Source organism: Solea senegalensis, linkage group LG8 (genome assembly GCF_019176455.1).
Source record: "Solea senegalensis isolate Sse05_10M linkage group LG8, IFAPA_SoseM_1, whole genome shotgun sequence".
Classification (NCBI taxonomy): domain Eukaryota; kingdom Metazoa; phylum Chordata; class Actinopteri; order Pleuronectiformes; family Soleidae; genus Solea; species Solea senegalensis.
The window spans coordinates 23412937-23484534 of NC_058028.1; the positions used below are offsets into that span (position 1 = coordinate 23412937).

The 71598-nt window shown below is 42.3% G+C and overlaps 4 protein-coding genes across 6 annotated transcripts; 2 read left to right on the forward strand and 2 right to left on the reverse strand.

Annotated features, from left to right (window-relative positions):
* Positions 1 to 4295: 4295 nt before the first annotated feature.
* Positions 4296 to 29307, reverse strand: LOC122773360 (gap junction delta-2 protein). The gene is made up of 2 exons (XM_044031987.1): positions 28956 to 29307; positions 4296 to 6318 (listed from the first exon to the last, which is right to left on the reverse strand). Exons 1-2 carry the CDS (start codon positions 29024 to 29026, stop codon positions 5469 to 5471), a joined length of 921 nt encoding a protein of 306 aa, XP_043887922.1. The 5' UTR covers positions 29027 to 29307; the 3' UTR covers positions 4296 to 5468.
* Positions 29308 to 32158: 2851 nt separating this feature from the next.
* On the reverse strand, positions 32159 to 42377 carry nop53 (NOP53 ribosome biogenesis factor). 2 transcript variants are annotated; one of them, XM_044031986.1, is made up of 12 exons: positions 42135 to 42377; positions 41495 to 41571; positions 41138 to 41234; positions 39618 to 39820; positions 37754 to 37809; positions 37569 to 37664; positions 35476 to 35577; positions 35224 to 35385; positions 34689 to 34864; positions 33884 to 33950; positions 32488 to 32564; positions 32159 to 32388 (listed from the first exon to the last, which is right to left on the reverse strand). In XM_044031986.1, the coding sequence occupies exons 1-12, from the start codon at positions 42338 to 42340 to the stop codon at positions 32328 to 32330; spliced, it is 1380 nt and encodes a 459-aa protein (XP_043887921.1). In that variant the 5' UTR covers positions 42341 to 42377; the 3' UTR covers positions 32159 to 32327. The 2 variants fall into 2 exon arrangements, with proteins under 2 accessions (XP_043887921.1, XP_043887920.1); XM_044031985.1 differs by having other exon boundaries at positions 41138 to 41240.
* Positions 42378 to 42967: 590 nt separating this feature from the next.
* LOC122773243 (histone H3.3A) lies at positions 42968 to 45542 on the forward strand. 2 transcript variants are annotated; one of them, XM_044031757.1, is made up of 4 exons: positions 42968 to 43083; positions 43967 to 44096; positions 44402 to 44555; positions 44647 to 45542. In XM_044031757.1, the coding sequence occupies exons 2-4, from the start codon at positions 43969 to 43971 to the stop codon at positions 44773 to 44775; spliced, it is 411 nt and encodes a 136-aa protein (XP_043887692.1). In that variant the 5' UTR covers positions 42968 to 43083; positions 43967 to 43968; the 3' UTR covers positions 44776 to 45542. The 2 variants fall into 2 exon arrangements, with proteins under 2 accessions (XP_043887692.1, XP_043887691.1); XM_044031756.1 differs by having other exon boundaries at positions 42969 to 43083; positions 43964 to 44096.
* Positions 45543 to 46152: 610 nt separating this feature from the next.
* Positions 46153 to 51616, forward strand: LOC122773244 (histone H3.3A). Its single transcript, XM_044031758.1, has 4 exons — positions 46153 to 46268; positions 47937 to 48080; positions 49473 to 49626; positions 50223 to 51616. Exons 2-4 carry the CDS (start codon positions 47953 to 47955, stop codon positions 50349 to 50351), a joined length of 411 nt encoding a protein of 136 aa, XP_043887693.1. The 5' UTR covers positions 46153 to 46268; positions 47937 to 47952; the 3' UTR covers positions 50352 to 51616.
* Positions 51617 to 71598: the final 19982 nt, after the last annotated feature.

Consider the following 71598-nt stretch of genomic DNA (forward strand, 5'->3'; position numbering starts at 1 on the left):
ACATTTTACTAAAGTTATTGTTTTCCAACTCAAGCGAGTGCAGCAGTGTACTTGTGTCTGTGCATTGACTTTGTATGTAAAGTTACCATGTGAAAACTTCATGCCACATCTGGTGTAACTGCAGCATAAGAGTGTGATTTTGTTATAAACCCACCCTGTGCTTTGTAGTGTTGTAGTGCATCAAAGATAAAGGAATGTCTCTGTTGTTGTTTTGTTCAGTAGCACGAGGGTGTACGGTAATGACGAGTATGCTGATTTCATTTCTATAAAATTGACCTCATATGTTTGATTAAAAACTGGATTTTTTTACTAGAAAAGACTGATGTGAAAGATCAGCATGTTTGGCTTTCCTGAGGCTGCTGTCTGTGTACTGTAACCAAATAAATTGCCCACATTGAGCTTTACAGATGATGAACTATTATGGAAGGTTGTAAATGGTTGATTTTGATATTGTTCTGGTGTCTGCGAGCCTTTATCATCCTGTGTACCCTGTGTTTTACAATAGATCCTTTGACTGATATTCTGAAGGAATAAAATACCCCTCTACATAGAATAAAGGATAACGGTTTTATGTGCAAATGTCTTAACACAGTCAATGTACTTTATGTTGTACTTTTATGTTACGTTTTCTTAAAAATATCTTGGCAGTTGTAGCTGAGACTGATGAACTGTAATAGGCAGTATTAACATCACTGAGTTGGTATTGTGCACCTGGTTCTGTACTGTATGTAGAACTGGGTAAGTATAATATACACACTTCGCATCAAGACATAATAACGTTGCTCTGTAGTTTGGACAAGAAAAGTGTTGAAGAAAAGATAGAAACATGCTGATTCTAGCAAATACTCATGCGGTTAATATTTTTGAAAATGAACAAAATGTTCTCTTTGGCAAGAGAGGAAATGTAACATTTACATTTGAATTCTCTGACCTTGATTTTACACAATGCAAAAAGCTTTTGTTCCTTTACATAGAAAAAAACATACATTTTTTTGATATGTGACTGCACAAAAAGAGCAACAGACAAAATGAATCCACAAGTCAAAAAGATAGAAGCAAATGAGGAAAAAAAGCAAGTTGCATAATTCATTTTCACATTGACAAATACAAACGCAGACAGTGGAGAGTAGTGGACTGTAGGAACATCTCAGGTCTGCTTCTCCCTTGGACTCTTGTCACTGACGTCAGCTCTGTATGAGTTGTGAGTCACTAATGAACGCTGGATAAATGTAAACCACAGAAAACCAGGACACGTTCAGGGCCCTCAAGGTCCTCATACTGTTCCTAACCTAAATGAAACCAGACAGGGTGACAGAACGTGAACTCACACTATACTGTTCTTACATTCATGCTGGCTTGTTTGTCCCTCAGATGAATGTGTGTATGTTCATTCACTAAAAATAGTGCTCGCATTGACCTACAGATTGGATTAGAGCTGCACGGTGCAGTGACTCTAGCAGGAGCTGTGTATAGCGCAGTACATCGGCTTGGCCTTTAAGCTCAAGGTCAGTGTTTAATCCGTCACTAGAAGCACAAGCTAACAGTTGGAAGCCAAGACTCTGACTCTATTATTAGGCTTTCTGTTGTGCCATGGTCCCTCCTGGTGCATTCAATGAACTGCACTGAGCCCCATGGAGATCCTCAGCGGGGACCACAGTTGGGGGATTTCTAAATCCACTGTTGCACCTACTGTAGCTCTATCTGAAATGGATAAAAAATGAACGCAGTTAACGTTGTTTGTTTACTTCCATCGGCCATGTGGTCATGTGTGCAGGCAACCCGAGCCATCCTGGTTACCCGATCCATCCTGGTTACAGGACAGTCTACGGTGCAAAGATGGATAAGGACGGACTTTTAGGCCAAAGTTTCATTCTAAAAATGTACCTGATGTTTGTTGGACAAAACTCAAGAGTGTGTGTGTGCACGCACTGTTTCTCTCTCTCCCTCTGTCTCTGTATGTGAGTTTGTCTTTTCTCTCTTCTCCCTGACTTGTGTGCGTTTGTGCGCTCTCTGTCAGTGTCCACCAGTGTTTTCTGTGTGTGTTGTATTTCCAAATGTGTAAGTCACTGGAGAGATACTGTGTTTAAAGTTTAAAGAAAGCCATTAAAACACTCTTTGAATTTAAATATACTTTTTGAGTTTGTTTCTACATTCATCCATGATTCTATATAAATAAATATCTGTTACAACCTTCAGGTTTATTTTCGCGATTAATTTGTTCATTTTTCTTTAATCGATTGACAGCCCTAATATATACACATATGTGTGTGTGTATATATGTATGTATATATATATATGTATCTCTACACACATACAGTTATACATATACATATATACACATATACATACATATATACATATATACTGTATACACATACACACACACAGTGGTGGGCTGTCAGGGTCAGCAGCGAAGGCCCTGCTAATAATAATAAAAAAGTATTTTTAATATTATTATTATTATTATTTTATTTTTTTAATAATCAAATGAATGTGTGTCTGAACGTGTCTGAATTCAATTACTTTTTCAGTATGTTATGATTATTTTTCCAGAAAGAATATGGTTATTTTTTGTGAAGCAGAGCTAGATTTTCCTGGATGTCATTCTATTTTGTATGTGGTTGTGTAAATATATGTATATCCATATATATGTATACATGTATGCATATGTATATATATATATGTATATATATATATATATGTATATCCATATATATGTATATATGTATGTATATGTATATATATGTATAAACATACTGTATATCGTATTAGCATTTTAACCACACAGAAACACAGAAACGTTTTGGGAGCCGTGAAAAGCACTTTTTTCAAAACAAGTCCCACTTAAGAAGAAACAATGATGTCATAATTCCACCTCTCTCTTGCACTTGCATTTGCTGTCACTATCTTCATTATCATCTTGCATTTCTTGTGGAGTTGGTTTGGTCTTTTAACTTCATTATAACTTTGACTTTATTAATCACCCTGGCTTTGTTCCTCTCTGTCGGGTTTTTTGTATACATTGTATTCATTGCAATAAGTATTTGCAATGAAGCTTTATTTAAAAACAACAAGGTGTATACTGTGCACATGCCTTTTCCTGCAGTCTTGTAGCTGAAGATGAACGTCTGTTGTGTATCAATGTGTACAACATGTCTGCCATGAAGATAATGAATCTGTGAGAGGGCAGCATGAGTGCATGGGGAAGAATCAGACCCCAAACGTGGCAGTGTTTAGCTCTAGTTGCGTTGAGCTACGTGCATACGGCTGTTCAGTTTGCAGTGACAGATGAGACTCAGCTATTGTTACGATTAAACACAAACCACTACTCTGTGAGAAAGTGTGTCTTGGATTGTTCCTCACCTAGCGGATGATGGATTATATCACTGAACGTAAACATCCTCATATCTGAGTCCTTGCTTCAGATTTAAAACGAGGAAATCTGAGCCTGTATGTGGTTTCACAGGCTCTGTGTGTGTTTCTTTTAGTTGTAAATGTTTTTAGCTTGTCCATGAACACAACCCAAAGTCAGGTCCTTCAGTCTACTAGCCTCTCACTTGTCTGCAGTATTCAAAGTGCAGCACTCTGGATCCTAAAGATCTTTTTCTCCTTCTTGCATGTCGTTCTTTTACCTTTCTCTTATAGAGCATGCATTTTGAACCCCACAATAAAAAGTATACACACCCTTGAAGGTTATTACTCATTATTTACACAGCTTCATCAAGAAACAATGCTTCATGTAAACATGCCTTTTTTAAAGGCTCACAGGCCTTATTTGCCAGAAGCCATGCAACTGATTTGAATGAAAAACAAGGCTCTCTGTCTCCCTCACTATCAACATTATCAACATTGACTGTGTGTGTGCCAGCATGGCTGCAGGCAGGGACAGACAATGTACATATGCTTAAGATTATGTTCAACTGTTCATCTCACTATTTGACAGTCTTTTCTGACTGGAAAGTGAAGTTTGTAAGAGCTCACCAAATTCCATAGAGAAAACCCATGTTTTTAGCTTGCAGGTACGCTGGTCTACAGCTGCAGTGTTTTGAAAAGTTGTGTCACTGAGGTAAATCTGGGCAAATGATTTCAAACCCAAAAGTCACAGCACATTTTTACTTACTGATGGAGGCAGCAGAAAGTTGTGGTTTTCCTCTAAGGAGTTTACGTGCTTTACTTTCTGTCCAGAAAAGGCTGCACATGGTGAAAAGTGTACTAGCAAGTGTCTGAGTCCAAAAAAAATATGTTATGAAGTCAGTGTTGATAAATGTCATGTCCTCAAACAACCACACACACAAAGTACCCATTAAACTAACACACAGACATTTACATGTGAAAAAACAACAAGTCCCAACCTTTCCACCCGCAAGACAAATAAATCTATTTGGATATACTCTATTTGGATCAATGGATAAATAATATGATCATATTCCATGTAACACAGGGATGGCACCATCACTTTCTCAAAAAGAAAATCTGTCTTGAGTCGTGGTGAGATACTGTACTTTATAAAATGTGTGGAAATCTGTCCATCTGTCCTTTGTTTCTCCTCACACTGGAATGCTGGAGGGACGTTTGGTTTGTGCTTCAGGAGAGACGGACACACGTTTGTGCCGCTGTTCGTTAGTTCGTCTCCATGGTTTACGTAGCAGGAGTGCGGCGAAGGTCTTCACTGTCATCCAGAACCCCGGGGGTCCACATCGCTGCCAGCTGTAGAGCAGAGAGAGCCAGAGAGAGCCAGAGATAGGGGAGAGGGACGTGTTTATGGTACTTCCTCGTGTTTGTGTTCATGTCATCCTTTGCCAGGAGACAAAACACAAACATAGTCCATCTTTTTCTCGAGGTCTGGACTCATGACAGTGTTCCAGCAGAGGTGAGGCTGACAATAATCAGAGGCAGCTCTTGGCGGAGTGAAGAAGTGCCCCCTTTTCCCTTGCTCCTCCCTTGCTCCTTCACTTCCTCACTCTCTAACTTGCTGTAATGTAATTCTCTGAAGTCTCTCATGGCTTTTTTAAGGATGTTTTCATCGGCTTGATGTGTCCCACCCCCGTATCCTTCATCCCTCTTCACTGAGGCAAACAGAAGAAAAGCACCATTGGATGAATCGAACACCAATTTAAACTCCCATCAGCTCTCCTCTCTCTTCTTTCTTCCTCTCATCTCTAGTCCTGTCCTCTAATTCCTCCCATGGAAAGAAAAACGGGGCACAGGGAAAGGTAATTAGATTAAAAAAAGATCAAAATCATGTTCATTTGTAGAAGATTGGCCAGGTTTTTAGAATGTTCCTCTTGTTTTGCCTCTTGACTTACAAAATCCTAGAGTTGGAGATTTGATTTTCTTACATTCGATTCATTCCATCATCACAGAACAGAGGTCATCTTCTTTGACCTCCACATCATCAAAATTAAAATTACACATTTCTTTTTACTTGCGCATTCTTCCCACTCATGCTCCTTTCCGTCTCTTCATGTTCACACGTATGCTGATTCACTGGACTGAGTGCGTCCCAGGTTGGGCGGCTGGGACAAATGGGCCATGTCCTTCTTCCTGATCTCACAGATGGATTTCCTGCGGGCCTGGACGCCCCTGATGGCAGCCTTGATCTTGCGCCAGCCCAGATGGTTGAGCTCAGCCAGGTTGAGCACCACACAGATGCCACTCACTGCAAACATGAACACCAGGAACACCGTTTTCTCCGTGGGCCGCGACACATAGCACTCCACCTCCTTGAGACATGGATAGCGGTCGCACTCGAAAATCCCAGGCACACTGAAGCCATACAGGAAGTACTGGCCCGCCAAGAAGCCGATCTCCAGTGCGTTTCTAAACACCACCTGAATGATGTAAAAGCGGGAGATCCCTTCTTGCCGACGGACCTTAGAGTTTTTACCATGAGTCAGGCCTCGGGGGGCGTTGGGGATTTCCTTCACCTCCAGGCAGTCAGGTTCTTCCTTCACTCCTCCACCATCACCACCGTGCTGAACTAGAATTCCATTAATGTTGCGGAGTTTCCGTGCACCGTCCCTACACCCGTAATCCCTCTCCAGAATGGGATAGAGGAAGGAGTAGCGTCTGTCTTTCTGCTTTGCTGACTGATGGACAGAGTAGGTGATGAAGCAGAGGCTGGGCGTACACACCAGTATGATCTGGAAGACCCAGTAGCGGATGTGGGAAATGGGGAAGGCCTTGTCATAGCAGGCCTGGTTGCAGCCGGGCTGCAGAGTGTTACAGACGAACATGGCCTGCTCATCCTCATACACCGTCTCCCCCACAATGGCCACAATCAGGATGCGGAAAATGACCACCACTGTCAGCAGGATCCTGAGGGGGAAAGACAGAGATAAATGGGATCATTGCAGTCCAGAGTACAATCATTTAGTCTATCAGAGAGGAGGTGTTGACATAATGTCCTTCCCGTCCAAGGAGTAATTACCACTTAAAAGTGCTTTACACTCCAGTCTTTGTCAGACCCAGTCACTCACAATCCACAAGCTGCTAGCACAGATGTCAGGTGTCTTCAACAGAGGAGTGATTATTTCAGACAAAAGATGTTGAAGATGGAGCTGCTCAGCAGGAGGAAAAGAAGAAGGCCACAGAGAAGGTTAATGAACATGAGGACAGCTGGTGGAACAGAAGAGGACACAAGGGACAAGACGAGAGGGACGTAAGATTGACACACAGCTACTCAACATGCCTGTCTTATATTAGTTAAGATCATACTTTATTAGTCCCACAATGGAGAACCGTTCCATCCACCCATCATCTGCCCAACCATACACCCACCCATCCATCCAACCACACACCCACCCACCCATCCATCTATCCATCCATCCATTCATCCATTTTCTACCGCTTTAAGATATTTGAGTTCACAGCTCAGGCAGGGCTACATATACACTATACTACTATGTAATGTTTAAAAGATTCAATCACAGGTGTAAAGCTCCAGGAAGGACTTTGACCTCCTTTATCAAGTAGAGAAGACAACTGCACTAATGATGGACTGGCACTAAATCCCTGGTTCCATTGGTAAGAATGAGAGAAGAGGAGTACTTCAGATTCAATTCATCAGCCAGTGTAAGCACTTGAAAAGGACACTTCAGAGTGTAGCCTAAATGTGTCATCACTGCTCTTAAATCACAACAGGGACAGCACATGGTTAGTGAAAAGGGAACTTGGCTTGCTGGTTCAAATCCCTGACAGGTCAAGGGCTGGGCTAGCAGGCAGAGCAACGTACCCAATCCCCCATTGATTGTGTTAGTTGGACACTCTAAATTGACCCCAGTTACAAGTGAGCCACAGTCCAGTCTAGATAAAAGGTCATGGTTGTGTCAGGAAGAGCATCTAGCATACAATCAAATATGTGGACAGATGATCCACTGTGATTGCTTCTGTGTCTTTGTGTGTGTGACACATCTCCTGATCTCTAAATTTAGTGTCTTCTGCATCATTAAGTCCAAGTACCATGGCAACCTGCAGTCTAGACTCAAGGTACAAGTACATTGAGCAAATTTTTTTTTTTACCTCACTCCTCAACAAATCCATAATAACCTTTCAAGTGATGAGGTGCCATTTGTAAAGTGGCTCAAGCTGAAAACTGAAAAAAAATGTGTTAATGGAATCAAATAATGAATTTGACTTGAAAAGCAAGTACAGTTCTCATACATGTAAGTGTTCGGGTTGTGGTTGTTTTCTAACTCCTCTGTATGCAGTACCCTTTATTAGATTGATTGCTATACTACTTTACAAAGTCTGAAGAAGAGTCAATAGTGTTAATATCAGCGCAGAGTGTTAGAGATGGAGAGAAGGCCTCTGGTCACATGACATGATTTCACATTCTATCTATGCACAAAAGGGTTTTTGGTAGCAGACTTAGATTTTTCATACACGTCACATGTTTTCATGTAGACAGTCATCATGCTCCTTCGGGAAAAACGATGATGTCATAAATTCACCTCGTTCATGTGTCACTTATCTCCGTCATCAGTCGGTCTGTTCAATTTACAGCAGAATGAAGTTGGAAGTGTGATTCATTTGTGCAAAAAACACCCAAACACACTCATACGGACCATGTCTCAGTTATTGACCGCCCTAGCAACATCAGATACAACTGAAATCCCTTGTTTTTCAGATTTTTCAAATCTGAGAACAGACAGTGGGCTCTTTGCCGTGTGAGCGTCACAGTGATTGTCTCCCTGTAATCTGTGACCGCAGACTACAGACAGGCCTGAAATTTGCTGCTAATCTGCTGATTGATTGCATCCTTGTGCATCAATCCCACACAAATACAAAGGATCTCTGTGACTCGTGCATAGCACTCATCACCAGCATTTATATTTATGATAATCCCATAAATAATCTACAGTGAATCACTGTCGTTACAGTAGCCCGTCCAAACCTGACCTCATTCCATTTATCATGGATTGATGGGTTTACAGGTCAATACATGATGACTTCAGAGGCTTCATGGCTGGTGTACAATACTGTGCACAGTATGAGGAGAGGTCACTGTGTTCAGACACAGACCATTTAAATATGAAGACATGTAGCTACACCACGTCTGCCTGCTTTAAACAGTAAACCATGAGCATACTGTTCGACCAAAGGCCTTCCTATGTGGAGTCTGTATGTGTTTTCTCTGGGTTCTCAGTTTCCTCCCTGCAGCATAATGTAGCAGAGTCACGACCGCTCATTTAGTCGCTGTCCGTGCATTATTGGACAGAACACAAAAACATGCAGGTGAATGTACTCTCTGTTCGTGTAAGCATGAGAGAGTATGCATGTGTATGCATTATTTTTTATTATTTATTACAGAGAGAGGGGAGACATGATTGGCAGGCAGGGCAGCCCACGCCCAAGTGGAAGGGAACTGGGCTTGTGACTGAAGGGTCACCAGGTGAAGGGCTGGGGTGCTCCTCCTAATGCAGAGGTCAAAATCACTCTCACTAATTCACACTAGTCTAACAAGCTATAGGTTTATTTAGTTCATACAAAAATGTCACTGTTAATGTTGCTGTTGACCCTGTGAAAGTTGACACTGAGTCTAGAAAAGTACACACATATACAGTATGTGTGTACTTGTGTGTGTGTATAAATATATACATATATGTATATATTTACACCTGCTTAATATACATGTATATTAAGCAGTTGTAAATTGTATTATTTGAGCCTTTTGTTAAATGGCTAAAGTCTTTGTCTTATTTTGGCTGTGATGTAGCAGCAGCTGCAGTGCTTTATAAAGCCCACTCCGGATGAGGCTGGATAATATCACCTGTCCCTGGAATCTGCTGGACCTCAGGCCTGTTTATCATTTTAAACACAAAGTCAAATTTGATTAAAACCAGTATAGATTTATGAAATCAAGCCCAGCAACACGATGTGTTTGTCAAACCACCACAGATAAATAATGATATTAGAAAACAACACTAATAATAATAATAACATTGCACTATTTAAAAACAGACAACACTTACAAGGTGCTTTCACTGACCAGATTCATGAAAACCAAACAAGACAGGAAACAACATAAGTAACAACAAGAAATCAAAAGTATATTAATAGTATAATAATAATGGCATAAATCAAATATTAAAAACAAAGGTTTAGAGGTGTCAAATAATATCAACATTAGTATCATAATATGACCTTGTATATAAATAGAAAACATTTGTGATATGTAGCGAGGGGCCAGACTCACATGACCTTTAAAAGTGATCAGTACAATCGTAAAATAAACATGGAGCCAGTGACTGGTGTGATGTGACAGTAAAACCAGCCTGGACCACTCGTGACTGATATCAGAGAGGAGTGCGTTACAATCATCTCATCTGAGAATATCTACACATGGATTACTTTTTCAAAATCTAGGTGGAGAAGGAATGGTTTTATTATAGGGAAGTGTGAAAGGGTTTCATACAACATTAATCCTCTCCAGACCCACAATGTGCAGTTTATATGAACCTTTCATTGGAACAGCAGGTCACTGGTGATGACCTCCAAAAAACTGTGATCAGCCGTGGTGGAGGAGGAGGGGAGGAGAGAGAGAAAAAATGAAATTAAAAATGAAATGGTGTTGCCCTTGTAGTGACTCCATTAAGGAGCTTAGTGGGCAGAGAATTCACAATACCACAGTAAGAGAGTGCTGTGTTAAAAATCCACATCTGTGCACGCACACGCACGCTGAAATAAGACAGCAAATCACTGTTTAAGATGAACTGGTTGCAGAAAGGGATAAAAACAGATGACGAAGTCACCACTTCTCCTTAAAGGAAGCAGCTCCTCTGGGACAGAGTGGGGGGGAGGGGGGAATCAGCAATAACAGAAAATCTCATCATAGAGAATGAATTATATAAAAGCTTCCACACGCAAACCCACTGCTGTAATCTGTAGCTGAGCCATGGGTGGGTTTTTGTTGTTAATGCCATCAAAAGCTGTAGATTATCATACTCCTCACATCATCCCCACCTGATTTTTTTGTTTCCTCTGTTGAGTATCTTTATTCATTGGCTCTCTTCTTTACTTTCAGAGTTCTTTGGTCCTTCTCCCTCCCTCCCTCTCCCTCTCTCTCTCTCTGCAATATGCCCAAAAACACACGTCGTCCACCCACATCAGGAATAATCTCCAGATCGTGTGTGTCTGTTTCTCTGCAAACCATCATATGAGGCGTTTGTGGTTTTAGTCTGTTGCTTTGTTGCTGCAGAAAGTCATTCACGTGCATGTACGGCTATAGTCACCAAATCATGTGCAATCATTCATATTTGTAGTAATGCCCCCAAACATGAATAATCATCAGCTGTTGTTGACTTGTGCTTCACACACACACACTCACGGCAGACATATGAACACATGTCTCAGTGTATTCACACCTCCTGTTCCCAGTGGACAGTGTTTGCTGTTCTCTTTGACTAATGTGTTGCCACACAGGCGCTGGTGATGATGCGATTACATTATGTCAACACAACCATTCCAAAATGCCTCAGTGTCCCACCCACCATCTCTGTCTCCTGCACGTCCTTGGCAGGTGACAGTGTGAATCTCATCTGTCATATTCAAGGGTCTCATTATGGAGCCGCAGGTCATTTTCACATGTGAAAATGTACACAGAGACGTGGAAACCATTAGAGTTTGTACTGTACCTGTACTGCACATGTACACAGACTATACTGTACAAGTACACAGCCTATACTGCACATGTATACAGCCACTCAGAGACAAGGATAATGCTGCCCCATTGATCTGCATTATTCAACCTCAGAGAAATGAAATGCCCTGCACAGTGAGTACTTAATAAGCTATAGGGTGAGTGAGTCTAAGCAAATGAAAACAGGTGTAGTAAATGTAGTCATAGAAGAGAGATGGACCTGAATTCAGACGTGTGGACAAACAGAAGCAGAAGACAAAATGAACCCAGAAAAAAAGTAGTATTTTTTGTCATTTAAAAAGAATATCAATGGTTCTCTTACCCAGAGACCCAACACAACCTACCCCCACCACCTCCCTTTCCTCTCATCTCTCCTCCTCAAGCTCCCCTCTGCTAGTTACCACGGCAACAGGCAAGGGGCAGAAAACGAAGGGAAAGAAAAATATACTAACTAGAAAATAAGTCAAGTGTAGAGTATTCTTGCTGAGTGTGAGTTGTGTTGACTGAATGAGCTTGATTTTGGTTTAGTTTAGAAAAAGACAACAGACTGTACTGTTATTAATTTGGTGAAATGATGACTTTCTTTGAATCTTCCATGATAAGTCTGCTCTGCTTCTGCTGAGCTCAGGAATCTGTGATCTTTTCTTGACTGTGACCTACTAATCCTCTTTAGCACATCAACTTTAGCCTCCATCAATACCTGCTCCCCCATTCTACTCCTTCACCTGCCGCACCCTTTTAAACAGTCTGTGGTTATTCATCCTTCTGCCATCACAGTTTCTCCTCTTTCCTGTAAAAGTGCACTCGCATGGGTCAGAGTTTCCATAAAAGTTTGTTTTTGTAGAGAGTCTGTTTTTGTGCGTAGCAAGCTTTATAAATGAGGCCCCTGGTCACAATGCCATGTCATGCAGGCCAGCGTACATTAGGTTAAAGGCCCACAACATTAAGCTATGTTGGGAATAAGTAAATCAGAGAAAGAGAGGTAACACAGAACCTTATAGTCAATCTATCAATAACTAATAAAGCTGAGATAATCTGTCCTCAGTTTATCCATCTGTCCTTTATATTGCTACTCTTCCTCATATTTCTTCTCCTCTGTTAAGTATTTTGACTTAATGCTATATATACATATACATATATATATATGTATATGTATATATATATATATATATAAATAAAAGGTAACCTTTATATTTATATGACATGTTTTATTTTCTTATCATCTGTCTCCCTTTCGCTTTCTCTGTAGGTTGATTTGCCAAATTATCAATTTATCAACAGTGAGTAGTTCACAGTGTGTCACCGGGCTGCCATCACACACTCACACACACACACACACACACACACACACACACACACACACACACACAGTGGGATATTGTGGTGCATCAGGCCAATGACAGAAGGAGTGATGGGACAGGGTTCTCTCCTGCTGGCATGGCTGCCTACATACTAACACACATGCATGTAATATACAAATGGACCCGCACACACACTTTTAATCAGATATGCACACACACACGCGCGCCCAGCTGTTACTAAAGCTGTTTATGTCTAACATTGACGGGTGTTATAGTTCCAACCTCTGGGGGAGAGATGAGGATGAATTTGGATCTAACTTTTGTCACTGTCTATGCTTCCTGAATCTCATGGAAAGACACCCCCAGGGGTGCCCGAGAGTGGGGACAATGAGCACCCCAGTTGGACGGACATAAAGGTAAATAACCAAGGCAATGGACAAACGACTATGAGGAAGCAGTGTACATGCACTTTTGGTAAAGTCTGCAAGAACACGCACGGCTTGAAGATCCACTGAACAAAGATGAAGTGCTCGTTCGAGCCAGTTGCAACACATTGCACAGGTGTTACACCTGGTGAGACGCAGGAGGGGCCAGGCCTGGAGTCACCTCATAGTGCCCGGAACCTGTCAGTGTTGCAGCAAACATGTCTTTACTGTGACATGTTTAATGATGATGTCGACCAAATTCTGGAGGCAATGGCAAAGGTAGAGGCCGCCCGAAAACTATAAGCCATGACATCACTCGTTGTCAGCAACACAGCCGAGCGGTTTAGTGAGGAGGAGAAGAAAAGTGCCAGAACACCATATGCAAAAAAACAGAGAGCTGTGAAGATCAATAACATAAGGAAGGAGATGAATGCACTGAAGTCCCAGTACAAGGTGGCAGGATAAGAGAAACACATTGGCCTGGCCCAGTTAATGTGCATCCTACGGAAGAAGATCATAGTTCTCCGTCGGGCAGAGTGGCACTGGAGCAGTCGGCGTGAGACAACTACCTTTATTGCCAACCCCTTCAAGTTCACCAAGGACCTGCTGGGTCAGAAGCGCAGTGGGAAACTCGCCTGCTCACAGGAAGAAATAGACCAATATCTTAAGTAGACGTACAGTGACCCCAGGAGAGAGCAAGAGTTGGGAGAGTGTAACATCCTCGTAGACCTACATTACATGTCATTTAGCAGACGCTTTTATCCAAAGCGACTTACAAAAGTGCATTTAAACATTTGGGTACAAATAAGAGCTAGAAGTAAGTAAGAGCTTCAAGTAGATCAAACTATCATAAGTGCAATGTACAAGTTTTTTTTTTGTTTGTTTTTTTCTTTTTGTTGTCGTCTTAGTCGAGGTAGAGTCGGAAGAAATGTGTTTTTAGTCGGCGAACCAAGAGAGTTGGTGTATAGAGAGGAGAGGGCCCAAGACAGAACCCTGAGGGACCCCAGTAGTTAGCAGACAGGGTTCCGACACGGATCCTCTCCAGGTTACTCTGTATATTCGGTTTTGAAGATAGGACGAGAGTAGGGTAAGTGCAGAGCCTGGGACACCTAGTTCTTGAAGGGAGGAAGTAAGAATGTGGTGGTTAACTGTGTCAAACGCTGCAGAAAGGTCCAAGAGGATGAGCACAGAGGAGAGAGAGGCAGCCCTGGCAGTGTGGAGTTGCTCAGTGACAGCAAGAAGTGCAGTTTCGGTCGAGTGACCTGCTTTAAAACCAGACTGAAGAGGATCAAGACGGTTGTTCGGGTGAAGGTAGGAGGAGAGTTGATCAAAGATAGCATGCTCCAGAGTTTTGGAGAGAAAAGGAAGAAGAGAGACAGGTCTGTAGTTATTTACTTCAGAGCCACATTAGCCCCACGTTTGCTTGAAACATCATTAACTGTTGTCGATAGTTAGCACAGGGGCTTGAACAGAATAGAACTTTTTCTCTGTATTCAAAATCTAAAGTGAAGTTCAAAATCCCCACTGAGACAGAGGTATACTGTGTGTGCTGGATGACACTGGAACAGAGGTCGTTGAAGAGGTCGTCCGTGTCATCCTGGAGGAAAAAAAACAGATCTTGTGGACAATTATTGATGTTGTTTCAGTCTCTGGTAAATGGTCATTTGATTCTGTTTTACATTGATGGGTTTTAAACCATCCTATATGCAACAGTGTAACCTAACAAAACAAAGGTGTTTGGGCTTTAAATGCTTGACAATTAAAAGCGTGTGATAATATTGCCCAAGTTATTATGCCTCCCTCCTCCTCCTCCTCCACCACACACCCCTCCCATCCTTTGTCAACGTGAACGTGCAGAGCGGACACAAATGGAGGCGCGTTGCAGCAGCACACACCTCCTCCAGGTATATTGTTGTAAGTTGTAAGTTGCTATAACTTGCATGTATCTGTAGTCCGTCTCACACAGCTGAACATAAGTTAGCCGACTGCCCACCTGCTGAACAAGCGAGACGCTAAACTGATGTCCGTATCGCTTGTCACTGGTACAGCATGTGAAACTCTCAGTATACTTAGTATTGTGTAGGTTTACATGAGGCTACATAATTAACACTTGCAGCCATTTATTTGCTAAATGAAAAACAGGCCATTTCTACTGCCAACAGAAAAAGTAGCCACAGTGCCTTTCAAGGCGGCTGATAGTTCCACATGCCGCACAAAGTGCCCTTATTTTTCACTGAGCACCTGCCCCCCAAAATGTATTTGTCCTGTAAACCAGGATCAAAAAAAGAAAAAGTCAATACCTTGGTTTTGATTGAATGGAAGCACAGGACACTTTTTATACACTGTGAGAAAAGGAACACAAACCTACAACTGCTGTTTATTTTTGCATCATAAACGTTTTACTTTATTCTTATTTGTGTGTGTGAGCTTCAAGGAAAAAAGGTTGTGAACCACTGCTACAGTGGATGATCAACAGACTATCATGGCATGTTTCCACCGAGTGGAATGGTTCAGTACAGTACGGTATGTATTCCTTTGCATTTCCATGAGGAATAGTACTAAAATAACCGGACTCTTCCACAGAAACATGTGAAAATGTGAGAAAGTATTTTTGCAGTATTTTTCAATCTATTTATCAATATCTCTCCAGCACTGCACTCAAGTATCATGTGTGTAGTCACTTAAATGATTATAGATTAAACTAACCATTTGACTTGTGAAACCTTTCAAAGGAGGCAGGGTTTGGTTGTGTTTACAGTTGAACTTCTATCCTGTGAAATAAGTGGTTTGAAGTGATGAAGTGTTTCAACAAAACTGCAAAATTCAAATAAATCAACATCCTTTTCATTTTCTCACAAACCCTACGTTTCTATGATGAGAAATCATAGATAAATATATAAAAGGACACATTCCCTTTTAGGGTTATTTTTGTCTTTTTTCCTCACAAAGCACATTATCAGCTTTGTGAGGAAAAAAGTAAAATAATAAGTGTTCAAATACTTTCATGTTCTTCGTGCTCTGCGTTACATTCTGAGGATCCTCACTTATTATAATACACTGCAGTCTCAATGTGTCATCCTGTGTCTGTAATCTAATAATAGTTCACTGTTCACCGATCTATCATCTCTGTCTCTCTAACACACACACACACACACAAATACAGTCAAAGGAATTTGTCTTTTGTTGACAAATGAACATGAAGTGATTGAAATGAAAATCACATGTTCACAGAATGTGTCATTTCATTTTCTATCATCAAATCCATTAGAATATTTCCATGAGTCTGCCTGACAACTGTCAAAGGCTAAAATTTTATTAGCATTTAAAAAAAAAAAAACAGAAATAAAAATAATTTAACTCTTTGCAGCGGGTAAGAGTAAGCCTATCTAATTCATGCACCAGTGCACCCTACCCACGGGTCTTCATGTCGATACTATTGGGTAACCAGGGTAACTGTGGCAGTTACCATGGCAACAGATAAGGTCATCAAGTAAGTGTTAAATAGGCGCTCAGACATTAAAAATAGACTTTCTAAAAACATCTGTGAGCGCTCGTTCACAACAGAGCGACGGCAGAAACCAGGTGAAATGAGGAAAGGAGGAGGTTGTCAGGTTGTGATGGAGGGAACGAGACTGAATTCATGGGATTCAGGGAGGGAGAGAGACGATGAGTGTAATCCAGATTAAATCAGTAGGTTTTTCACAATCCCAATCCCAATCCAGGAGCTGCATCCATGACAACTTCCCACCCACTGGGACTCAGCTTGTGTAGCCTCCATCATGACACACAATGAACAGGAAACATCCCAAACACGTTGGGTGGAGTGGCTCAGTGGTTAAGACTGGTACCATGTGTTCAAATGACATCATGGTCGCAATGGTCGCAAGTTTGACTCCACCCCTCGTTGATTGTACTCAATTCCATTGTACTGTGAATTGCTTTGGATAAAAGAGTCTGCTAAATGACATGTAATGTTTATACTTTTGTCAAAGTCACTGAGGATTAGGGATTTGAACATGTAACGAGTCGAGCAAAGGTGATTGTTGTAGATGATTGATTTCTTTAATGCTTCCTCTTATAGGGTGCAGTCTACATCTGCACCTGTATGAAGGTCCAGTGTGTAACATGTAGGGGTTTATTGGCTGAAGCTGAATATACAGGTTTTCAGCAGTGATGTGGCTAAATACACCACGAGATTTTAGACATTTCCGCTCTAAATGAGAGATGAACCAACATTGTGTTCAGTTTGATTCTTGTGCCTCTTCCTGTGACGGCACTCCAGTCAGTGGTTTTCGATTAAAGATTAAATTTGAGTTCATGTTTTAGGACAAAGCCAACATCTTACACATGTGACTTAGAGTTCTGATCATACACTGATAACTGTCTTTAACTCTCTTTAAAATAAAAAAAATACTTGTATTCCAGTTAACTACCCTATTGGAGTTTAGACTGTAGCTACATCACACTGTAATGTTTACAGTATGAACGCTAACAGTCGTCTGCTATGATGTGAATGTTAGCATCGCGCTTCCAAAACATGTCACACTGTTTCCTATCAGGATAAAAAAAAAGAAAAGCTTCCTCCATAAATAGCAGCTGTCTGAGTCATGCTGCTCCTTCTTCAGGTGGTGGAGCTAAATTTACAACTCACACAACAGCTCTGTCTCACACAGAGCTTTTTATAACCGGCCTGAGAGCCAGAGTTAAATCACTCCTTCGCCTTCACTGCTTCATTGTAGAATGTTTGTGTGTGTGTGTGTGTGTATGGTCTGAATGAATTTTCATGTTCTGTCTGTCTGCTCACAGGATCAGCAGTGAAGATGGGGACTATGACCATGTTGGCAGGATCTGTGTGTGTGTTCAATTTTGTTTTTACGGTGGAGGATCATCATCATCATCATCATCATCATCAGATAATTCAGAGAAGAAGAACTCTGTCAGCCTCTCACATTTTTACAATCATTATTATGACAATGACTTCAGTCACGTGTCGCTGCAACACTGACACACACACACACTCACTGAAAACAACGCTGCCAGCGGGAACACAAGGAGAACGTAACTGTAGCCACTGAACAGCAGGTATCACCTGGACATGCCAGTCCATCACATACAGACACACAAACAACCACTCGTTACACTCACACCGACGGTCAGTGTCCATATCAGATCACATCCAAGACTGTTTTAAACAGTGACTGAAGACAAAGATGCAGAAGAGTAACCACCTTAGTGGTTCTTGTCCTTCCTCTGACTCGTTGTGTGTGCAGTGAGTCAAATCATGCGTGGGTGAAAAACAGTGGAGGCCCGTCCATAGAGGGCGCCGCCCCATCAGTCTCACATGATGAAGAAGAAGAAGAAGAAGATAGGAATCATCTAAAATAATTTATAAAAACAAGGAACATTTAAATGAGTTACTCATTATACAGTCCGTGACGACCGTGTGTAATCTGCATTTAGGTGTATTTCCTGTTCATGTTACCACAGACTCTCTTTATAGCACACAGGCTCAACTTTCCAGTGCAGAAGATAAGAAAACTCTGGCCCAGATAACCGGATATAAACGTCTCACTGCAGTAACTACAGGAGGTCTGGGACAGCGTCAGTCTGCTTCTCCACAACAGGTTAGACACGTGATGACTGAGTCAGTCTCTGAGTCCATGTCTTCATAAACTTTTGTGAATGTCAAACGAGAAACATACCGTCACAGCAGGAGGCAACACTCTCTCTCTCTCTCAGCTCCAAACAGAGCATCATGTCTGTTCTCTATTGGCGTGACATGTACCACAGCATTTAGAAGATACTTTCAGAAACAATGCAGTGTTTTTAAAAAAAAAAAAGTTTATTCCACTAAATTGAGAACTTTTGGAAAAGCCCCTTATATTCTAGGATTGGCATAAAACCACCTTATAACGCCCCCATATTTCCTGGAAAAAAACTCAGAATTTTGGAATATCTTCAGAATTTCAAAAGGAGACAGTGTTGCACTGATTGAATTATGTGAAGTGTTGAGAAATGGACTGTCAGTTCAATGCTTCAATGACGTATAATGAGCTAATGATAGAAACAACAGGCAGTCATTTTCAAATTGTCCTTTGATAGTGATTGAATTAGAATTTCTTATATTTGCACACACCAATGTGTTATAGAGATTTTTAATTCTGCATTTAACCAACCATTGAACAGACATCTGGACTTAATGGGTCAGGTATCTTGACATGAATAATATAAACTTTACATTTTCAAAATCTAAAAGTGTTAATAAAAAGGGGGAAACATACAAGATAAGATAGATTGAGAAATAGAAATGATTAAAAATAGCAGCCTGTCCCGGGATTTGAACCAGTAAACCTCCCATTACATGCCACCCTACCTTCTCCTCGGTCACAAGCTGCTTTAGGGTCAGGATTCAAATTTCATTTGTGTTTTAACTCTGTGTTAAGATTTTTAAGATTTAAACAAGTTGTAGCCGCCAGGTCATCTTGAAAAGTTGCCGTCCAGATGAATGGCTTTCAATGTAAAATGGCAATTTTATACTTTTTCGGTTTTGTTTGGGCTCTAATAAGTCAGGGTAGTGTGGACGGCACACACAGGAACAGACTTCCTGTAGGTCTGGAAAGAGTTATTCCAGTTTTGTGTTATTCACACAAAACTCACAAACCTCTCAGGGGAATCTGTCACAAGCAAGGAAATGTCACAGCTTCTTTCCCACGTCCAGATTTGACTTCTTTTCCAAGAGATAAAGTACAGACTTGCACAATAATGTCCACACTTTACAAACAAAGCAGGAACAGGAACAATCCACAGGGATCTGCTAAACCAAAGCATGCTGATCAAATGGTCACATGACGACTGAGTGGAGACCTGATAACACACACAGTCACCTAGCATCAATATCAGGTTCAACTCCTGAGTGACTCCTCAGAGTCCTGTTTAGCCACATGACAGATGTTAAGATTGAAGTGCTGGGATCATTCAAACAAGTGTTTGAGCGACATGTCAGTATATGTCAAGCAAAGTACTCACTACACCTCAAACTTTTAATACCTATCTGATAAAAGATTCAGGTGTTGAAGACCATCATTGCCAATGTTAAAATACAGTCCGAGCAAAGTCAGCTACAGGAGGCAAATTTATACCCAATAAGATTATTTGCGCTCTCGTCATCCTCCTCTTCTTCTCACATACTTCACACACTGGTATAATTGTTACATAGTAGTTTAGACTGGTTTTATTAATTCTTATTGTATATTTTAATATTGTATATTTTAAGAGTTTTGCATGGTTTTATTTATCAGTGTGCACCGGCATCTACAGTATTTTTTTGTTCTCTGTTCATAAGTGTCACCGACAGCACGCTCTCCCCCAATATCGCTCAGAACCTGCACCCATTTCAAAAATGTATTACATAATGACATTAGAGAGATAACGTGACTCTAATTATTAGTACTTATTTTTTGTTTGTTTCATTTCATTTTCTACATACTTCAGTCAAAATTCAGTGTCATAAAGAAACCATCACTAGTAACTCAGACTATGAACACAACTTTGTACCAACCAGGTTAATGTTCAGAGTTTGGGTCTCAGCTTTTTCAGGGCTTTCACACCTGCTCCAAATCTGCATTAATAATCAAGCCTCTACTTATTTCCTGTTCTCCAGCCTCTCGTAGCCACACCTCCATACGGTAAACGCCTCGGCTCTCTTTGAGATATCTAGTTCTATCGTGGTTAGTTACTTTTTTGTCTTCTCCTTTGTTAACTCCTGTGTGCTCCTATGCTCAGGACTTCCTCCCGTGTGCATGCTGTCACTGATGCTTTCCTTTACCGCCGTCTGGATCAGATCCCTGCATTCACCTCCGGTTCCTGCATGAATCCATCTCATCTGTAAACCCATTTATCAAAAAAACTGTTAAAACTTCGCTCTATCTCCCAAAAATGTGAGTCAGCTGAGGTCATTCTTTGACTTGCTGACATACTACGCAAAATTGGTGTCCAACAAGCTAACAGCCGCTACATGTGCTGCTTAACAAAACAACAGCATGGAAGTGGATAGACAAATGTAAGACAGTGTTCAAAGATGTAATGTGGTGTGGTGCGGATGAAGGAGATTGCACAGAGCTAGTTCTGGTGGCCAGGCCTGGATGCAGCTACAAAGGAGAAGCCAAAGTCCTGCTCTGAGAAACCTCCTACAGCTGGCGCCATTACATCCGTGGCACTGGCCTTAGGAACCGTGGCAGAGAGTCCACATAGACTTTGCTGGACCTCTGGAGAACCACATGTTCTTAGTGGCAGTCAACGCTCATAGCAAATGGCCAGAAGTGGCTGTGATGAAGAGCAGCTCTTCTGAGAAAACCATAGAAGAGCTAAGGTCTGTCCGCAGCTAGTGTCTGAAAAATTCAAGACATTCATGGAAGAGAACGGTATTCAGCACATCAATTCTGCACCTTATCACAAATGGGCTCACTGAAAGATTTGTACAAACTATGAAGCAAGCTCTTAAGTGCTTTTCTGCTGTCACACAGGAACACACCTCATGCCACAACAAAGGTGTCTCCAGCTTTGTCCGTGCTCAAGAGACAGCTCCGCGCTCAACTAGATCTTCTGAGACCACAGAAGACTAAAGAAATTGTTCATCTCCAACAGAAAGCTCAAATGGAAAGACGAGCAAAAGTAAAGCACTGAAGATTCACGGCTGGAGATAACGTGCTTGCCTGGAACTACACCACTGGTGTTGAGTGGACACCTGCAAAAACAGGTCCTGTGACATACACAGTGGAAACCAGTGATCATCTTACCTGGTGAAGACATGTCGATCAATTCCTCTTCTGGTCCATGTGCTGACTCACCTCAGGTACCACCCCTCGTTACAGAGCCAGACATCAATCACCAGAAGAGCCACAGAAACAACCTTCAGGAAGGCCTGCTCAGGCGCCTATGCCAGGCATCACTCCCAGCCAGTGCTTAATTTGTAAATCATAAGGTGCCGGAACACAAAGTGTTTGTCCCTTCAAGTTTGTCCCTTCAGTGATACTGACGTGTGAAGTGACGTTGAGAATGGTCTGTCCTGAGTTGAAGATCAACACATGCCTGCTGTTCTTCATGGTCTCCCGTTTCCTCGTTAATAGTTATAACACTAACTAACTAACAAAGTACATAACATCATTTACACATCAGTATTTTCAGCCTCAGCCACCACCTACACTCCAGCAGCTGTTTTGAGATTACTCTGCAAATAAATTCATGGTGTAACATATTTTACACTAGTTAAGTTGTGGGATTAGCTACTGTTTTTCCTGCTGAGAAAGGTTTTGCAAATACAAATATTTGCTCTCCTAAATTCTATCCAGGTTTATAATAATGGACCAAAACGTCACTAAGGTGCTTAGTGATTTAATCAGTCACTTGCCATAGTAATGAGACTATTTCTACTTCAAATAGAGAGGTTTTAAAGACTGTTTCATTAAGTGCCCTGTCTTCTATCAAGAGCCACTTCCTATTCCATTATTGGAGATCACTATCAGGGTGGAGGGAGGATAGACCTGCATGTTTAAGCAGTCCTGCTCTGTCCAACGGCAGAGAGAGAGACAGCCAGAGAGAAGAGGAAAAGCAACCCAAGCATGTGACGTGATGTTGAAACCCACGTTCTACACACCTTCTGCAGAGTAATCCCTGTGTACTTATGCACACCTGTGTACACCTCACACATGGTCTCTCACACACACAAACTTGTATCTCACATCTCATAGACATAATGCATTCTGTAGCCCCTTACCCGACCCTCTACGACTGGCTCCTTGACTTCCTGACTGGCAGACCCCAGTCTGTCAGGATTGGCAACATCATCACAAACACTGGAACTCCACAGGGACGTGTCCTCAGCCCCATCCTCAACACCCTGTACACACATGACTGCATCGCCTCCCACAAGGACAACACCATCCTGACATATGCAGATGGCCTGCAGGACAGAGGTGTTGTGGTGTGAGGACAACAACCTCACCCTCAACACAGGCAAGAGGAAGGAGAGGAGACCTCATCAGTGGAGAAGGGGGGGGGGCAGGGGTCCACATCACTGAGGACCACTTTTGTGGTCCACCAACACAAAACAGCTGGTCAAGAAAGCTCAGCAATGGCTGCGTTTCCTGAGGAGGCTGATGAAGTTAGGCCTGCCTGCAGAGATCCTCAGTAACGTCTACAGCTGTGTTGTGGAGAGCAGCCTGACTGACTGCATCACCGTGTGGTATGGTAGCACTAACGCCTGCAGAGAGGATCACCAGGTCTCCACTGGTCGTCATTTATCCCACAGACTAACCTGTCTCGCAGCATGTCCTCCAGTTCTGCTCCCATCATTGCTGCAGCTCCACCGTCACTCCCAGCCTGCGTGAATGAGTGTGGAAGTGGAACAACCACAGATGGTTCTGCACCAATGTAACCAGTTCTTTGAAAAGATACCTCCTGGTCTACGCAGCATAGCCAGAATTCATACGTCTTGCCCCTGCACACACTGAGGAGCATCGATGATGTCGTGCTCCAGCCCCTTGATGTACTCCACCCAGTCACCGTCCTTCTCAACGACCTCACTGAGCAAACTGACATAGCCTTTGTAACTTCTTATTTCTACTTCGCCTTCACACGGAAATTTTGCGTCCTCGGAACTCTTTAATCTTTGTTGCCAGCATGATAACTTGTAGTCAATAAGCAGACGTTGAGGACAGTTGATGTTCTTTACTGAACTTCTTCTCAGCAGTTACATCCAGAGCCCGATCGAGCCAATGTGCCACACATGTTAGCCCAAGAAACAGGACTTATACGACTAAGGTTCCACAGTATTCCCTCTGTAACCAAAAGACCCGGGCTCACAATGCCATGTGTCCCCCACTGATCACCCCTGTCAGCTGAGATTAGCACAGCTCCCCCTGTGACCCTCACATGGAGCATAAAAGCGGCAGAAGATGGATGACTCAGGAATATATTGTATTTTTTGGACCTCAAAAGTAACACAGTTCTTTGGAAACATTTCAAAAGCTTTATTTCTTTGCTTGAAAGTGAGTACACCAACAAAAATTAAAAATAGATGTCATAAGTGGAGATGTGTATGAGGGAAACAGAAATAGACTGAGGTTTAAACACACTTGAAGCTGTGCAGGCTGCATCTAGATTGAGATTCTTTTTTCTTGCTTCACCTGTTATGAATATTTCAGCTGTTTGAACAACGGGTCTTGCATCTCACCAAAGAAGATCAGAGGCTTATTGGCAGCAGGACTCTCGGCTCAGGTCACGACATGCAGCACCATCTGGTTCCTGCCAACTGACTGAGGCCAAGTGTCTGTACACAACCTTCACCTTTACAGTATTTGCAGTTTTACTTTTACTTGATTATTATTGTATCATCCGGTGATGAAGAAAGAGAACCTGTTTTAGTATACGTTTATATTTGCAGTCGATGAAAATGTATATCAATGCCATTTCAATGCTGTTGTACCCATCTAGTCGAGCATGTGATAAACACGTCTTGAATAGTTCTCCATCCTTTTCACATCCTGCATGTCATCAGTTGTTGTTCTATCTGCCCCTCAGTTTTCCTCAGTTACCTTTGAGGATTTCATCTACTCTCCAACACCCTGCAGCATGCCTGTATGACTCGTCGAGCTGATGTCGCACTTTCAGTGTCTCATTCAATGAAGAAAAGCCAATGTTGACCAATAATGTGCTAATGTAGCGTGACTTTTGTTAAGTTAAAGCTCTGTGAGCGTAACTCTTGTCACGCTCACATAGCTTTAACTTAACAAAAGTCACGCTCACAGAGCTTTAACTTAACAAAAGTCACACTCACAGAGCTCTAACTTAACAAAATTCACACTCATCGCTTTAAACAAAAGTCACGCTCACAGAGCTCTAACTTAACAAAAGTCACGCTCACAGAGCTCTAACTTAACAAAATTCACACTCATCGCTTTAAACAAAAGTCACGCTCACAGCTTTGACTAAAAAAAATCATGCTCACAGCTTTAACTAACAAAGAGTCGCTCACAGCTTAAAACAGAAGTCAACCACAGCTTAAACTAACAAAAGTCAAACTCACAGCTTTAACTAGCAAAGTCAAGCCACAGCAGCTTTAACTAACAAAAGTCATTTCCACAGCTTTAACTAACAAAAGTCAAGCTTTCGCTTAACTAAAGTCACGCTCACAGCAGCACAACTAACAAAGTCACGCTCACAGCTTTAACTAACAAAAGTCGGCTCACAGCAGCTTTAACTAACAAAAGTCTCACAGCTGGCAACAAAGTCCGCGCTCACAGCTTTGACTACAAAGTCAGCTCACAGCTTTAACTAACAAAAGTCACGCTCACAGAGCTTTAACTTAAACGTGACATAGAATGCTTGTATCACACATATATGTTAGTTATGGAGGTCTACTTACATATATTAACTTGTTTTCATGATTAAAAACCTCCTAATCGCTGCAAACGAGCCAAAATATCTCCTCACTGACACTCTCGTCAGCCGCGCTGTTTCAGACCAAAACCACACCCCTAGAATGTCACGCTCACAGAGCTTTAAATTAACAAAAATGACACTCACAGAGCTTTAACTTAACAAAAGTCACGCTCACAGAGCTTTAACTTCACAAGAGTCCGCGCTCACGGCTTTAGCAGCAAGGTCCGCTCACAGGCTTTAACCCCAACAAAGTCAGCGGCTCACAGAGCTTTAACTTTAACAAAGTCAGCTCACAGGCTTTAACTTAACAAAGTCGCGACTCACAGAGCTTTAACTTAACAAGAGTCACGCTCACAGCTTTAACTGATCAAAGGTCACGCTCACAGAGCTTAAACTTAACAAAAGTCACGCTCACAGCTTTAACATAACAAAGTTAAGCTCACAGGCTTTTAGCTTAGCAAAGTCACGCTCACAACAACAAGAGAGTCACGCTCAAGAGCTTTAACTTAACAAAAGTCACACTCACAAAGCGTTAACTCATCAAAAGTCACGTTCACTGAGCTTTAACTTAACAAAAGTCATGCTCACAGAGATTTAACCAACAAAGTCAGCTCACAGAGCTTTAGCAACAAAAGTCCACGCTCACAGAGCTTTAACCTTAACAAAGTCAAGCTCACAGCTTTAGCAAGCAAAGTCAAGCTCACAGGCTCTAAGTTAACAAAGTGCAGCTGAGCTTTAACTCAGCAAAGTCACACTCACCAGGGCTTTAGCAACAAAAGTCAAACAAAACTTAACTTAACAAGAGTCCAGCTCACAGAGCTTTAACTTAACAAAAGTCACGCTCACAGAGCTACCTTAAGAAAATCATGGAGCCCAACTAAACAAAAGTCACGCTCACGGCAGCAACAAGGTCAAGCTCACAGGCTCTAACTTAACAAAGTCAGGCTCACAGGCTTTTACCTTAGGAAAAATCAGAGCTTTTAACTCAGCAAAGTCAGCTCACAGGCTTTAGCAACAAAGTCATGCTCACAGGCTTTAACTCCAACAAAAGTCAGCTCACAGGCTCTAACTTAACAAAGTCCGGCTCAGGCTGTAACTCAACAAAAGTCACCTCACATAGCTTTGTAAAGTCATGCTCCAGGCTTTAGCAACAAAGTCACCCTCACAGGCTTTAACTCAACAAAAGTCCATCACAGGCTTTTAACTTAACAAAGTCCCAGCAGCTCACAGCTTTAACTAACAAAGTCAGCTCACAGCTTTAACTAACAAAAGTCACTTTGGCTCAGGCTTTAACTCAACAAAGTCATGCTCACAGTGGCAACAAAAGTCAAGCTCACAGGCTTTTAACTTAAAGTCCAGCTCACAGGGCTCTAACTTAACAAAATTCACACTCATGCAGCTTTTTAAGTCACGCTCATAGAGCTTTAACTTAACAAAAGTCACACTCACAGAGCTCTAACTTAACAAAATTCACACTCATCGCTTTAAACAAAAGTCACGCTCACAGAGCTCTAACTTAACAAAAGTCACGCTCACAGAGCTCTAACTTAACAAAATTCACACTCATCGCTTTAAACAAAAGTCACGCTCACAGCTTTGACTAAAAAAAATCATGCTCACAGCTTTAACTAACAAAAGTCAAAGTTTAACTAAACAAAAGTCTCACTTAGCTTTAAAAAGTCGCGCTCAGAGATTTAACTAAACAAAAGTCACGCTCACAGAGCTTTAAACAAAAGTCACGCTCAGAGCTTTAACTAAACAAAAGTCACGCTCACAGAGCTTTAGCTTTACAAAAAGTCATCAGAGATTTAACTAAACAAAAGTCACGCTCACAGAGCTTTAGCTTAACAAAAGTCACGCTCAGAGCTTTAACTAAACAAAAGTCACGCTCACAGAGCTTTAAGTTAACAATAGTCACGCTCACAGAGCTTTGTCAGCAAAGAAAGAATCATCTTCACATCATTTACATAAACTGGCATCATTTCACTCAATAACTCAAATGTAGGGTTACTGTGGGGTAATGTGGAGCATTGTTGCCTTACAGCAAAAAGACCTTCATGACTTGTTTGCATGTACTCTGCTTTCTTCCCTCAGTCCAAAAGCAATTAGGTAATTCGACACTATATATTTGCCCTGTGATGGACTGGCAAATGGTCCAGGGTGTGTGTGTGTGTGTGTGTGTGTGTCTTTTACTAGATGTAAAAACATGTTTATGTTCATGATTGATATGATACTCGGTATCGGTACAATACAGGTAAAAATCACTGGATCGGATATTGGACATTTTAATCTGTAAAATCTGATGTGCTATGAACAGACCACAAACGTGTAAACCAGTGGTCTCAAAGTTGCGGCCCAATCGATTTCATGTGGCCCCCCAAACTATATCAAGTTGTAACGAGTTAATTTTGCATCATAAATATGTTTTTTTTTTTATTGTGAATATTTTTGCATATTAAAACAAGCACTTTCATTTTGAAATGATCCAATCCAACTTTATTTTTAAAGCACTTCAAAACAAACACAGTGGACCAAGATGATATACAGAATAATGAATAAGTATAAAGACAGAAAAGCTCACACAAGGCAATGGAGTACGTATAAAAAAGGAATCAATCCTGCATATTGATATATCATTTTGAGCTCATATCGTCCACCACGGCTGTTGCTTTTCCCAAAAAAAGTTGGCCGTTTTTTTTTACTTGACTGGCCCCAGACTGACCAGACGAGACACTCAGTGGCCCACAGGTCATTTGAGTTTGAGACCCCTGGTGTAAACAGTCAGTAACATCATTTTAGTTGAGTCATGTAGGGACTGATATCCGTATCAGCAGATACTCAAGTCATTAAACATGAAAAACAAACATTCTCTATCTGTCAGGAATGCATTATTCAAATGTGATTACAACATCAAACAGATTCCCGTGGCCTTGCACTGGTTGACTTCACACATGACAGAGAAACGAGTGGATAGGAGGGAACTGTTGGGGAAGCTCATGAGAGGATGGCCTCTTACAGAGATCTGATACTAACACAGGAGGGAACATGGAGAGGAACAGAAGCATGGCAGACCTCTAAGGTCCTCATATTGCTCTGGATCTGAAATGTCTTAAGCTTCTGTGTTGGCTAACATGTCCCTCCTGGTTCCCTAACCCACCATCATGCCACTCAGTGGATTAAAGAAGCTAAGCTAAAGCCCTTGTCGTCCTCACCCTGCCATCAGAATCACCAATGAGGGCAGAGAAAGCTTTGTTTGGTGTGCATGTCACATGTGTCCTCAATGTCTTCCTTCAAAACATCCATGAACCTTATGTGTGGTCTTCCTCTGTTCCTCCTGCCTGACAGCCACATCTTCATCATCCTCCTCTGCACATGACCAAACCATCTCAACCTTCATTCTCTCATTTTATTTTTAAACTGTTCAACCTGAGCTGTCCCTGGAACATGCTAACTCCTGTCTTTAAGTATCTAAGCCGCATGGTGTCATTATTATCCTGTAGATCTTCACTTTCACTTATGCTGATGTTACATGTGGATGCTAAATGTCTTCATTTGAAAACTGTATGGATGAAATGTGTAAAGACGTGATAGCACCAACACAGATTTGCCATCGAACCTCAGCCACAGTCTTACACTCATTCAGTAACTCACCTCCCAATCATAGTAGAGTGCTGCTGCACAGCAGCCTCCAGGAGGCGCTCTAGGATGGTCCATTCTCCCATGGTTGGAGATAGAAAGCATCTACTGGGCACAGCAAACCTTTGCTGAATGCAGTTTAAACAGACGTCCACAGGAAGGTATTCAATGCTCCCCTTTTCTCCCAGTGTTCAAGTCCACTTGTTGGGTTGAGGTAGGGATTTGTTTCAGGTGGCTAACTTAGCATAAAAGTAAAAATCTGTTTGGTGTGTCATTGTGAGCTCCCAAGATCCCGTTCTGCTTCTTTTATTTATAGCTCTCCGAAAATGAGCAGCGTCTGTGTGTCTGTCCACTTGCTCACAGAAGTCTGTGTGTCCCACCTGCTCCACTGTGTGTCCGTCCACCTGCTCACAGAAGTGTGTGTCTGTGTGTCTGTGTGTCCGTCCACCTGCTCACAGAAGTGTGCGTCTGTGTGTCTGCTCTAGGTGAACCTGACTGTGGGAGACAGAGGGGACCTCTCTGCCCTCACACTCTGCTTCTTTGACAGCATCTTGTGGTAACACTGGCTGGGTGCAGGGTCCATACACTCATGTGAGCCTGATCAACTGGGGATTTCTTTTTATCCTCCACTCATCAGTCCTCATCATTCCTTCCTCTTGTTCCTCCCGTCCCAGGTTTGTTTTCCAAGGAGTTCCTTCTCTGCTGTGGAGCTCCTCTCTTTCTCCCTTGGTTATGGTTCAGGCGTCACACTTCCTCATCCTCTACCATCTCCTTCCCTCTGTTCACCAGTGGCAGGTTTCCTCCTCGTCCTTACAGCCTGTCTCTCTCTCACACGTGTTGTCTCTCAGCATGTCTTTCATTGTTTCAGCTCTATTCTCTTCCCTTCGTCTTGTTGTTTCCATCCCTCTCGGTTTCTCTTTCTTTCTGTTTCCTCCACCAACCTCCGTCTCCCTCTGAGCAGCAAGACCAAGAGTGTGTCTCGGGGATTAGAGAGAGGAATCATTTCTCTGCTCCTCCCCCCTCTATCTCTCCCTCTAACTCACTCACCATCAGTGTTTATCCCCTCTCCCTTCTACTTTCATGTCTCACTGCTCCATCATCACCACACAAACTGCTTCCACCCTCACAAAATACAAAATGCTTCCATGTTCTTTTTTTCCACTCGATGCTTCACGTTTCTAAACACCAGGATCATCTACAGTCCACACGCACTTGATTTCTGTCCCCATGAGGAAGATCCAAGTCTCACTGCTCTGTCGAGCAACAACAAGCAGGTAAAACCGATAGCACAGCTGGTCACAGTGAACAAGAGTGCAGCATGTTCAGCAACACATTAGGAAACATTGGAATTAATGGAAAAATCTAGGACTCCCCAGACTGGATGAGGACTAATCTATTTTGTTGGATGTAATGAGTGACTGCAATGGCACACACATACACATAATCCATCCCACCCAAGGCCAAGACAACCTGGCAACATCACGTCTCACACGTGAAGAGGACATGAGGACAAATGACCGTCTGCTGCCACAAACGCACAGAAAACCTTTCTGTGTTTATTCTGTAACTGTCGTCAATGGACTTGTGTTGCCTCTTATTATTATCAGATCATAGTTTTTTACTTTTATCACCCTCTATCACCATGTTTTTTTAAATGTATTAACAGATGTTACATACATTAGATTCAATCCACATCATTAAAATAGAATTATTGATTACACTGATTGACAAATGAAGGGTGGCCATAATCCACACTTACTCTGATACTGTCTGCACTAAACCCTGTAAAGCCTGTAAAGCCTGTAATGACAGAGGTTCTCTGGGGACATGGTCTATGGGTTCACTCATCAAAGAGGAGTGTGCTGCTGAGGCTGCAGGTGGTGCCACTGTGTCTTTGAGCAGCCAGGTGGACGGTGGCTCAGTCAGTGGGGGTTCCACAGACGTCCCAGCAGCACGAGACACCGTCTCTGTGTCATTAACACCAGCACATCACTGCGAGCCATGACGGTTTCAGTGGCAGGTTGGAATTAATTAACACATTCACACTTTAGTTTGTTTAATCATCATAATGTAGGGACACATCCTTCATGTCCTCATCTACACTTAATCCATTAGTTCCGGGATTATATGACTTCAGATATTTATAATCTACCCCGAGTCAGTCCACAAAATTCTGAGTGTGAGTCCAACTATTTTCTGGCTGATCTAAGTTCAGTGGCCGGTTGTCAAAGGTTGTGGGGTAGATTCCCAGCATTGCCGACGTGTTGCTCCTGCCATCGTTAGTTGAAACGCAGCATTAGGTCGTCACATTGACTGAAAACAAAAGTTATTTCATTCAAAAACATCGAAACTGGTCACACTTTAACATAGGACCGTTCTTGCATCCATTTAACGTGTGAGATTTAGGAGAGTTTCTTTGCAGGGTGTCAGAGTAGCCTCCCTCCCTCATAGATCTTTAGTTTGAGGTTGCGCCGGAGGTTCTCGGGGGAGGATGGACCGACACCATTTCACTCCTCGTATGCCCCTAGCAGTCAAAAACTCTACATACTTTTACACCTTTAGGAACCCTAAAGGGGGTCGACCAGCTCTCTCCCCATGATTCCAGCCCAAAGCTCAACTCCACCCCCTCCTTGCTGACATCACATCCTCGTTGGGACATGGCGGCCGTCACCCAAACAACCACGCCTACATGCACTTATCGGTGAACAAGACTGTATTTCTGGACCCTCTGCAGCCATTTCTGCTTGTGAGCATTGGTTAGGAGTGGCCGGGTTTAAGGTTTGTGCAGAACTGCAAACCTCTGGAGGATCAAGCAACAGATCTGAAGGGTGGGAGGCAGCACACATCCAAGCAGCAGCTCTGGGAAACTCTTCTGACGTCTGGCTCTCCAAAAACCTCACAGGTTCAGTGGATGCAATAATTGTTAAGCTGCCATCAAATAAGAGGTCCTATGTTAACATGTAGTTTGACCTGTTAAGATGCTTTTGATTTCAGTGAATCTAACACCACAAATTCAACAAATGACCATTTTCAGTTCTTTACAACCTATAAAACATTGTGAGACTGTTGTGCTTAATCATTTGGAACAGTGCATTTCAAAGTTTCTATTTTTGAAAAACAGTTGACACCGACTATTTGCATCAACTTTTAAAAAAACAGAAAATATCATTTGGAACATGGTGAATAAACACAGGTGCACAGATTTACAAATTACAGAATTATATTTGTTGTTGACATTTATTTGGTAATAAGACGTGATGGTCAGAAAAGGACAGACAGGTCATCAGCAGTCATTCATGTATATACACCGTTCCATTATGTTGCACTTGTGGCTTTGAATGTTGCCACGATCCTCCGCTCCTGTGGTCTGTGGGTCACATTCTGGTCCTAAGTGATCTCTCTGAAAGCCCTCTTCTCCACATACTTCAGCTTGTGCCTCCTCTTGAACCTGTGTGTGGGGGGAGAGACGTGTTTTAATCAGTGCACACCTCATGAAGCTCAACATCAGACGTCTTTGATGACATGTTACACAACAACAAGTCCTTACTTGGCTCTTTCTCGAGGTTCTATCAGGTTCCTCTTCTGCATACTCTTGAAGCGGTCCTTGAGGACGCTGCCCTCTGGCTGCAGAGACACAGTATTACAAGTTAGACTTAAAGGGGACATATTATACCCTATTTCCCCCATTAAAATAGTTTCCTGGTGTCCTAATGAACATGTCAGTGACATGCCTTGGTCAAAATACCATAAGGATGAAGCATCATAGCAGTTCAATAACCCTGCTAAACCCGCCCCTTTCGGAACGCTCGGTTTTCGTGCATGGTCCCTTTATATGCAAATGAGACACAGGCAAACACACACCCACTTCTTCCAGGGGGTTTCTGATTTGTCCTCTTTACTGCGCTTTACAGCTCTATTCGTCTCCTCCTCCCTCCACTAGTTCTCTGACAATATCAACATGGCAGCGTGCACAGAAAACAGCGAGAGTGCCGTCACAGGAAGAGACGTCCTACATAAGGATCGAGCCGAACACTGTCCAACTGTTTAGGCAGTTCACCACTGGCGATCAGCGGTGGCAAGGTCTTCGGAGCACAGTCACCGGTCTGATACAGATGTCCCTATGCCCCTAACTGAGTGCAGCCCCGCTGATCGTCAGCGGCGAGCTGCATACAGCTGCTGTATGTGACTGTATCAGACTGAGTCTGTGCTCCGGTCATGGAGGACGTACTGAACAAATATTTTTATTTAGGACGTGTCAGAATGGTCAGTTATGAGCTCTGTGTGACCTTTTCTTAACAATGTGTGTGTTTGTGCGTCGCTGACTAAATACTGATGTGAAGTGGTGCGAACACATGAACACACGTTTGCTGACTTTATCCGGCACATTAGCTTCATATATAAAATCCTCTGTAAAACACTGTGCTCCACTGTGCAGCCACCAACAGCACACTTGTCCCTCCGCGTTGACATAATAGAGGGAGTTTTTTTTCTCTCCACTGACGCCTAGTGTTTGCTCATAGTGTGAACTGTTGTGTTTCTCTGCTCTCCTTGATGTTGTCTATGTACAGTGCCTTGAGATAATGATTTGGCACTATACAAATAAAATGTAATTGAATACATTTAGATTGAGTATTTTTATACAGTATATAACAGTGGCTTCAATTTCTGTTTGTCAATGAATACACTTCCTCACGTGTTAGAATTTTGCTTCCTCATATTTACTATCCATTTATTCAAATGACATATCTATTTATTTTCAGTTTGTACGTTGATTATTGATACTAATGCAAGTTAAGTATGAACGGTCAAAATAACCACTATTTCAAGCAGGTAATTACAGTTTGAATGTGAACTTTACATCCTACGTTCAAAGTATTACAGCATTTCAAATAAAAAGTAACAGCCCTAATGTGGATGAGCATAAATGACTGATGGTCGAGTACCTTGAGCTGTCGCAGAGAGCCAGCCAGCTCGTCACTCAACTGAATCTCAAGGTCCTGAGGCTGGAACCTGCAAAGGAAGACAGAAGACAAGCATTCACCGTGTAATCAAGGACCACACTGCCCCCTGCTGAAATAACCAACAGGGCATTTTCATGCAGTCATGGCATGTGGACTCTGCCACGCTGAGGCAATACGATGGTAACGGAAAACACTCTGAACAATGAAACAACTGAACAGTGGAAAAGTGCTATTAGGTACCGATGTGTCAGTGGTGCCCACTTTGCAGAGAAGCCAACAGGCCGCTCTGAGAGCATGGTGGCCAGTGATTTCAGCTTAAGTCTACAATATCTAAGAAGTGTGTTCAACCCTTTATCTCAACATTAGATGGCCAGCTGGAAACTGAAGGTTGTGGCAATCAAACCTTTTTAGCCAGGTAAGCTGAACTAAGGTAGTCTGATCAAATAATCTTACATTCAAGTTTATAGGTAGGATGGATAAATTATTTAGAATTAGTCTTATTATTAAATTTGACATTAATCCATCTTTTTTCTTAAATACACCACTAGTGAACACACAAGCTGGGAGCAAGAACAGTGTCTTATCTGTGCCCAGGGAGCAATGGGGGGGTTGGGTACCTTGCTCGTGGGCACCCAGCCCTTGATCATGTGTCATGAACTGGCAACCCTCTGGTTACACGCCTAATACCATGTCAATATAAAGGAATAGTGCAGACCCACATAATTATTTTGATTAACCATACAAATACACTAAATGACTGACATGAACAGGTGAGCGTCAGGTTTACTTGAGTCTGCCAAGACGTCTGGGCTGGCTTTTCTGGGCCTCCTGCTTTGCCTTGCGCTGTGTTTGTCTGCTCTGTGTTTTCTGGTCCTGTTGTTTGAGAGACGCCTTGATGGAGCGGAGCTGGAAGAGCTGCTGCTGTAGGTCCGTCTGCCGTTTGTCAGACGCCCGCTGCTGCTCCTGGTGTGTGGAAGAGGAACAGTTGAGTCAATGGAGCGACAGACGATATGCCATCTTCTCAAAGTCACTGTGTGCTGCAACACTATGTACAGTTTTGAAGAAATTGAGACTTTTGCTCTTAACTGGAAACACAAAAATTAAAAAAGGAAAACTAATCTAACGCAGGAACAATTATTATTGTCTTGATTCATTATTTCTAAAGACTGAAATACGACAGTCTCAGTTTTTACGGATTCAAACACGGTGGTTCGTCAACAACTGGAACAAATATCCAAACAATCTATGAATGTGTAATTCATAGAATGAAATGTTAACTGTTAATTTAAAGCCTTTCATAGAAGTATGAATTGTTTGTGTACCTTCATTTTCTCCGTCTTCTCTTTCTTCCGCTGCCTCTCAGTTTTTTTCTGTGACAGTGCAATGCCCCCCACTGCCACATCCTCCTCTTCCTCGTTAGCTTTTTCGTCGTCTTCATTATCCTCTTCTACCAGACCCTGCACCTCTTCTCTCAGGATTGTCTCCTGCAGAAAACAAATGCCTACATTAGATTGCAAAAAAGGTTCCACTGCATTTACACTGCATGAATGAAGCGAGGGGACCACCATGTGTACCTTTGTAGCTGTGTCTTCTTTATTGACCGCCAACTGTCTCTCTACTTTGTCTTCCTCCTTTTGTTTCTTCACCTCCACCTCATGTGCCTCCTGCAGCAGAGCCTGTGTTCACAGTGAGGGAGCAGAGAAACACATGACGACAACATAGAAGCCACGCGGTCTTTCCCCATTCTGTGTGAGCAGAGTCTGTATTTATACAGCGCTTTTCTCATCCTGATGATCACTCAACGCTGCTTTACGCTTCATTTCGTTCACTTATTCACACCCATTCATACAGTACCACACATCTTTCCTACCCATTCATGGGCTGCCAAAACAGCTTTATGGGTGAGTGCCTTGCCAAAGAAACATTTGCATGTTGACTAGCAGAGCTGGGAATTGAACCCACAACCCTCCAGTTGAAAGAAGTCTTCTTATACCACTTCATCTCCCTGCATGCATCCTGCTCTTACATATGACGCATTTCCACTATACAGTTTTTGCACGGCACTCCTTTTACTTCTGCTAGTCTACATTAGCAATGTACCTCGAACTTTTCCAGTACCTGCTCTAGCGAGGTAACAAGCATGCTTAGCTGGTACTATAGGTGAAGCTGACAGAGATGTAACGATATGAAAATTTCATATCACGGTTATTGTGAGCAAAAATATCACGGTTATCAATATTATCACGGTATTGTTAGATGTGTTCAAAAAGTACTGAACACACACACTGAAATCTTTTAACAAAGTTTTATTTAAAAAAATATATTTTATATTATATGATGATTATTATTATTATTATTATTATTATTATTAATTATCATCTGACTGACTGACACACAGGTCCTCACTCTGTCGGATAATAATTAAGTAGCAGCGGTCGTACAAAGCATGAAAATAAAATAAAAAACACAGAAACAAACATATTTTGCTCTGCTACGGTACGTGTCGTCTGCACACACTACTCGCTTTCGCTGATAGCGCCCAATAACATGTATTTTTACAGGAGTAACGTTAGGTAACACTTAACTTAGGTTCCCTTTATTGAGAAAATAGGAACGTTTTACAGACAAACCATGACATTTCCCACTATTCCAAAATCCCGTTTTTGTTGACTTACTTTACACTCGCTGAAAAGTTGTGGGTGGTGGTCACGGAAGCGTTACCCCCTTCGCGGAGTTTTTTTTTTGTCTTCAATTATTTTACCGTCAACATCATTTAAAAATGCAAAATATGCCCAGACTTTTGTTTTTTTACTGGGGGGGAAATCTCTGGAGCGCAGGTGGCTTCAGCCGTGTTGTCACAGGACAGTGGAAACTGCGCATGCACGCCCGCTTCTGAGCGAGTGCCGTTCAGGTGCCGCTGCTTCTTCAGGAAATGAGCAGTATCACTGAGTTTTTCGGTCATCAGTTGCGGTAATCAATCACGGTTTTAACGATAATTAAAATTTGAAACGGTAGTACTAACCGTCGGGAATTTTACCACGGTTTATCGTCATACCGGTAATCGTTACATCCCCACGGACAGACTGCCGGCCACTGATTGGCAGAGAGTGTAATCACTGGAAGAGTCATGAGTAGAATAAATTAAAATCAAACAATGCCAAACTGTAGATCAGTTATAAAGACTAAAATCCTGAAAACATGAGTTAATCTCCAACATTTGGACATTTTCTTGGTTGTGTAAGAAATGATCCCAAACTGTGGACTATTTGTTTCTCGTTAGCCTCGCTTCAGCCGCCTCCATGCTGTTCCCGGTGTCCGAAAATGTCAACTTGTGACATCAGCACAAGAATGGTTGAGGAATATTTTGATGATTTGACTGAACACTGGAGCTCAGCTTTGAGGCTGAGACACAAACAGACTGTATATGATTGTGATATTTTAAGGAGAAAAAAAACTTTGTGAGCAATTAATCACAAAAATAAGACAGATGAATGGATAATGAAAATAATCATATGCCGCTCTAGTTAAGAATCAGGGAATGTTGTGGGTAAGTGGGTCACTGGCATTAACTTGTACTAGAAACCACAACCAACTACATAATGCCACCATGGTCAAAATAGTTGTGGGAAGCTTGGATTTGTACATAGACAGTAGACACTGATGTTACCTGGTGGGAGAAGAAGTCTGGGTTGTAGGATCCTCCAGGGGCGATCACCTCCACAGCAGGGATAACAGACGGTTTGTCGTTCATCTTCTCTGGACGCTGCACAAAACCACAGAATCCATAAAAGTCAAAAAACACCAAACAAAAAAACACCACATGTGCACCAGAAAACATATCAATCATCTCACCTTGACAGGCTTCTTGCCAGTCTGTTGAAGGTACCATGGGTCGGCTGAATCTTTGCCTGTGTTACAAACCACAATTAAAGGATAAGGAGCTTCATCATTAACCAGTTAGCTATTTGTCTAAACTAGTATGTCTTCACCTAAATGCTTCTTGTTTCATATAAGACATGGACAGGACTACAGTTCCACTGTAAGGAGTTTTTTCTATCCACTGATGCCTAGTGTTTGCTCATTGTGTGAACTGTTGGGGTTCTCTGCTCTCCTTGATGTTGTCTATGTACAGTGCCTTGAGATAATGTATGTTATGATTTGGCACTATACAAATAAAATTGAATTGAATCATGCTCTGTGGCTGTTTTGCAGCCTCGGGCACAGGGAGCCTTGTTCGGATGCATGGCATCATGAAAAAAGAAAATGATGTTGGAATTTTGAGGACTAATATGCAGAGATCTGCTCGTAGTCTATCCTTAGGTCATCGCTGGGTCTTCCAACAAGACAATGACCCGAAGCACACATCGAAATTGGTCCAACAGTTCCTGAAGGATACCAAAACCAAGGCCCTGGAATGGTCCACACAGAGCCCAGACCTCAATGCTATTGAGAATCAGTGGCGGGTGCTCAAGGTGAATGTCCATGCTCGGAAACAACGCAATTTGGACCAGCTGGAACAATTTGCAATGGAATAGGCCAAAATCCCTCAGGAGACCTGTGCCAACCTAGTTAAGAACTACTCTATCAGGTTGTTGTCAGTTGTGGCTCAGAAAGGGTACACTATTGACTAGTCGCCAGAAGAAAGCCATTTCTACGCAAATGTCACAAAGTATCGCACTTACATTACGCCAAACAGCACAGAGACAAGCCTCAAAACTTCTGGAACAAAGTAATTTGGAGTGATGACTTTTTGGCCACAACCATAAACATCACATTTGGAGGAGTCAACAAGGCCTATGATGAAAGGAACACCATTCCTACTGTGAAACATGGAGGTGGATTACTGATGTTTTGGGGATGTGTGAGCTACAAAGGCAGCATGTTATCAGAAAATACTGGAGGAAAATTTGCACTCATCAGCCCGGAAGCTGCGCATGCAATGTTTTTGGACATCCAAAACACAAGGCCAAGTCGACCTGTCATTGGCTACAGCAGAACAATGTGAAGGTTCTGGAGTGGCCATCTCAATCTTCAGACCTCAATATCATTGAGATCTCAAACGTGCAGTTCATGTAAGACAGTCCAAGAACTTACAGGAACTGGAGGCTTTTTGCCAAGAAGAATGGGCAGCTTTGCCATCTGAGAAAATAAAGAACCTCATCCACAACTACCACAAAGGACTTCAAGCTATCATTGATGTTAAAGGGGGCAATACACAGTATCACACAGTATCACACACACACCTTGTATTTGAGTAATGACAATAGAGTTGAATCTCATCCATTCCGCCTACTGTTTTGTCATGAGTCTAGTTTACCTCAAGACATGCCAAAATATGGATCTACATACAATAAAGCACTGTACAGAATATAACCTCATGGAAAAAGCGATTTTGGCCAAGCAACTTGTTTACTTCTTAAATGATGGATTAAAAGCAAAGGAGATGCATATCATAAATATACTGTACACAATATTACCAATAACATTATTTAAGTTGATTTGTAATCTATTGATTTCAACCATTCAGATCTTCACACATCTTTAAACTCAAGTTTTCTTTAGTTTCCTCAGATCCCAGATGACCGTTTACACAACAATCATCTGAGCTCCATGTTGGTCTTCACATTTCCATAAAGGAAATACTGGGAGCGCAAGGATGGGATCATCACTGGAAGAGGAGCGACAGAGAGAACACACTCACAGACATTCCACTCACTTTTTTGTCCCCATATGTCATAAAACTCTCTGTCTGGGTTGTTGTTGGCCTCCGTCATTGCTTTCTTTGCCACTCTGTCAACTGGCCTCATGTTCAGCAGCCGCTTCTGCCTCCGGGGAACCACTCCTTTACGGGCCAGCTGCTCGGCCTTCTGGGCAATGCGACGGAGTTTCTTGGCATTTGGTTGTTGGTAGGCCAGCACGCTGGTGGGAAAGGCAGATGAGATACAAAAACTTATTTACGTAGGGCAGAAGGAGGTCAACGAAAAAGCTCAGGTGTTCATCTTCACATCCCCATGAAGGAAATACTGGGAGCACATGAATGAGTCCATGAGGCTTTTTCTAACATTTCTTCCTTGAAAGGGTTACAAGGATTATATCTGACTTATGTCTAGTGCTTGCTCATTGTGTGAACTGTCACTCAAAGACATCATCTAAAGATGCCTTGAGATAATACACAGTAATGTGTCAATGAGACACAGGGAGACACACACACATGCGCGCGCTGTCCTTGGTGATGGAGAGTGATGTGATCATGTTCTACTCGAGTGTGTCGCCGATGCATCTGGCAACGTTTTCGGTAGTTTGGCTCGTCTAAACTTCAGTCGTTTTGAGAATTATATCTTACAGTGTCCGTAATAGCATTCTGATGAGCAGCTGTAAACCCTGCAATGTAGAGGCAGGAACAAATACACGCAATTCTTGCCTGCACAGACTCAAAGTGGTGATCTGCGCAAGATTATCGCAATTCAGAAAACGTTATTGTTCTGTGAGGGTCCTACGTGAGCTAAGCATTTTCTTTCACATGGAAAATAGGCTGGGCTTCCGTCGCCACCTTTTAACACACACACATATTAAAAAAAATAAACATTTGATAATAATTACAGCATTCGATTATCACTGATTTTTTAAAACATTCTAATTATGTTCGACTCCCAAAATTTCGTTCCAACAGGCCTACTTATGCCTTTCTCCTCTTCACTTCACAATGTTTGTTTCTCAATGAAAAATTCACATAACAAATAAATAATATAAGTTTTCAATATGAACCAGTATACCGCCCAGCACTACTCTCTGCCTACTTTTCCATCACCATAAAGCTTGGTCTGGCTCCAACAACAAATACTTGATCGTCGGTTGGGCTCAGACAGAAAAAGTAAATGAGAGGGCATCTCGGGTCGCACTTGTCAGGGCAGTCATTTGTAAATTGTCCCTGTGCACTGGTCTCACAGCCTGCTGCTCATACAGTTAAATGCACCATACTTTTCTAGTCTTGATGACCACTCAAAGTTTTGCCATTCATCCACACTTTGATACAGCGCATCTGTGTGCAGCGCATTTCTCTATCACTCACACGGCACAGCTGTCAGGAGCAACTTGGGGTTAAGTGTCTTGCCCAGGGACACATCAGTAGATTAGCTGAGCCAGAAATTGAACCCACAACTTTCGAGTTGAAAGTTGTTTGTCAACCTTACTTCGGGTTACTTCAGATAAGTGAACAAGGCTGTGGGAGGTACTTACTCTTTAGGGGGTGGAATGAGGGAGTCATGCTGCAGTATCAGGTCTATCCTCAGAGGCTGAGATGTTTTCCCTTTTCTCTTCTTCCCCTCTTCAGATTCTGCAGCTTTACAGAGAAAAAAAATGAAATAACTTCATGCACATATCTCAGTTAGTCAGGTATTTAATTTGAACCTGTACCATTTTAGAAAATATGATACTATATTATACTTTACTACATATTGATAATGTAGTTGGTCTGTCCTAAAAGAAATTCTAGTCAATAACACACAATTCCAAATGATAATGTAGTTGGTCTGTCCTAAAAGAAATTCTAGTCATTAACACACAATAATTCCAAATACAACATGACATATTTACCCTTTGACTCAGGTTTCTCTGGTTGTCCAACATCCACAAAGAACAAAGTGTCATCTGATTTCTCAGACAGCAAACCCCTGAAATAAGACAAAAACATTTAACGTGGACACACTCAGTTCTTGAATCATATTTCTGGGCCTTAAGACATTTGTTGTGATACGGATTCACTGGGGGTGGAGTGGCTCAGTGGTTAAGACCGGTACCCTGTTTGCGAAAGACATCATGGTCGCAAAGGTCCCAAGTTCGACTCTACCCCTGGCTGATTGTATTCAATTCCATTGTAAGTCGCTTTGGATAAAAGCGTCTGCTAAATGACATGTAATAAAGTAGTTGCAGAACTGAAGTGCAACTACTCAAACGTCTGAAGATATAATTAAGCTTCAAGATATTACAAAATGACACGCAGATTAAGACAACAACAACAAAAACGGAAACAATGCCAACAGGCCCGAAGCTTTCCAACAAGACGAGTAAACTAGACAAAGTAATAATAACGCGTACTTCAAAGTATTTGATACAGTCCGAAAAAGTGTAGCTTGTGACACTGTTTTGTGTTATATTGTGCCGCGTAAGAAAATGTGTTTAAACGCATGTGAAGACACGACAGGTAACAGGTAACAGTTAGCTGGTGCTAACGTACCCTGTGGTCCTCTCCTGGTGCCGGATGTCCTCTAAAAACTCATCCACGTCATTTACGTCGATGTGCTTATTCCAGTTCTTCTTCTTATTCTTGTTCACACGTTTTCGTCGACTGCTGACCGACTCTGTGGAGTCTGAAAATGACTTGAAATGTAGAAAACCTGGCTGTGAAGACGCCACGCGTTTCAACCTCCTGGTGGCCGCCATGTTGGAGGACGAGCTAAAGACAGACACGCTGCTTCTGCTTCTGCTTCTGCTTCTGCTTCTTCTTCTTCTTCATCAGTGCTCAAACGCTGGAAGAGATGTGGTGGCGACACCTGCAGGAGTGACAGTGTAACTGTTTAAAAAATCAGCATTATAAATGATCATTTTCCCTCGTTTATAAGGCTAAAAAAAGATTTATTCTGATTATGAAATTGTTTGAATAATGTATGCTTGTAAATGACCTTGAAGACAATATCCGTGTAAAATTGTATTTATATATATATATATATATATTTATAATAAAATGCATGTTATTACAAATATGAATATAATATTGAAAGGCTCAATACAAACAGTATCCATATATATATATATACATTTATATATATATATATATATATATATATATATATATAGTCTCACTAGCACGTTAGTGCTTCATGTACCGTTTTTCTTTAACGATAAAAACTAGAATAAAACTATTAAACTGACAAAACTGTCAGTAATTACGACTAAGGGGCACAAAGTACGACATTTCAGAAGAGCGAGGTCATGTTGATGTTTACTGTGTTGCTGCATGTGTGTCATATGTTTGCTCCAGGTGCATCATGGGAAACGTGTCTTTGACTGCTCTATGTACTTTTTCCTTTTTTCCCCTCCCTTCATTTTACTGCGAGAACAACGCTTAAGAGACTCAAGAATACATTTCTGTTTTGAAGCTGCAGTCTTTCATTAAGTTTCCAAAGGTAGGTATCACTATATTGATAAAACTACCATCTGTCGTTTAATGTGACATTACTTCTTGGATTGACGTGATTTTAGTTTATTTTCGGTGAAAAAGAAAATGCAGAGCAGTCGAGCTATTATGTGCCCGATCGAGGAGTCAGGGACCTAAAAGCTCGGCTCCAATTCAACTCGGAAATGCGCCTAAAGTGAGGGGTCATCTGACAAAATTTTGTTCATCAGTTCATCCCTTGACTTGTCTAGTGTCGTTTTCAAAAAGTAAATTCCACTTTGATGTCGCGGTTTTTGTATTCTCTCGTCGTTTTTATCATCAACCTCCTCGTTTCCTACAACGATTTTTTTCCTTTCCGTTTACATTCTCTCCAAACCAGCAGACAGCCATCGTCTTTGGGTGCGTTTGTGTGTTTACACTGGGCAGTCGGCGCGGGCGGGGACGCCTAGTTTTCCTTGAAAATAGCTCATTCTGAATAAAAGATTAAGGCTCGTGCGCGACCGGGAAGCTCAGTGCGAAGAATGGAACAAACCCACGTCCCATACGCAAGGGGCGGGATTTAATAGCTGGTCTACGCACGTTGGTTGGTTGAAAGGTTGACAATATTCCGCCTCGCGGGCTCGTCTCATGTTAATGATTGGCTGACATGAGAAACATCTGTCCCATGATTCGACAGGTTCGCTGTCCTTCGAGCTACAGTCATTACTAAAGCCGCACTGAGTAACACGGAGAAAAGATGCTCCTGAACTTGTTTACATGTTCAAACTTAGAAACTAACAAGTTCATGCACAAGTTAGATTGAATTAAAAAGAAGAATTTGATTTGATCAATTACACACGGATTGTTACATTTGAAGCAAATATTGATCTGTATCTTCATGTGATCTTTAGAAGTCATGGCTCGTACCAAGCAGACTGCCCGTAAGTCTACTGGAGGCAAAGCCCCTCGAAAGCAGCTGGCCACAAAGGCTGCTCGTAAGAGTGCCCCCTCCACTGGTGGTGTGAAGAAGCCCCATCGCTACAGGTTGGTCTTACTTAATCCCAAACATTAAAATGTTACTAGGAAGAAAAGTGTTACACAATAACTCAACATCAATGTTAAGACTCACTAAAACAATTGCAGCTCCTTGCTTTAGATAGTGGTGTTGATATAAGATAAGAAGTTATCATTTCCTCCCACGTTATCCATTATAATTCAGTGTTATTATTGTAAAGGCCTATAAATAAGTCTTTTAAAACACTTCAAATCTAGATTTTAGACTCTACAAGCAGCTGTAGGTTTAGCACTGTTAAGGGTTGGTTTTATTCATTCATTCATTGTTGACACAGGCCTGGTACTGTGGCTCTGCGTGAGATCCGTCGTTATCAGAAATCCACTGAGCTGCTGATCCGCAAGCTGCCCTTCCAGCGCCTGGTGAGGGAAATCGCCCAGGACTTCAAGACTGATCTGCGTTTCCAAAGTGCAGCCATCGGAGCTCTGCAGGTCTGTCATGGTCATTGTTAAAACCCACTAATTAATTCATATCATCTTATTATTATTTCACCTGAAATTGTTTTGATTTTGCCATTTGCAGGAGGCCAGCGAGGCCTACCTGGTGGGTCTGTTTGAGGACACCAACCTGTGCGCCATCCACGCCAAGCGTGTCACCATCATGCCCAAGGACATCCAGCTGGCACGTCGTATCCGTGGAGAGCGTGCTTAAAATGTTTTCCTTCATCCTCCATTTTCCATCACTTTCCTTCCCCTGTTAATTGTGGTTTGGTTTGAGGCTCTCTCTCTATATATATGTATGTTTATATACATATATACATATATGTATCATGATTGTGATAACCGTAAAATGTGTGATTATGTCTTCTTTGGTGCTACTAGTAGCAGTGTTTCCTTAGAGATATTGTCATGTATGTTTGAAACTTAGGAATCACAGTTATGGTCCTCACTTGTTACTAGCTTGCTCACAGGAATGCCATGTTATCTTCATGAATAGGGTGTTTTTTGTAAGCCAAGAATAGTATGATATGAAATAAGTATAGGAAGTAAAAGTTAGACATTTTTACCTTCAGACACATAGGTTGATACAGTGGGTCTTTGTTTTAATTGTCCATTTTAATTTGTAAAAGTAGTCATTTCTCATTTTTTGCAATAATGGTGTATTTCTACTGTTACTTTTAAGTGTAAAAAACTAAAGTTTGATTCTGTTGTCAGAACATTGTGCTAAAATGACACTGCATGATTTGACAGACTACGAGCGGCATAAATGTAGCAGAACTTTGTTGATCATGTCTTGATTTTCAGCCATGTTATTATGTCCATTTAAATGTTTTTGACTTTTGGTTCCTCTCTCAGGTTAATATGTAAACCTATTTTTTCTACTGTGTTTTGATTTGTTTTCAGGCATTTTTTTAAAACATATTTGTACCCCAGAATTCACATAAAAACATAATAAACAGATTTGTGTGGTTGAATGGACTGTATGGTATGAGACACTTGTAGACACTTGAGCATTTTAGAATAATTCAAGTTTTCATTTGTTTAGACTTAAATTAGTCAAGAAACTTTCAGCTGATTTGATTCAGAAGTTACACATGACCTGCAGACACCTGATCTTTTAATTAGTTTTAATCTTTGTTGCTTTTTTCCAAGTTCAAATGTCAGGTCTCATGTTGATTAAGTGAAGATAACTATGCAAACAGTATTTATGCCATGTTTGCTTATAATCCTCCTTCCATTAGCACCAGTGGTTTGAGCACTCCTTCAGCCAGGTATTTTATCGATGGCATTTTTTTATTGCATGAGCAGACAAATAACATCATATTATCACTTCTCAGATAGATAAAAGCTTATTAAAAGTTGCATGAATTCTTTTGAAACGCTCCATACTGACTGTCACAAAGTACAACTGTACTTTCAGTGTTACTTTTGCATACTACATGTTACATGTATATCATAAATGAGAAACTGTCAACATTACTTACATATCTCTCATATACGTGGTCACAAATGATATGGTTTATCTACAAACACTGAGTGTGTTGTTGAATCCCTGACGACAGTGACAAACACTGCTGCATTATGGGACCGATGATTGACGCGGCGGCCATTTTCCCGCTGGACTCTGCTTCCTATTGTGAATACGAAGAAAATAGAGAAGAGCGAAACACATTTCTCACGACTTCAAATCGCCTCAGACGCTCGGTAAGCTACTCAAACTGTGTCACGGTGCCTGTGTATAATCTTGATTTTTTTGTGTTGTGACATATTGTACTTGTAGTCGCATTTCACAAAGGATAACCTTTGTTTTCGTCGTGTGTTAAAAAGACACACGCATCTGTTGAAACGACGGTGAAATGCAGTCTTTCCTGGAGCCGTTGAAGTGAGGGCAAATTCCGTTTCAAATTATGCGCCGGTTCAGCTCGGTTCTACGCAACCATTGTGGGTCGTTTGGCTTTCGAATGTCCATCTGTGACTTCTATGAACATTCCTCATGCTTGTTTTCCTGTTTTCTGAAAATCCAAAAGTACAGTTGTCAGTAAAAGTCAAGCTGTTTGTGTGGCACTCCATTGCTCTTCTGCTCTGGCTCTTTATCTCGTTCGCGCATCAAACCGCTGCCATCACGAGAGCAGAGTGGGCGGGCATAGCAACAGTGGAAGGCAGCTGCAGAGCCCGCCCACTACATGCTGATTGGTGCACTCGCTAACTGCTAAAGTCCGCATTGGTCTAGCAGCCAGTAATATCGCCACTTTCTCTTTGATTGACACTTGCTGGTCTCACGGTGTTTGGGGATGTCTGTATGTTAAAGTTTTCTTACTTTGAGAGTCTCCTGCGCAACTTTTTTTATACTTTGAAAATAAATAAATAAATAAATTAATAAATACATATATATAAAACTTAATATAAACATATCATTTTTATGTTAATGATCTTGATCTAAGATGCCGCTATGGAATTCATAACTGATTAAGAAAAGACAGACATTGATGCTAAAGTCTCGTCTCCCTCTGTCATGTCCATAATGACATTATTTTTATGGGGCAATAATACTTTGTTCTGCAATGGGAAACTTTGAATTGCGTTTCATTATACATATTGAAAATAATTAGCTCCGTGTTTGACATTTCTTCATGCAATATGAAAGAATATAAACTGACTAAAAATGTTATTTATGGAGACGAAGGACTGTGCCCTGGTTCAATACGTTCACGTATGGTTGGCTGTGAATTTCTCCATTTATTCAATGAAAGTCTGTTTGTCAAACTGCCTTTCCGTCTGTTTCTGTCTGTCCACAACACTTGCCTATTAAAGGAAATAGTCCTTTGATGACTTTAAGCAAAGAAAAGTAGACATTACTGATTCCCATGACGATATACCAGCGATCGGTGAGAATAAACCCCAAGAGAAGTAGAGAAAAAGTCAGCATCTAATCGCTGTCTGTCCTTCCGTTTGTCTGTTTACGTCCAACAGTTCACTTGACAGACTTCAAACCTAGAAGGTGACTTATAGCGGGCAATTATAAAGTCTAGGTTTGCAAGGAATTTAAAAACTATGCTTTGATCACCTACAAGGTTTGAGGCCTGGTCAATATGTAAGAATATGGAACAACAGAAACTCTTTTAGAAGAAGGACTTTGATCTGTGATGGGAAGATCGAACCTCTGTGATGAACAACCACGAAGGGTAGTGATCCAGAAGAATAAGTCAAATGTGCTTGAAAACTGCAAACTGTAGAGGGGGCAGCATTGCACCTATTAGTGTACTGTACAGCCTTCTTCTAATGATAATGTTCGGCAACCTGTACACTGAGAAGTGTAATGCTGCCCTCTAGTTTGTTATTCAAAGTGTCTTATTTATCTGTCGTTGTACACAGGTGATCTCTACTAGTCATGGCTCGTACCAAGCAGACTGCCCGTAAATCCACTGGAGGCAAAGCCCCCCGTAAGCAGCTGGCCACAAAGGCTGCTCGTAAGAGTGCCCCCTCCACTGGTGGTGTGAAGAAGCCTCATCGTTACAGGTGAGTCAAGCACCAACAGCCTCTAGCCCGGGTGTAGATTAAACCATGAGTAAATTACAGATATAAATAGTACATACTAAGTCTTTTAAAACACTTCACATCTAGATTTTAGACTCTACAAGGGTTGGTTTTATTTAGGGATGCACCGATATGACTATTTCCACCGATACCGATATCCGATATTAATATTGCTGCTATGGCCGATAACCGATATCTACCGATATCGATATATGTTTTAAAAAAAAGTTTCTGAGATGATAAAAGTTTGTACAGAATGAAAATCACGCAAGCTGAATTTTTGAATGTCTTCCTTTATTTTCAAAACATGTTTTACCTCCAAATAACAAGGTCACATAAGACACAAGTAACCAACTACAAGTAAAGGTTTTTAGAAACCTTTACCACTTGTAGCAAGTGTGTCTCCCTCAACTCACTAAACTCCTGTGAGAAAGTTTGGATCATAAATTACAAACATGAACATAAATAAAAATAATACCCTGCCAAAGTTACTGTAACCGAGATAAGGGCGTCTATACTGGGTACGTAAATAAAGTCAACAACCCTTCCTTCCGGCAACAACAACCGTGCCACTTCCCTTAACAATAAAACTACACAACAAATATGAGAAACAATACCTGACAAGCTCTAGTAAGAGCTGCCATAATAAAAAAAACATGTTAAAATACTTTATCAAACTTGCCAGTATTCATGGCAACCAGATATTTATTCAATTGCAAAACATCGGAAAAGTAGCGCCAACTTGGCAGGTTGTTGCGGGGTTCAATATGCGTCGGAACCCTCGGCTGGTCGTCAAGAGCAATCATTTCCATTACCTTGATCGTTATTGCCCTGGCCACTGTCTTCCTTTGGTCGAGTCCCAGCTGCGCTGCTTTCTTTTTGTCTGCCGCCTAATGTTACTAGCGTTAGCTTCCTGCCGTTGTTTCTGTACTTCAGGGTGACGGTTTTTCAAATGACATAATCAAATTTGTGGTATTGAATGACTTGACGCGGAACCCTCCTCGCATTACCTCGACTTTGCAAGTGTTGCATAATGCTTTTTGCGTATCTTCAATTGACACCCTGAAAAATCGCCCACACCGCTGACATTCTCTCTCCTCAACACACACACACACACACACACACATCTTGTGCTGCGCTTGCGCCACTGACGCTGTCATAAGCCCAAACAAATGCCGCATGGCCTCCCCTTCCCGACACACATACACAAACAGCAATTAGACGGGTATAAACATCGGTTGTTAAAATCGGCGCAGTTTTACTCATTGAACCGATGCCGATATGTTAAAAAATGACGAACATCGGCCGATAACAATATTAATGCCGATATATCGTGCATCCCTAGTTTTATTCATTCATTCATTGTTGACACAGGCCTGGTACTGTGGCTCTGCGTGAGATCCGTCGTTATCAGAAATCCACTGAGCTGCTGATCCGCAAGCTGCCCTTCCAGCGCCTGGTGAGAGAAATCGCCCAGGACTTCAAGACTGATCTGCGTTTCCAAAGTGCAGCCATCGGAGCTCTGCAGGTCTGTGTTTCAGGCTTGTTCACTTTGATACTGTTAATTGTAAATCTCAGTATATTAACTCTGAAGATGACAGCAGAACCTTCTTTTAAAGTACAGGTAAAAAGTAATAACTCCAAATCCCAACCATTTACATGGGTCTTGCTGCATAAAGTTGTTAGTTTTATTAAAAGTGGTAATAGACTACCTTTACCTTAAGTGTTTCCCTTTTACACCCTAAAGTATATTCATGTTGAGAATGAAAATGGAGCCTCTTTCCCACTGAGTGACAGAAATATTGTCAGAATTTGTACAGATGGCAAACAAAACATTACATTTTGAATGTTAGGGTGCATTCACACCAGGATAGTCCCCGGAATGCCAAACAATGGTTTGGTTCATTTTCACTCTGCACTTTTGTAAGCTGTTGCAGTTACAACAGCTGCTTGTGTGGGGCGGTATTGTCCAAAACGGACAGTGACCAGGAAGAAAAAAAGCACGAGGTAGAAGAAAACTCGACTTATCCATTGGCTAATTCTATATTTTATGACAGTTGTAACAAACAGTTCCCACTTACCTACTGTTTTTGAACAGAACTCTGCTGTTTGTTGTCTCTGCAGGAGGCCAGCGAGGCCTACCTGGTGGGTCTGTTTGAGGACACCAACCTGTGCGCCATCCACGCCAAGCGCGTCACCATCATGCCCAAAGACATCCAGCTGGCACGTCGTATCCGTGGAGAGCGTGCCTAAATGCTCTCTTCTCCTCTGGGTCTCCTCTGTTTTCACCTCCCACTGACCCTCCTTCACCAGTCTGTCTCTCTGTCCCTCCTTCACCAGTCTGTCTCTCTGTCCCTGTGCCCCCTACCTGTCCCTCTACATCCCTCTATCCCTGTATTAGTAGTGTGTAGAGGAAAAGTAATAATATTATGAGTAAATAAAGTGTATAGTTGTGTTTTTCTTAGTGCTCCCAGCAGCAGTCTTCTAGGGTACTCTCTTTTTGTAAATGTACAACTCTATGGTGACAATATCCCCTCAAGCAAACATCTTGTTTGCACTTGTCCTATCCTGACTCTGGGTAAGAGCATGATGTGAGGACATGAGAGAGAGCAGTGCAGACAGGGATGAGTACAGGCAGGAGAATGGGTATTGTCTGCTCAGGGACTCGTGTCTTTTTCTGCAGCAAGGTGCTAGAAGAACTTACCTGAGCTTCTCCTGCCTCCATCACTCAGCCAGCCTCCAAAGCATTGTGTACTCATGAAGGTTGAGGATGGCCGTCTGTCTGTGTGTGTCTGCTCGAGTGCAGCCTCTGATCACCACACCAAATCATATCAGTCCATCAGCATCCTTTGAGAAGATGATTTATTGTTTCAGGGCTTTCTCTTCCTTCCAATCACGTTTCATGCACAAGATTTTTTTTCTCACTTCAAACTGTGGATGACATGAAGATGGGGGGATGAAACAGACTAAAACTACTACAGAGAACAGAAATAATGATTATTTTTCTACTCAAATGTGATGCTACTGACTGGCACCAAAGTTTGATCCTGTATAAATGCTCTTTTCCTAACAATAAGCATTGAACCTGTTTTTGTGATATTTAAATTGGTTTCATCTAATAATTTGAAGCCAGTTAAGAGCTCAGTGATGGTGCACATACTTTTACTAATAGTTTTTTAAAGGACCTTTTTATGAAAACAAAGGTTCATCAAGGTTTTCATTGTTCTCTTCAATAAAAAGAGTGAGTCAAAATATAAAAAAAACAATGTTTAAATAGAGCTAAATTAACTTACATGACAAATAGACAAGTAATAGTACTTCCCCCTGTGCTTCAGGTCTTCTCCTCCAGATCAGGTGATCATCTGTATACTGTTCCTCAGGTTGACCGGTCACCTTTTTAAGTTGCATTTTAGTTTTTGCTCAGTTTAAGTTTTTTTTTTTCAAACTGTGGATGTTTCAATTGAGCAATGTTTGTAATTTCTAGATTTGTCATAAAAGAATAAAAGATGGTAAATAAATGGATGTTACACACACACACACACACACACAGTCTCCTGTTATAGTGGTGTATACACCAATGATTCATTGTTTACTGCTTTCTCCGCATGAGGGTTGCGAGGGGTGCAGGTGTCAATCGTAGGGCAGAAGGTGGGGTCACACCCTGGCCATTACAGTTTAGAGTGTCCAATTTGCCTAATCCACTGTGGGAGAATATACACACATAGTCACAATCCCAGGTCTCAGCTGCAGGCTAATCACCACAACTGTGATACACACTCCCCATGTAAGCATTTACAGGTCAGAGCTATGTTAATATTTCCCCTCTCAACCCAAATAAAATTAATCTGCAGCCACAAAACCCATTTGGCCCATAAAATGAAGATCATTTTAAATATAAAGTTTACTATACAGATATAATGATAGTTTGTTGTATTTATGCAATTGAAGAACTACAAAAATAAAACATTTCAATTCAATTTTATTTGTATAGCGCCAAATCATAACATACATACATGTCAAGTTCTCCCCTTCTTTGTGCAATCTCCACTTGAAGGAGTTGGACATCTACCCAGAGTTGCTGGACTTCACTCAATAACTAAACTTTTCTTTTCCGCTTATCTTCTTTTATTTTGTGATTTTAAGGTTTCAGGTAAGTAGGTAGTTTGCAAGCAAGCAAGTAGGTGAAAAACCTTTTGAAACAATAAACAAGAAAAAGATTGTTTTTACAATGTTCTGGAAAATATATTTTTAACAATTATTTCCTTTTTCCTCTTAAATTAAACAAAGTGCAACATAAATTCTCCCACTGTTATTAATGCATTTAGGGATTTCATTAAGTTAATTTCAGATTTTAAATATTTTACATTTACTTCATTTAAATAATGTCACCACAATAATATAATATCATAATCATTTTAACTAATTTATCTGCAACATATAAGCTCACTCAACAATCACGTTCTTAACTTAAACAATCATGACATCATTAAATTATGAATGAGAATCAAACACGACACACACTGGCATTTATAAGGTTAACGACCGCACTGCCGGTTCTGCCCCGTGGCTAACACTAGCGGCTATCGCCTGCACAAACATTTCATTTCAATTGTCCGCTGGGTCTCCTGATGGGCTTGGTGTCTTACCGGCTGCCTCTCTGGCGTTTGTAGATCTGTTTGCACGGGGTTGGATATTTTTGCGCTAAGCACTGCTTCAGTTTGCGTCTTCGCTTCACTTCCTTATTGATGTTGTGTGCCACATCTTTTATAGTCCGTGCGGCAACTCGGACTGCCGAAAGGTTCCTTTCCGGTTTGCAACATGAGTTTATTAATTATTTCTTTAGTTTGACTTCACACCTCCCACTCGATCTTCGCCTGGAAACGGTGTGAAGATCGACAGCTTCAAAGGCAAACTTGGTTCTCCTTTCCCTGCTGCGTTTGACTTTCTGCCTGTTCCTCTGCAGGTAATAGGACAACCAGCTGCCTGACGTCCCTGTGAAGGACGGTGGCTTGGATCTTTTCCCTCCTGATTTTGGGAATTGACTTGCCTTTCAGAGCTCTCGTGACAGGGACACAGTAGCTCGGGAAAATTCTTACATTGACGTCCCTTACAACGCCTTTATCATCTGGAGTCGTGCTGATGACTCTGCCAAGCTTGAACTGCCCTCGTAGTGCATTCTGGTCACACAGCCACACAACATCTCCATTGGCAACATTTCCTTTGTTCAATATGCCATTTGCTTCGGACAAATAAGTTTGGACCAGCGAGTTGGCTCCAGCTCCTTCAGAACTTGGTCACCTCCGACTGCATAGCTCTCAGTCTTTTGTATGGGTAGTTGTGAAAGTCAAAGGTTTTCAAGTCCCCACTTTGAGAGGCCCGGCCCAGTAGGAGAGTGTTGGGTGTGACATACTGAATGTAGTCCTCTTTGCTCTGTACTCTTGCGTCAATTGGACGCTCATTTGCTAGGTTGGCTGCGATGTAAAGAGTTGTCTGGAACTCACTGTAGCTTAGTGAGGCCTCATTCCCAAGATTCTGGAATGCCCTCTTTACGATTCGCACAGCAGCTTCTGCAGCACCATTCCTGTGTGGAGAATCAGCTGGATGGATTTTCCACTGCCACTCAGTTCCATTCCTTGCTGCGGTCTCTTCAAGGTTTGCTTTGTCTAGGTCCAAAACCCTGTAGAGCTCCTCCAGGACTGGTTTTGCTCCAATAAAAGTGGTGCCTGGGTCCGACCACATCTTTCTTGGATGACCTCTGATTGCCGTGAACCTTTGATAAGCCATTAGGAAGCTTTCAGTTGACAGGGTGTTTGCCAGCTCGGTGTGAATGGCTCTGTTTTCCATGCAGCAAAAGACAACTCCCCAGACCTTAAGTGTCACTCTTTTCTTGACGTCATCTTTAACTTGGTAAGGGCCAAAGAGGTCAACTGATGTGAACTCAAATGGCGCAGCAGGTTCAGTCCTTTCTGGCGGCAAGTCAGCCATTATTTGTTGACACGTCTTTGCTTTTCCTTTCCTGCAGACCATGCAACCATCAACAACTTTTTGTGCGATCCTCCTCCCTTTAATGACTCATGCCTTCCTCCTCATTTTTAGGAGGGTTCCAGCTACTCCCTCATGACCTTCATTGTGGGCCTCTCGAGCTATCAGCTTGGACACCCAGGCGTCATAGGGTAAGAGGGGGATGCTAACTTGAGCTTCCTTGAAGCTTTGTACTCGGCCTCCACAGACCAGTAGCCCAGTGTCTTTGTCTTTGTGGACCACAAGCCTGTCTAACGTAGTGCCAGGGAAGGTTGTGTTTTCTTGCGCTGCAAGAAAAATGTCTCTCAGGGCATCCTCTCGTTCCCTTACAGAGATGACTCCTGTGGAGGAGATTGCCTCCCACTTTGGACTCTCCACAGCTTGACTTCCTTTGCCAAACTGTTTTGCTACTCTGCAGATCCATGCAACTGTCTTTACCAGACGGCTCAGAGTGCTGTATCTCCTGACGTCCACCAGCGTTTGGATTGCAGACCCTGCAGGTAGCCTCCTTTGCTCTGTTTGTGCCTCCTGTTTCAGTTTGTGTTCCACTTGCTGCTTCTTAGCCTGAGCTCTGGTCAGTGCAGCAGCATATGCCTTTTTTTGAAGTTTTGTGACGTTCTCCCTGGCAGTGGCTGCGAGTTCTTTGGCTGATGTGATTAGCCACTCCTCCACTGGCAAGCTTAAAAACTTTGGACCTTTTTGCCACTCTGAGTCCTCATCAAGGTCTTGATGGCTGGCTCCTCTTGTTATAATGTCGGCAATGTTTTGTGGGCCAGGAATCCACCACCAATCCTGGACCCTTGTGTTGCTTTGAATCTCCCCGATCCTATTTGCGAAGAATGTTTGATAGCCATACCTTTCCCGCTGTATTGCACCAAGGATGGTCTGGCTATCAACAAAATGGTACCACCTCTGAATCTGGATTTGGTTGTGCAGTTCAAAGTACTTTTTCAGCACTGCTCCACACATTTCTGCTTTGACAGCATCCCCTCCTTGATCTAAAGGAGTAAGTTTTGCTTTGGACTCCACCAGCCGGATGACCGGGCCCTGGTCTGACCTCCATCGGAGGTACATCACTGCTCCATAAGTATGCTTTGGCCAGTTGCTTTTCCGTCCTGAGGAATGTGGCCTCCACAGCCCTTTTATTGTTCGGCAGGGAGTCTGGGTCTTCTACCCATGGATATCTGGTATGCCAGTGTGGTTCTTTGCTGTGGGCGTCTCCTGTGACGTAGGTGAGACCATCTTTCACCACTTGGAGTTCTCGCTCCTCGGCAAGAGTTATTTCTTTGCCACCCAGCTGACAGTTCCCACAGCGGCAGCCTCCACACTTTGGCTCACATCCTGCGCCGATGCTGTCCCATCTCCACCACTTTAAAAAGTCTTGGTTGATGGCTGAAGTGCTTGATTCACAGAGCTGGATGGTGCCTTGATTATTTGCCAGCGGACACTCTGGGACCATGCTGGTGAGCTGTTCCTCATATCTTGCAGCCGCTGCTCTCATCGACGTGTGTCTTCGACATGTGAGCTGACACGGTGAGTTCTTCAAAGAGTTCAGGATGCGTTCCTCCCATTGTTTTCCCCAGTGGACCGTCCCACAGCACAAGGTCTCCAACAGCTCTGATCCTCTGTGGCGCTAGTTGACCTTCTTTGTGGCTAATGAGCAGACTTATTTCTTTAGGTCTCCAGAGTTCATCCAGCAGTGCATCTGGGAAGAATCTCTGGAGCTTCTTTGGTTCCACATGTTTGTGTATCTCTGCAATGCTGTCAAGTCCATAACACACCAATCGGTGGTCTCTGAGAGTGCCTTTTGGTGTTTTCACTCTGATCTTGAGGAGGTATCGTTTCGTCTCTACACGAACCTCCATGCCCCCAACTCCATGGACGACAAGTGTGACTTGTTTAGCCTGCTCGCAGTCTTGTGGGTTATGTAATTGGTGTCAGAAGCCAAATCGATTAATGTTCCAATTTTCTGCCCAGCGTTTGCTGTGACCTCGACAAGCATCATCAGTACTGGCAGCCCTTGAAGTTCGCTTTCCCCTAAAAGGCTTGGTTGGTCTTTGACAGTATTGAAAGCCCTGGATGCAGTATTGAAAAACACATTTCAGCATTGGTTTGCCAATTCAGGTGAGAGTTTCCCGAAGAAATCCTCCTGCTCCCCTGTGTACTTCCTCCTGCCTTTATCCCCTTCTGGACCAAACCTGCTCCTCTTCTGACCATCGCTGCTTTTCTTTGCCTCAGCATTGGAGCACAGATAGATGTGGTGCTCAGGAGTATCTGCATCCTTGCAGTCCTGGTTTCTGCACAGGAATCCAGGTTTGCACTGTGAGCCCTCGCCATGAACCTCCAAACATCTCTTACATGCTCCCAACCTTTTTACTGCAGCTCTCTTCTCTGCTAGTTTCAGCGCTTTGAACTGTCTGCAGAAATAGATCTTCCTCTTGTGTTTTACATCACTGCAGACCACACACCCTTCCTGGTCGTTGCTTGATTTGGTTGACTTGGTTCTGGCATATCTCGGCTCCACCTTGGTTTCTCTCTTGCTTGGCTCTTCCTCCTTCAGTTGCTCAAGCTGTTCATATATGCTCTCCTGGTCTTTGAGGAATGCCAAGAGACTGTCGAACCGATTTCTTGAAGTCATATCATTTCTCTTGTCAGCTGCATACACTTCATACCATTCCTTCTTGAGTGTCTCCGGGAGTTTACCTTCAATGGACTTTTTATAGCACCTGTGTCTCCAAGGTCACTCAAATCTTGAAGTGCTTTTTCCACAGCTTGAATTAAGTCGACGATTTTCCGTGGCTGGTGACTTTTGACAGCTGGCATCTTCTGTATCTCCTCCACTATTTCTATGGCAATGGATGTTTGGTTGCCGTAGCGGTTCTCTAGCACACGGAAGATGTCATCAGATGTGTTGTGAGCCGTGAGCCGAAGGTCTCGTGTGATCTTATCCTCCAGGCTGTCTAGTAGCTGGACCTTTTTCACTTCTTTTGAGCCTGTTGGCTCTCCCTGACTCTGCAGCGCTTCCCAGTCCTTTTTCCACCTGTGAAAATCATGTTTGATGCCACCAATAACATTCCTTATTGATGTTGTGTGCCACCTCTTTTATAGTCCGTGCGGCAACTCGGACTGCCGAAAGGTTCCTTTCCGGTTTGCAACATGAGTTTATTATTTATTTCTTTAGTTTGACTTCACAATACATGATCTCAGGTCTGTACATAGACAGCATCAAGGAGAGCAGAGAACCCCAACAGTTCACACAATGAGCAAACACTAGGCATCAGTGGAGAGAAAAAACTCCTTCTTAACAGAAGAAGAAATCTCTGACAGAACCAGGCTCAGAGATGTGCGGTCATCTGCCTCGACTGAAAGGAAAATGGGGGACAGAAAGGGGGGAGAGAAAGGACAAAAGGGAGATGAGGTAGAGACAGAAGAGAGAAAGAAACCAGGAGCAGATACACAAGAACTGTATCAAGTTACAAGTTTATACAGTCAATGATATCGACTTTTAATTATAGCACAATAATAATGGTGACGATATGTATGATATGGATAGCCTCGAAAACTGGATCTGGATCCTGCAACCTGCAAGATGAGAATACAGAGAGAGAGAGAGGGAAGGAAGGAAGGACACAAACTAGGTATTATGTCCACAAATTCACATACACGACTGTGTGCTCACAGAGATTTATTTACAACGTGCACTCATAACAAACTCCAAGCGTCTCTCTATTATGACGTCACACTCATGCGACTTCGCTAACCTATTGAGTACAGCCCTATGGTACACTAGGGAGCGAAAGAGACAAGGTTAATGACATATAAAAAGCCATTTTCATATCCTGAGTGTGAGAGAGTGAATGTGCGTGCACCACAGGAAAATCCCCCAGCAGTCTAGGTCTATAGAATTTTTTTAAAGAATTTTATTTTATTAATCCCCTTAGGGAAAGTATCCCTCTGCATTTGACCCATCCTAGAATTAGGAGCAGTGGGCTGCCACACTGAGTAGCGCCCGGCGAGCATTGGGGGTTGGGAACCTTGCTCAGGGGTACCCCAGCCCTTATTGGCCGGGTGGGGATTTCCACTTGGCCACGGGCTGCCTAGCAGCATAACTAAGAGATGGTCCAGGTTTCCCTGAACCAGCTCTAACTATATGCTTTATTAAAAGGAAAGTTTTAAGTCTAACTTTAAATACAGAAAGAGGCTCCGCCTCCCGAACTGTCATTGAAAGCTGGTTCCACAGGAGAGGAGGTGTCACTCCGGCAGTTTATCCCGCCCCCTCCTCTGCCGGCCTGCCGGCCCTGATTACACACACCTGCTGACAATTAAGCCATGTGGACTTTAAAAACTCTCTGTTTCCCTGTTTCAGTGCCAGTGTGTTTTTGTACATGCCTGATCACCAGAGCTCTTCGTCACAGCCACAGAATCCACATGCTTTGATCCTCTTAGTGAGCAACGTTTTCTTTGTAAGTTTTCTTATCCTAGCCTTTCTGCTGATACTTTAGTTAAGATTTATAGCCTTTTTGTTTTCCTCCTTGGGAGAGATTTCTGTTTGTAAATTTTCACAGACTTTTTAGGAACTCCAATCACTAGGCTTGTGACTTACATTTTATTAGTTAGACTGAGTAGATCCAATCATTTAGATTGCGTTTTGTTTTTGACCTTGTTCTTAGTTAAAGATCGGCAATCAATAGGATTGTGCTTTGAGTTAGTTTTCGTTATGAAGTGTTTAGAGCTTTGTTTTTCATCCGTTTGGAGAGTTTTCTGTTTAAGTTTTACATGATAACCATAGTCTGAGTTAGTTTCCTCTTCGGAGTGATTTTTTTGTTCCGCGTTTATAGTTCCACAACGTTTCTTTTGAAGAGCGTTGCGCTCTCCATTGGTTATAGTTTTTCATAGCCACGCTTTTGTTTTCCCTCAGTAAAGAGGATCTGCCTTGTGTTTTGTTTACGAGTGCCAATAAAGACAATTAAAAGGCCTCTGAGTCCGGTCTGATCAGGCTTGTCAGGAGGAGCCTGGTAACTGAAGGCTCTGCCTCCCATTCTACTCTTACAGACTCTGGGAACCACAGGTAAACCTGTATTTTGTGACCTAAGTGGTCTATTAGGGTGATAAGGTAAGACTAGGTCTTTCAGGTATGAAGGGGCCTGACCATTAAGTGCTTTGTACGTGAGGAGGAGGATTTTAAATTGAAATCTAAACTGTACGGGGAGCCAGTATAGAGAAGCAAACACTGGAGTTATATGGTCTCTCTTTCTAGTTCCTGTCAGAACTCGTGCTGCAGCATTTTGAATGAACTGAAGGATTCTAACAGACTTGTTAGACGCACGCACGCACGCACGCATAAAGGCCCTTGTTCCAACTGGAATAAATTACTATTTGTAGTTTTACTGCAAAACAACAACCCATTATTTTAGTTTAAAAAGCACATTTCTTAGAACTGGAACCTAGGCTCTTTCTGCTAGGTCTTTACCCAGAGGGTCATAGAATAAAGATTCATGAAAAAATCTTTATAAACACTGTATATGTTCTCTACAAGCAAAAAGGACAGGCCTTATCATGGAAAAACTGTGGTAAACCCTCTATTGCTGTGTGTAGGGAACTAACTTCTTGTTTACCGCTGGAAAAAATCTCTTACAGTCTTAAGGACAGACAGGAGGTAATTCAAACTAATGGGGTAATTTTGTTTTGTTGGGATGGGTGTTGGGAGTAAGGCAAATTTGCAAAGTGTTCTTGTATGTTGTTTTTTCCTTTTTCATAAAATGCTATGAGACCCTGATCTCGCACACACACTTCATGTACCACAGGATGGCAGTGTAACACTGTGAAAGTGACACGCCTTAAAAATGAGTTGATAAAACATGTCAAATATTTCTGGACATGTGTGATGTGCAAATTTGGCATTTTCTGACATATAACAATTGAACTAATGTTTATTCAGTATATGTTAAACTCTAACAGTGGTCACACCTTCCTCTCCTGTGCACAGCTTTGGTTTTAAAAACCAACATTTATGTTAATAGAAGAAATAAATGTTGGTTTTTACATCAGTTTGTCTCCTGCTCCTCAAAATTCACTTTCATCCTTCTACTTCCTTCATTAAATGTGATTAAAACCATGTTCACAGCAATGAAACACACACACATCTAAGCTGTTGTTTACTAACAAACATTGATCACATGTCCTTCATCCATTCAACTTCAGTTTGTACATTTTTGTTGTGTAAAGTCAGTCAACAACAGAACAGATACAGCATGGTTTTAATTTAGCTTTAATTTAGTACTGTGAAAAGATGCTGCACACAAGGGCTTCACACAATAATCCAGACAATTATACATGTAATTACTTTTTTTTTTTTTTGGATTAAAAAATAATCTAACGGCAGGATTACATTTCTGCTTATCAAAGGAGGGATATTGGAGCCAGGCCCTGTTTTAGGTCTGAATGAGCCTTATAGCAGTGGATTATTTTACATACTTTGGCTGAACTGAGTTTTATTTTCATGTCTTTATTTCTGAAAAATACGAGCTAATTCTAAATATAATTACTCTACACAGGCCAGTTAAAGGTGGATCAGTGGGTGAGTCATCGCTCCTTGGATTCCTGTCACCCTCAACTCTACATGCACTGAGCAAGAGAATAAGTGTGTGTGAAAATTGTGCTGCACATATGTGCCATATGAGTGTGCGAGTGAATGAGCATGAATGGGTGAATTGCAAAAGTGTAGTGTAAGGCAACTTTGAGTGGCCATCAAGACTAGGAGTGCAAGATAAATAAAGGCCAGTTATCATCATCCAATGATTCAACAAGAACCTTTTACATTACATTACATTACATGTCATTTAGCAGACGCTTTTATCCAAAGCGACTTACAATAAGTGCATTTAAACATTTGGGTACAAACAAGAGCTAGAAGTAAGTAAGAGCTTCAAGTAAGCCAAACGATAAAGTGCTAATCATAAGTGCGATGTATGAGCAAGTGATTTTTTTTTTGTTTTGTTTTTGTCGACGACTTAGTCGAGGTAGAGTCGGAAGAAATGTGTTCAGCTGTCCGGATGTCGATGGGGAGATCGTTCCACCATTTGGGAGCGAGGACAGTGAACAGTCTCGAGTTCTGCGAGTGCCTCTGCGATCCTCTCAGTGAGGGGGCAGCGAGCCCGTTTGCCGATGCAGAGTGGAGTGGGCGGGCTGGGGTGTAGGTTTTGATCATGTCCTGGATGTAGGCTGGACCGGATCCGCTTGTAGCATAGAACGCAAGCACTAGAGTCTTGAAGCGGATGCGAGCAGCTACAGGAAGCCAGTGAAGGGAGCGGAGGAGCGGTGTAGTGTGGGAGAATGTTGGTAAGTTGAAGACCAGTCGAGCTGCTGCATTCTGGATGAGTTGCAGAGGTCGTATGGCACACGCAGGGAGACCAGCCAGGAGGGAGTTGCAGTAATCCAAGCGTGAGATGACAAGAGCCTGGACCAGAACCTGTGCCACCTTCTGGGTTAGAAGAGGCCGTATCCTTCGGATGCTGTGCAACATGTATCTGCAAGATCCAGCTGTTGCAGCAATGTTGGCAGTGAGGGAGAGATGGTCATCAAGTGTCACACCCAGGTTCCTTGCGGTGTGAGTGTTACAGCCTGGACAGGGGATTTAAACATACGACATCACTCCGACGATGTTTCCTCTCCGGCAGCTTTACCGAGAATCTCAGTTTTATTTCTTAAATATTTACAATTAAGTACACAAAATAATAACATAAAAAACATTACAATAATACAGCAAGGTGGACATTCACAAAAACAGTTCCTTAAATAATAAACAAAACATTATCTTAACACTAATTTATCTATATAAAACTCTATAGAACTAATATATAATAATAACTCTTTATTAAACTATATGTGCATGCAAGCATCACGAGAACCTCTCATCTCTGGCCACTAGATGTCACTTTAGACTGGCAAACCCGACCAAAACACAAACATGAAGGCACAGCTTCCCAAAACACAAATAGAATTACAAAACTAAGTTATTCAGTAGTTAAACACACAAATGTCACTTCTCATACCTGGACAGGGGATTTAAACATACGACATCACTCCGACGATGGTGCGGAGCGCTCCACCTTCCGGCCTTAGCAGGCAAAAGTAATCGATCACTGATCGTCTTTCCTGAGGCTAAACTAAACGATGAACGCTCTTGATTTTATGATCTTTTATGACCTCTTATTAAAGATAATCCATCTATCACACACTCCCCTGCAAAAGTAGATGTCGTCCCGACATCACAACATTGCTGACCTAATATGTATCACCTAATATCTCCCTGTCGTCTTAACTATGTCTTGATGGTAACAACCCTGTAGTAACTGGTGTTAGCTTAACAATAAGCATGGGTGTACCGCTCGTACATGAATCAAAGTATTAGTATCCCTGCATATAGTAAGGCTGGTAAACTTGGAATGGATTTGTCCACATCATCACTGGCTGAACTCCTCTATATGCTAAAGGCTGATACTGGTAAGGCATTCTGTTTGAGTGTGCTGCACTATAGCACGCTGGAGTCCCAAGATTGTCATAGGTGAAGAATTTAGGAGGTCGTCTTTCTCTCCTTGGTAACTCACGTCTCTGCTCTCTTTCTTCCTCACCAGAATCTGGGTATGGAGACATTGGAATCTCATCCTGTGCGTCTTCCAGTGGTTCATCATCACACTGATTTTCCTCCTCCAAAAGCACATTCTCTTGCTGTATCTCAGCCTCATTTGTGTTCGTGCAGGATCCAGGCTCATCAGTGTTCAGTGCTGGTGTCTCTTGGTCACAGTCCTCTTGTGTGTCATGTTCAGCAGCTCTTTCTGCAATAGGCACTTGATGCTCCACTACTGGCTTGTAGTAGTACACACATTCCTCTTCGTCATCGTCTTCTTCTTGATCTGCATTCCCTGCAGGTGTCTCAGTCATCTTTTCTTTTCGTTTGGATGCTGCTTTCGGCTGAATTTCCAAAGGTAAGTGATCACAAGGTAATAGCAAGTTTCGGTGCAAGATTCTTGATCTCCCTCTACCCTGTTCAGGTTTGATTTCATAAACTGGGTTGTGTTCTCCAACCTGTCGTATCACAATATGGATATCCTCTTCCCAGTGATTACGGAGCTTTCCAGTGCCACCTCGAGGTGTCAGATTTCGAACAAGGACACGATCACCAGGACATAAAACTGATGTTCTCACTTTGCCATCGTAATGCCTTTTACTTCTCTCTGTTGACTTCTTCACATTCTCTCTCACTATGTCATTTGCTTCCTGCATTTCTCGTTTCCATTTCTTCATGTATGTTTGGTGGTCTGTCTTTCCTGTTTCAGTAGTGACACCAAACAGGAGATCAATAGGTAGCCTTGGGGATCTTCCGAATAACAGGTAAAAAGGAGAGAAACCTGTTACCTCACATCTTGTACAGTTATATGCATAGATCAACTTATTCAATGATTCTTTCCAGTTTGTCTTCTGTTTTTCGGTGAGTGTTCTTAGCATTTGTAGCAATGTCCGGTTAAAGCGTTCGACTTGTCCATTTCCTTGGGGGTGATATGGTGTCGTTCGCGATCCAAGTACACCACAGTTCTTTTTGAGCTGGGCAAAGAGCTGATTCTCAAATTCACCACCTTGGTCGTGGTGTATCCGTGCTGGTAGTCCAAACCTCAGGGCAAAATCATTGAATATTCGATCAGCTACTGTTTTGGCAGACTTGGAGGTGGTGGCGTAAGCCTGTGCAAAACGGGTGAAGTGGTCAACAATTACCAATATATATTCGTATCCTCCTTTACACTTGTCCAAGTGGAGAAAGTCAATTGACACAAGTTCAAAGGGTTGCATTGTGATGATACTGGTAAGTGGTGCCCGTGTTTCTTTGCATGGTGTCTTTTGTTTCAAGCATGTACAAGTCCTTGCCACATAATGCTCGATTTCTTTTTGCATGTAAGGCCAGAAGAATCTATCTCTGATCAGTGATGTTGTTCGATCAATGCCTTGATGGCCCATCTCATCATGCAACTCTTTCAGTACTGTGATCCTATACCGCTCAGGTAACACAAGCTGTGTTTTGTTTGTTGTCCTTCTACGGAGAATGCCATCTTCATCAATATGAAGTCTTTCCCACTCACGTAGCAGACACTTGCTGTGAATACTGAGGGCTTTAAATTCTTGTCCTGATGGTTTGTTGTCTTCCAGTTTGCACTGCAATACTGGAGCAATGTCTTTGTCATCTTGTTGTGCTTGTTTGATCTCAGCCATTGATAAAAGCTTTTGTGCATCTTCTGTAACTTGTGAACATTGCAGAGAGGTAAATACTGGACAGACCCATGGTGAACTGGAGTTTTGAGTCTCAACAGCTTGGGTCGTCGCTGCCACGCAATCTGATGTGAGCTCTTCAACGCATTGTTTCATAATTTCTTCAATCTTGACAGGCATTCTTGACAGACTATCAGCATCCACATTTTCTTTACCCGGACGATACCGAATGGTAAAATGGAAGTCTGCTAGCTCTGCTACCCATCTACATCCAGTCGCGTTGAGTTTAGCACTTGACAGGACGTAAGTCAGTGGATTATTATCCGTAAACACGGTAAAAGTTGGTGCATAATACAGATAGTCTCTAAACTTTTCTGTGATGGCCCATTTTAATGCAAGAAATTCCAACTTTCCTGAGTGGAGATGGTAATTTCGCTCAGCAGCAGTCAATGTACGGGAGCCATAGGCTATCACACGGAGTTTCCCTTCTTGTTGCTGGTACAAGACTGCTCCAAGACCTCGAGTCGAGGCATCTGTGTGAAGGATAAACGGTTGTGAGAAGTCTGGGAACCCAAGAACTGGAGGCTCAACCAAACAGTCTATTAACCGCTCCAGGACGTGCTGATGATCTTCAGTCCACTTAATCGGTTTGTGTGATGGTACGCCTTTCCTCTTTCCTGTGAAACGTCTTGTGTATGTCCTGTTTTGTGGCACATTGTTGTCCTCTGTTGTCCCTTTCAGTAAGTCATACAGTGGCCCCGCTATATGTGAGAAGTTCTGTATATATTGTCTGTAATAGCTTAATAAGCCCATGATAGCTCGTAGCTCTCCTACATTGCTTGGTCTCTTATCTTTCAAAGCTCTCACAGCATTGGTGTCCGCTGGGTCAATTTTGCTACCTTCCGCCGATACAATCCTTCCCAGATAGCGGACCTCCCGTTTGAACAACTCACATTTGCTGGGTTTTAGTTTGACTCCGTATTTTCTCAACAGCTGGAGCACTTTTCTGACATGAGTGACATGATTTTCGAATGATTGACTATACACTAGCGTGTCATCCAAGTAGGGGATACAGATGTTGTCTCGCGCTTCCTCCAGACACTTCTCCATACAGCGCTGAAAGGCTGCGGGTGCGTTCATTAGTCCGAATGGAATCCTTATCCATTCGTAAAGGCCCCATGGTGTAACAAATGCAGTCAACGGCCTGCTGTCTTCATCCATAAAACCTTGGTGGTAGGCCTTTCCTTGGTCTAATAAAGAAAACCATGAGTGACCACCAAGACTGTCAAGGATGTCCTGCACACGAGGAATTGGTTGTCTATCAGGACGAGTCTTCTTGTTTAATTCTCTGTAATCAATACAAAGACGTAAGCTTCCGTCTTTTTTTCTTACACAGACAATCGCTGAGGCATAAGGCGAGTTGGATTTTTTCACCCAACCCTGTGCAATGAGGTTGTGGAGGTATTCTTTCATTTCTTTGTACAAAGGCTTTGGTACTGATAGGTAAGTGCGTGCTACTGGATCCATGTCTTTCAATGAAATGCTCAACTTCAGTTTCTCTATTTGTCCAATGTCATCATCTGATTTGGAAAAAGAGGAGCACTCTTCACGAAGCATGTTCTGCACCAATTCTTTCTCTGGTCCCGTCAAATGGCTTAGGTCAATGGGTGGGTCCCATGAGCTGTCAGTAACTTTTTCAGTCTCTACATTCACTTGAGTCACAGACACTGGGGGGAAATTATCAGGTTTCTCCAAAATGGAAACTGGATAAACAGCTTGTATTTGCTGTACTGTGCCCACAACAGTTCTTCTTGGTAACTCAATGTTGTGATCAGTGGGATTTTGCACATCAAGAACAATGTAAGGTGAAATACCTCTTCTGATTGTGACCAAAGTCTCACAAAATTCAAGGCCTTCAGCCCAGTGTGGGTTTATGTCAGGCTCGAAGAGAAATGTAGTGTTCTTTTTTAATGGCCGTGTTTGCACTTTACAGTCAATCTGAACGGAGGTATGTTTGGGCACGACAACTCTCTCTTTTGTTGTTCTCACAATATAGTTATGCAACTGCTTAGTGGTCACAAGGTCGATGAAGGCTGGAACACTTTCTTTTTCGAGACTAGGGAACGCTGCCTTTAATGTGTTATGGAACTGCTCTTCTCTTGCAGCATCCAGTTGTTCTGCAGTGCAAGTTTTTACTATTTGCTCAATGACATTGTAGCCTAGAATGGGCTGTGAAAGTCTTCCACCTTCCATCACTAACATGGGGACAACAAGTTCTGTGGGGTTAGCGCCTGGTGTGGCTAGCCCACACGTGACTTCAATGAAACCTTTATAAGGCATACTTTGTCCATTAGCTGCTGTAATTTTCAAATCATCAGGTGTGTCAAGAAATTCAGAGACATCTCTTAATTTTTCTCTTGGCAAATGCCTCTTTTTCCACTTTTCATCAATAATACAGACTTGAGAGCCTGTATCCCACAGTGCATGAGTTTTGTGACCTTGTATATAGCACTCAACAATACATCGCTTTCCTACCAGAGCAACAAGACGAGATTGGCTTTCCTCTTCCTCGGTGCAGATGCCATTTGTCTTTGGGTGAGAATGCTGGTTACATTGTTTCTTGTGTGTTGGCCAATGTTCAACTTGACAGGTTTTTGAGCAGTATGAGTGTTTTTTACAAGATGCACATTTATTGAGTCTTTGGTCTGTCTCAGCAATGCCACAATTAGAGCAATATTGTTGGGACCTCACTCTGGTGCTGGCTACTCCCTGTCCCGTGGGGGTAACCCTCTTTCGTTTAACGGACTGTCTTTGTCCTGTCTGGCTATCCTCACTCTGCAACCTGCGAGAAAGTGTTCAGCACTACCACATCTGTAGCAATGGTTGCAATATTCACTTCCACTTTGTTGGCAGCCAATACATTTTCTCGGCCGTGCCCGGGCTGTGATGGGATAGTGGCGCTGCGGAGCAAACCTTTGTTGATATGGGCCTGTCTCTCCTCTTCGTTCCAGTCCTCGGGGAGACCAGTAGCTCTGTGGTGGATACTGGAACTGAGAAGGTGGGGCACATTCCTGCACTACAGGTGTGGTTAGATACGGTGTCTGTGTTGAGTTAGGCTGTTGAATTGATTCTCTAATTTGTGCAACCTCGGCACTTAGGTTTTTCAATGTGGCCATGTCAGAGCGCATTTCTTTCAGTTCATTTAAAACATCTGACTGAATTTTACTTGAGCATTCAGAATTTATGTTTTTACATTTTTTATCGACAGGTGGGTCAGTAGACAGAACTGATTGCACAGTGGTTGGCCGCTGTTGGGTAAGTAGTTTCTTTTTGTTTTGTCTTTCTGTTTCATTGGCACAGGCAATATTGACTTTCTCAAGGAGCACCTCGTCACTTGTTGTTGTTTGTTGCAGGTACGGCTGGAGATCGCTCCTAATACTTTCACTTTGCAGGTCTGTTAAAACAGTATGGAGAAACATACTTTGCACCAGGACAGGATCATATCTTAGTCCAGATTCTGCTTCTTGTGATGCAAACAGAATCTTTTGTCTCAAATCTAAAGCACGTATCAGGAAATTTTGCGGAGTTTCTTTGTTACTTTGGACCTCTGAGGTGAGTTGCTTGTACAGTTCTGTTGCGCCTTTTTCTTGGTAGTGGGATCTCAGAATCATCCTCAATATAGGTAAGGTGAGGTTGGTTTTACCCTCCAGATAGCTACGGAGTTGTAAACCTGGTGCTATTGCCCGTATTACTGCATCAACTATCTCCGTTTCCCTTACTGTTGCCTTGCTCGATCTGGTGTGCAAGACTAGAAAAGGTGAGTTTATCCTTTTGCCCAGGCTCACCAATCTGACCTGATATTTTGAATTCTCTTCCCCACTGCAAAGAGATCCGTGGCTGGGGGGTCTGCTGAGCGGAGACATGATCATGGCTGACACGATTACTTTCCCCATTGACAGATTTTTTTGTTTCTCTAGTTTGCTTTGCTTTCTCCTGCAGTGATAACGCCAATGCTAGCTGTAAGGATTGTATTTCTTTTTCTAACCGGCCTTCCTCTGAAGGCTGAGCAGCCTCCTCTTCCACATAATCTGCCTGTTTCTTACTTAAAGTTGCTTCTTCTTGTGCTTTAACAACCTGTTGCAGCTCGACAATTTTATCGTTTAGTGTCAGTAGCTCTGCCATGCCCTGATCCTCAAGTTCGGTTAACTCTTCTCTCTCTAAATGCATTGTGATATATGCGATGAGGGAGGAACGACTTTTGCCTGACACATTTTCAAAGGCCAAACCAGCAATACATAGAAAATCACAAACTTCAATCAGATTATATTTTGATAATGTGTACAGAGCACCACCAACTTTAAGTTTCAAGTCCTCCATCTCTGAAGAAGCCATTTCACTCACGGACCCGTGGATGATATTGGTGAAGTTACTTCTCTGCAAAATGGACAATGCAGCTCTTCTGGCACCCGTGGTTAACCCCAAACTGCATGCAAGTCTCTTTCCGCAGATGTTGAACCACCACACGCTCGTCCACTCTGGCTGTAGATGTGTAAAGGATTGAATGATGGTCGGGACCTCTATCTTTGACAGCTGGCCCTCGTCACATTCATCCCAGCGGTGCCTCCAAAATGTTACAGCCTGGACAGGGGATTTAAACATACGACATCACTCCGACGATGTTTCCTCTCCGGCAGCTTTACCGAGAATCTCAGTTTTATTTCTTAAATATTTACAATTAAGTACACAAAATAATAAAATAAAAAACATTACAATAATACAGCAAGGTGGACATTCACAAAAACAGTTCCTTAAATAATAAACAAAACATTATCTTAACACTAATTTATCTATATAAAACTCTATAGAACTAATATATAATAATAACTCTTTATTAAACTATATGTGCATGCAAGCATCACGAGAACCTCTCATCTCTGGCCACTAGATGTCACTTTAGACTGGCAAACCCGACCAAAACACAAACATGAAGGCACAGCTTCCCAAAACACCCAAAACACAAACAGAATTACAAAACTAAGTTATTCAGTAGTTAAACACACAAATGTCACTTCTCATACCTGGACAGGGGATTTAAACATACGACATCACTCCGACGATGTTTCCTCTCCGGCAGCTTTACCGAGAATGAGGCATCGTGCGGAGCGCTCCCCCTTCCGGCCTTAGCAGGCAAAAGTAATCGATCACTGATCGTCTTTCCTGAGGCTAAACTAAACGATGAACGCTCTTGATTTTATGATCTTTTATGACCTCTTATTAAAGATAATCCATCTATCACATGAGAAGGAGTTACCACAGAGTTGTCGAGGGTGATGGTTAGGTCTGTGGTGGGAGAGCCCTTTCCTGGGAGAAAAAGAAACTCAGTCTTGTCGAGACTGAGTTTCAGGTGATGGTCAGACATCCACTGAGAGATGTCGGTCAGACAAGTGGAGATCCATTCTGCTACCTGTGTGTTGGAGCTGGGAAAAGAGAGAATGAGTTGGGTGTCATCGGCGTAGCTGTGATAGGTAAAACCATGAGAGAGAATAACCGAACCAAGAGAGTTGGTGTATAGAGAGAAGAGGAGAGGGCCCAAGACAGAACCCTGAGGGACCCCAGTAGCTAGGACAGGGTTCCGACACAGACCCTAACTGTGTCAAAAGCTGCAGAAAGGTCCAAGAGGATGAGCACAGAGGAGAGAGAGGCAGCCCTGACTCAGTGACAGCAAGAAGTGCAGTTTCGGTCGAGTGACCTGCTTTAAAACCAGACTGAAGAGGATCGAGAACGTTGTTCCAGTGAAGATAGGAGGAGAGTTGATTAAAGACAGCTCCAGAGTTTTGGAAAAAAAAGGAAGAAGAGAGACAGGTCTGTAGTTATTTACTTCAGACGGGTCAAGGGTGGGGGCCTCTTTAAAGGGGACATATTATGCAAATCAACTTTTTAACCATTTCAATACTTATATTTGGGACTCTGGAGGCCCTACCAGTCGCCAAAGTGTGGAGGATTTTATATATGAAGCTAATGTGCCGGATAAAGTCAGCAAACGTGTGTTCGTGTGTTCGAACCACTTCACATCAGACTGCGGCCAGCGGTCGCTGTATTTAATCAGCGACTGTATTTCACCGACATACAAAGAAACACCCTGGAAGAAGTGGGTGTGTTTTTGCCTGTGTCTCATTTGCATATAAAGGGACCATGCACAAAACCAAGCTTTCTGAAAGGGGCGGGTTTAGCAGGGTTATTGAACTGCTATGGTGCTTCATCCTTATGGTATTTTGACCAAGGCATGTCACTGAATTGTTCATTAGGACACCAGGGAACTATTTTAATTGGGGAAATAGGGTATAATATGTCTCCTTTAAGAGAGTCCGGAATGCAACCAGATGATAGAGATGTGTCAATGAGGTGGGTGAGGAAAGGAAGAAGATCAGAAGCAATTGACTGAAGAAGTTGAGAAGGGGGTCAAGGGGGCAGGAGGTGGGGTGGGCAGAGGTTATTAGGGAAAGAACTTGATTCTGAGATAGAGGGGTGAAAGAGGATAGAGAAGGAGCTGAATGTGTGGTTGGTAGAGTGGTGAGATAAGGAGGTGGAGTTGAGAAAGAAGAGCGAATGTCATCTACCTTTTTTGTGAAGTAGTTGACAAAGTGAATTGGTAGAAGGGAGGAAGGAGGAGGGGGTGGGGGGATCAAGAAGGTTAGAGAAGATAGAGAAAAGTTTTTTGGGGATAGAACGAGAGGATTGAATTTTAGTCTGATAGAAAGATTGTTTGGCTGCAGAGATAGAGGCAGTGAAGGTGGAGAGAAGAGAGTGATAGGAAAGCAGGTCGTCAGGGTGTTTTGATTTTCTTCCATTTCCTTTCTGCTGCCCATATCATGGCTCTCTCAGCGCTGAGTCCGACAACCACGGGGCTGGGGAGGACTTACGAACCCGCCGGGAAGTAAGAGGACAGAGAGAGTCAAGAGAGGAGGACAGAGTAGAGAGGAAGGTGTCTGTGGCAGAGTTGAGGGAGAAGGAGTCAGCTGAACCTTCAATGTGTTCATCTGAAACACAGTGTAGTGAAGTGAAGGTGCTGCAGATCATGTGATGATGTGAATCAGCACTCTGGTGTGTGTCTCAGTATGTGTGTGTGTGTACATGAGTGTGCGTTCACCTTCCACAAGGTCTGCACAGTGCTGCTCCATCTGTGGCACTCAGGGGATTACAGCCAATCTGTCTGTCTGCCGCT

Coding starts and splice junctions, on each gene's coding strand:
- LOC122773243 (XM_044031757.1), top strand. CDS start 43,969: ATGGCTCGTACCAAGCAGACTGCCCGTAAGTCTACTGGAGGCAAAGCC. Junction 44,097..44,401: donor AAGAAGCCCCATCGCTACAG/GTTGGTCTTACT, acceptor TTGTTGACACAG/GCCTGGTACTGTGGCTCTGC. Junction 44,556..44,646: donor CAGCCATCGGAGCTCTGCAG/GTCTGTCATGGT, acceptor TGCCATTTGCAG/GAGGCCAGCGAGGCCTACCT.
- nop53 (XM_044031985.1), bottom strand. CDS start 42,340: ATGGCGGCCACCAGGAGGTTGAAACGCGTGGCGTCTTCACAGCCAGGT. Junction 39,821..41,137: donor CTCATTCCACCCCCTAAAGA/GTAAGTACCTCC, acceptor CTTTCCCACCAG/CGTGCTGGCCTACCAACAAC. Junction 32,565..33,883: donor GCTCTCTGCGACAGCTCAAG/GTACTCGACCAT, acceptor GTGTCTCTGCAG/CCAGAGGGCAGCGTCCTCAA.
- LOC122773244 (XM_044031758.1), top strand. CDS start 47,953: ATGGCTCGTACCAAGCAGACTGCCCGTAAATCCACTGGAGGCAAAGCC. Junction 48,081..49,472: donor AAGAAGCCTCATCGTTACAG/GTGAGTCAAGCA, acceptor TTGTTGACACAG/GCCTGGTACTGTGGCTCTGC. Junction 49,627..50,222: donor CAGCCATCGGAGCTCTGCAG/GTCTGTGTTTCA, acceptor TTGTCTCTGCAG/GAGGCCAGCGAGGCCTACCT.
- LOC122773360 (XM_044031987.1), bottom strand. CDS start 29,026: ATGGGAGAATGGACCATCCTAGAGCGCCTCCTGGAGGCTGCTGTGCAG. Junction 6,319..28,955: donor CACTCTACTATGATTGGGAG/GTGAGTTACTGA, acceptor TTTCCCCCTCAG/GATCCTGCTGACAGTGGTGG.